Here is a 68,781-nt window from a genome sequence, read left to right on the forward strand (position 1 = left end):
ATACCTGAGCCATTCTGTCACTCTGTCTGAACTCCCTTTGAAATATTGTTTCAGCCGGGCGCGGTGGCTCACGCCTGTAATCCCAGCACTTTGGGAGGCCGAGGCGGGCGGATCACGAGGTCAGGAGATCGAGACCATCCTGGCTAACACGGTGAAACCCCGTCTCTACTAAAAATAAAAAAAATTAGTCGGGCGAGGTGGTGGGTGCCTGTAGTTCCAGCTACTTGGGAGGCTGAGGCAGGAGAATGGCGTGAACCCGGGAGGCAGAGCTCGCAGTGAGCTGAGATCGTGCCACTGCACTCCAGCCTGGGCGACTGAGTGAGACTCTGCCTCAAAAAAAAAAAAAAAAGAAATATTGTTTCAATAACTGCTAGGCTGGTTTTCCCTTCCTGACTATATTGCTCAAACCAACAAGAGCCTAGCGGAGGAAAGCATGGCCAAAAACACCCCAAGAAGACAGCCTTGGCTTCACCTCCAAGGGCCACCATCCGGGAGGATGTCCTCAGACCTCTGACCCCCTCTGTTCAGGCCCTGCCCTGCTCTGTGTGGCGACCCAGAGGAAGCCTCCTCTTCGTTTAAAATTTAACCCCAGACCTTACTGATGGCTGCCCAGCCTGTCCCTTCCACCTGCGTGGCTGCCCACGCGGGGTTGCTCATGGGGCTACTCCTGGGTGGGGGGAGGGGGTGCCTCTCAGCGGCTCCTCTGCCTCCCACCCCCACTGGCACTCGACGCCTGTCCTAGAAGATTCTTTCTGCCTGTTTGCTCCGTGAGTGGCTGGCCAGGCAGAGGCCGGCCTTGCTGGAGGGGGCATTTGTAATTATGAGCGAATCCAAAGCAAGGTTTTTTCCTTCCTCAGCCCCCGGCCCAGCCGCGGGGCCCACGCACTACACTTGCCGTCTGGTTGGTCCTCAGGACTGATACAGGACCCCAGGGCCAGCCCGTGCCAGGCTCCTATGCTTCCAGGAGCCCAGGAGCGCGGGTGGGTGGTCCTGCTTCCCGGCCGGCCATCCTCCTGGGGTCTGTCTCTGGCGGACCCTCCCTCCTCCTCCCAAGCCCTGCACAGCCCGGCCAGACAGGCGCGTCCCATTTGGTTGCTGAAGAGCCGGGGTTCAGGGAGATTAAGCAACGTGCCCAGGGCACGTGGGGACGCTGGGATTGAAGCCCAGGTTCCAGGTTCGCCGCGCGGCTCCCGACTTCCTCTCCTTTCTCCCAGGTGCGAGCTCCCTGCGACCCCAGGGGGCCCGCTAGGCCAGTGCGCGGGCAGGAGCGGGGACGTGCCCAGAAGAGCCTCGAGCGCCGCCGCGCCCGCCCCCCGGCTCCAGCGTCCCCCGCCCCCCGGCTCCCGGCTCCGCGCGTCCCCCGCCACCCCCCGGGCCCCGCTACCCCCGTCCCCACCCGCCGGCCGCCCCCATGGCCCGGCTGCGTGTGCTGCTCCTGGCCGCCGCCCTCGGTGAGCTGCTCAGCTTCGCGCTCCTGGCCGCCGCGGTCGCCAGCGACTACTGGTACATCCTGGAGGTGACGGACGCCGGCAATGGCAGCGCCGGGCCCGGGCGCGCAGAGCTGCTCTCCTCGCACTCGGGGCTCTGGCGCGTCTGCGAAGGTAACCGGCCACCCCGCCGGCCCTCCTCCCTCCGCGACCTCTTCCCTCCGACACCCCCGTAACCCCGCCCCGCCCGTGTCACCCCGCCCGTGTCGCCCCGCCAGACCCCCTCCCAGGACCCGTCCCTTGCATCCCGCTCTGCCCCAGGGTGTCTCTCAGCTCCCTCCCCATCACCCTCCGTCACCCTCCAAAATTGACAGTCCAGGGGCTACAGGAGGGAGGGAGCCCTGTTCAGGGCCCCTCACAGCCGGAGGAGGGGGCTGTGGGGCGAGGGTCGGGGAGGGAAGCCTCCAGGTGTGTAGCTGGGGGGCCTCATCCAAGTCACCAGGGGTTGTTTCTTGATCGCCCTCCCCGGGGTTTGGGCCTTGCAGCCCCTTGTCCCCTTCCCTGTCAGGCACCGTCAGAGCTGCTCACCCCACACATACTGATGCCGCGGGGACAGGGGTTCCAAATGTGTGCAGAGGCTTCAGAGCACAGGGAGAGAGGAGGCTGCAGGGTCCACAGGGCCCCCTCCATTCCCCCCAGCTCCCTCCTCAGGAGCTGCGGCGCCTGGGGAGCTTCCCCTGCACAGGGGGCTGGCATGGCAAGGAGGTCTGAGTGTGAGTGAGTGTGTGTGCGCATCTGAATATGTGTGCATGTGCTGAATATAACATGTGTGAGCACCTGGCTGTGTATGTAAATATGAATGTGAGTGTGTGTAGTTGTGTGTGCATGTTAGTGTGCATGTATGTGCATGTGAGAGTGTGTGGGCATGTATGAGTGAGTGCAAGTGTGGGTGGTACGCGTGTGCTGGTGGCTTCCTCAGTGCAACTGGGGAGGAGTTAGGAGCCGTGTGCTCATCCATCCGATAGACTGTGCCTAACTGTGCTACAAAGACCTTCTGACATGCACCTGTGTGCAGGTGTGCACACGCATGTGCCTATGCAGGTGGCTCTGCACGTGTGTGAGAACCAGAGTATGTATGCCCACATGACACGAGTCAGGAAGATTCTGGAGCAAGGCTTCCCAGGAACCCGTTTTGCACACACCTTTTTCCTGACCCAAAGGAAAGCCTGAGTTCCACACACAAACGCATTACAAGGACCCCTGCCTGACGGACTCTGAGGGAGCCTCCATGGAGCGTTTGAAATTTTAAAAATGCATCTGTGCAGGCATAACTTGCATGTGAAAATAAGGCGAAAGGTCTTGGGCCTTTCATCCCACTTGGAGTCCCAGCCCCGAGTTTCAGCATGAGAGAGAAGGTGGCAGGGCCCTGTGGTGCCGGGGGGTCCCCTGGGCTCGGGTAGGCTGCTGGGTGCCTCACAGCATCCAGGCCCCAGGCTTTGAGGCCTCTGTTTCCCAGGGCAGAACAGCTGCATCCCGCTGGTCGACCCTTTCGCCAGTGAGAGCCTGGACGTCTCCACCTCGGTGCAGCACCTCGTCTGTGAGTCGTGGGTGGGGCTGCCTCGTCCTTTCCAAATATTCAGGCAAGGCTGGATCCCAGCCATCCCCATCCCCATCCCGCAGCACTGCTTCCACTGCCCCTGCATCTCCAAGAGGACATTTCCCCGCAGACCTGTCCCAGTGCTGTGCTACTGTGCCTAACCACAGGTGCCCGGCTCCCAGCCTGTCCTCTTTTCCCCTGTCTCAGTTTCCCTCTCAGTGGCGAAGGCTCATTCTTTGTTGTTGGGGAAGTCAGGCAGCTCCGAGCGTGGCTGGATACTGTGGGCACTGCAGACTCCTGGCTCCCCATTTAGGACTCGGTTCTTCCAGATGGCCTGCTGTCTACCTGACTGGCACCTTCCCCCTGGTGGGTCGGGGGACATGCGAGGCCTGGGATGGGGGTTGGGAGGGTTCTGGGGACGCCTCCCTCTCCCGGCCTTAGGAAGCCCCTGCCAGGGCGAGAGGGGGCCACTGGGAAGGTCCAGTGGTTTTCACGGAGATGGGCGTCAGCCGCTTTTCCTGAGAAGATGAAGCACCATGTCACTGTCCTCTGGCAGACAAGCGCTGAAGGGCCTACCTGGACCAGAATTCTCACCTGAGCCCCCTCTCCTGCAGTGCTGCACCGCGCAGTCATGGTGGTCCTGCCCCTGAGCCTGGTCCTTCTCGTATGCGGCTGGATCTGCGGCCTGCTCAGCTCCCTGGCCCAGAGCGCGCCTCTGCTGCTCTTCACCGGCTGCTACTTCCTGCTGGGGGGTGAGTCTGGGGCCCTGGGAGAGTGGCTCCAAAGACGGGAGCTGGGCCACAGGTTCCGGGAGTGGCGTGCTGCCTCTACTGTTGCCCTCGTCCCCTGCTTCCCTCTGGGCAGGTGCTGAGCCTGGTGATGGAGCCATGGCAGGCAGCTCCCTGTGGTTCCAGAAGGTACCCATGTATATTTGTTCTCACATCGCTATAAAGAAATGCCTGAGACTGAGTAATTTATAAAGAAAAGAGGTTTAGGCTGGGCGCGGTGGCTCATGCCTGTAATCCCAGAACTTTGGGAGGCTGAGGTGGGTAGATCATCTGACGTCAGGAGTTCAAGACCAGCCTGACCAACATGGTGAAACCCCATCTTTACTAAAAATACAAAAATTAGCTAGGCTAATAAAGAAAAGAGGTTTAATCGGCTCATGGTTCTGCACACTGTAGAGGAAGCATGATGCTGGCATCTGCTTTGCTTCTGGGGAGGCTTCAGGAAAATGACAATCACGGGCGGAAGGCCAAGTCAGGGAGCCAGCATTTCACATGGCTGGGACAGGAGGAAGAGAGTAGGGAGGTGCTACACACTTTTTTTTTTCTTTTTTTTGAGATGGAGTTTTGCTCTTGTTGCCCAGGCTGGAGTGCAATCGCATGATCGCAGCTCACTGCAACCTCCGCATCCCGGGTTCAAGCGATTCTCCTGCCTCAGCCTCCTGAGTAGCTGGGATTACAGGCATGTGCCACCACACCCAGCTAATTTTGTATTTTGGGTAGAGACAGGGTCTCTCCATGTTGGTCAGGCTGATCTCAAACTCCTGACCTCAGATAATCCACCTGCCTCAGCCTCCCTAAGTGCCGGGATTACAGGTGTGAGCCACTGCGCCCAGCTGGGTGCTACATACTTTTAAACAACCAGATCTCAGCACTCACTCACTATCCAGAGAATAGCACCAAGGGAAATGTTGCTAACCCATTCATGAGAAGCCACCGCCATGATCCAGTCACCTCCCTCCAGGCCCCACCTCCAACACTGGGGATTACCATTTCACATGAGATTCGGGCTGGGACGCCAAACCATAGCACTGGGATAGGAGCAGGGCTTCTGGCTGTGGGTCAGAGCCTCGGACAGGGAGGAGCACCAGGGTCCAAGCTTCTTGGCGGGGGTGGGGGGATGAGGGCCTCCAGGGCAACCCCAGGACCTGCTTTGCTGGGTCAGATCATGCTGGGGGACCTGGGGCCAGCCCCTTACCACACCTTCTCCTTCCCACACTGCCCTGGTGGGAGAAGCAAGGGCTCAGGGGTTTGGCAGAGACGAGGCAGGGCCAGGCATGAAGGCAGGTGCAACGGGGCACCAGAGGCCTCAGCTCTGACCCCAGCACAAGCTGAGACTGTAACCGGTAACTACCCATCCACTGACATGGCTCCAGCTCTGACTACATGCCGAGTGCTGGCCAGGTGCTCCTCCGAAGCTCCTCAGTCCCAGCTGCAGATGAGAAATCTGAGGCCTGGAGAGGGACGAGGGCCTGGGCTCCAATCCCGCTGTGCTGTCTCCTCAGTTTCCACCGACTGCCCAGCGCTAGCTGTTGTGGAAGGTAGACTGGGGGCTCCAGACGGTCTGTCCTCAGCCGCCCCTGTCAACCAAGGCCAGGCCTGGTGTCTCAGGCCAGCTCCACTGTCAAGGCCGTGGCCACAAGGAGCGGACCGTCCAGGGCTGGGGGCACCCTCCCTGCTTCTCTGGGAGGCCTCTGCCACTGAGGAGGCCCGGCTGGGTGCAGAGATTGGGGAAGCCAGCAGCCCTGGCATTGATCACAGGCCACATGAGAGCAACATTGAAGTCAAGGTCTCCTCTAGACGATGAAATCAGGAAGAATCCGAATGACCGGACCCTGGAGCCCATCTGTGAGTGTTCAAAATCCAATCACGAGGACCTTCGGGGCCAGCGACAGGAGTAATCGGATTGGGATTGTAACCGGGAGACAGTGACGGGAATGATTGGGTCGGGATTGTAACCGGAAGAACTTACAGGGACACGGACCCTCTGCATTGTGCCTGGGAGCGAAGGCACCGGCTAGGAGGCGGAGGGGCTGGAGGTAGCTGGTGGATGGGTAGGGGTTCCACTGCGACTCCAGCCTCCCCAGGCAGAGGGGGCCTCCACTCCTAGAATGAGGGTCAGCTGTGGGCCGAAGCACAGAGGGGTCTCAGGATGTCACACCAAGGGCACCTGCCTAGGGTCAGCTCAGCCCTCACCCCTCACTAGCACTGCAAGGAGCGGGAGGGAGATGGAGCACCCCAGACGGATTGGGTGCCCTTCCCTGAGACAGGATCATGGGGGGCCTGGAGGACCGACAGGGCCTGTGGTGACACAGTCCTCTAGAGTTTCCCAGCTTGAGGCTGCAGGTGCCAGCTGCGGAGGCCTCCTTTAGGAGGCGGGAGGCTGACTGGGAGGTCTGCCAGGAGCTGAGCCCAGGCCCCCTCACCAGGGAGTCGGGAGGCACTTCAGGTCCCAGCGTGGAAACTTACTCTTCGCCTTCATTTTGGGAGAAAGGCCGTGTCCTCGGCCAGTCTACAGGAGGCAGCTGGTGTTTGGAGAGGGCTCAGCTGGTGGGGCGGCCTGCCAGGAAGTGGGGCCTTGGGCTGCAGCTGAGGCCAGTGCCGCAGGCAGAGACAGGCACCTCCTGCCGCGCAGTCAACCCCCGCTGCTGGGGGCTGGCCCCCGCCCCTGCTTCTCCCAGGGCCTGCTTCATTCTATTTGGCTTCACATTCCTCCCCAAAGTAAATCCATCATTTCTGTTGCTACACTGCCCAGCCGGGCAGGCACCTATATGTCCTCCCTCCCCCGGCCTCCCCATGCCGTCTTCTTCCCACTCTTCCCAGGGGAATCACAGAAGCCCAGGCTGGGCTGTGCCCCTTCACTGGGCACCAGTGAGATCCAGACCTGGCCCTGAACGTCAGCTTGGGTCAGTGGCCTTCTTTTGGCTGGACAGTGCCCAGAGGGGACCCTGTGTACCCAGGAAGTGCCTGTGGGGAAATCAGGGCCACCTGCCCCCCTGGCTAACATTCCCTACAGTCGGCACCCAGGACAGGCTTTCTCATCAGCCTGAAGCTGTGGGAAGGGGGTGGCACTCCGGGCTGGCTCCTCCAAGCCCAGCGGACAGGAAAACACCCTGGGGGCATGGGCTGAGTCCCCTGCCCAGCTCTTCGCTGGACCCTGAACTGCTGGATGAAACCTGGTGCCTGCCACCCTGTGCAAAGCTCGGCTTCATTCCTTTGACAACAGCTTTGACCACGTGGAGAGTGGGAGGGAGGAGCGAGGAGGGCCCAGGGCAGGCCTCCTCCCCTGAGGAAGGGCCCGAAACTCAGAGCTGGGAGGACAGGGGGGCTCTGGAAGGAGAGTCGGAGGGGGATGTTAGCCCCAGAGGTAGAGAGGGCGAAGGTGTGAGGAAGAGGAGGCGGGGGTGCAGGGCAGGGACTCACTCTGCTCAGAGCACTGGGCAACCCTGCTGCCAGCAGAGGCCATGGCTGTCTGTGTGTGAATGTGTGCGAATGTGTACGTGTACATGTGTGTGCATGTGCGTGTGTGTATGGGCGTGTGTGTGTGTATGGGCGTGTGTGTGCTGGGGGCCATGGAGGGTACAGGGTGTGTGGGGGCAGTTATGTGAGTGGGAACCATGTTGAGGGGCAGGTGGCACTGTTTGCGGAGGCTTTGTGGGATGAGGTCTCTGGGGTTTGAGGACTGAATTGCAGCCTCTTAAAGCTCCACTCCCCCAAATGCAGTTGACTACCTTGGGGTCCTGTCTGACCCCAAGCAGGAGTTGGTGTCTGGGGGCCAGGTTGATCGCCAGGCAAGGCTAACCAGGACAGGAAGGGTGGTGTGCTGCCTGCAGCTCTGCCTGAATGCCAGCGGGGCGGGGATGCTGAGGCGGTATCTGCAGGACCACCTGGGCCTGGGCCCGCTGGAGCAGATACAGAGCAGCTGCCCGCCCCATCTCTCCCCCAGGTGTCCTGACCCTGGTGGGGGTCAGCATCTACATCAGCTACTCGCACCTGGCCTTCGCGGAGACGGCGCGGCAGTACGGCCCACAGCACGTGCAGGGCGTCCGCGTCAGCTTCGGCTGGTCCATGGCCCTGGCCTGGGGCTCCTGTGCCTCAGAGGCATTCAGCGGAGCCCTCCTGCTCTCGGCAGCCCGGACCCTCAGCCTGAGCCCCCCACTCTGTAGTCATCTGAGCCCCCAGCAGGTGGGAGGGAGGTGAGAGGGGGCTGTGTTTCTCTTTGCACCTCCTGGGATTGGCTGTCAGGGCCAGGGCCCCTTGAGAGTCTGGGAATCCCTTCCCTGGGTCTGGCTGGGGTCCTGGCCAGAAAGCAGCCCTGGGGGGTGACAAGGGGTGGGGGACAGAGCCAAGAATCCAGCTCAGGTTTCTCCATAGATATTTGGGGCGGCTCCCCTGCCCCGGCAGGCTCGTTAGGGACTAACTGGTTCAACTGCCTCTTAAAGATGAGAAGAGCCAGTCCAGAAAGAGGAAGTGGCCCAGGTGACACAGGCTGAGTGGCAGAGTTGGGTGGGGGCCTCTCAAGGGTGTGGCCTGAACTCGCCCCTCCCCCAGCAGGCTCATGAGCCACTGCTGCCCCCCGTTCCTAAGGACCTGGGAGAAAAGTAGGAGTCTGTTAAATGCGGTGGGGCTGGGCTCCATGCTGCTCTCCAGTCCCACAGTGGCCCTACTCAATGGCTACCCTTTATCCATTTTACAGAGGGGGAGACTGAGGCCCAGAGTGGCAGAGGGACCCACCCAGATCACCCGGTACCAGAGAAATGCCATTTCAGGCCAAGGCTTCCCTGGCCTCGTTCTGTCCACTCTCCCCGGAGGGCCGGCTTAGTGGAGAAGAGGCTGAGGAGAGGGCCCGAGAGTCCCCTCCGACTTGCAGGTGTGGGGGGCGAGGAGCTGAGCCAGCCAGATGTGCCCCTCCGTCCGCTCCCTTGTTTTCAAGCCTGCTAGGTACTTTTCACTGAACACTTCTGGGGAGAGCAGGCGCCCATGTCTCTGTCCTTGTCCTGGCACAGGCTCTGCTGCTTCCGGCCCCCGACCCTTCCCCTCTTCAGCAACCCGGGGGAGGTATGCCATTGTGAGTGCCCTGGTGGGCACACTGAGCTGGCAGAGATGGAAGTCCCAGAAGGGTGGCATGGGGGTGTCATGCCATGGTGGAGGAGTTTGGGGCCACTCCTTGCTTGCCTCAAAGGGGGCCTGGCTGAGGGGGCTTCTTGACCACAGGGACCCGGGCTGCCTGGGGTGGTGCAGGGCTAGGCCTGGAGTTTGGGATGCAGACTTGTTAAACAGAGGGCAGAACCCCAGGTTGGGAGGGGCTCAGCTTGCAGGCCCAGGCCCACTGCAGGTCCCAGAAAGAGATAGGTGAGAACAGGAATGGCCAGCACACACCTGGGTCCCCTCGGACCACAAAAGCTGGGGCACGCCCACCGTTATGCAGATGGACAGTTGAGGCGGCCGCAGGAGAAGGGTTCCCAGGGCCTGTGCAACATGTGGAAGCAGTAAACAGCCCCGTTTGGGGTTTGGGGGCCCTTCCTGAGTCTTGAGAAGTGTGCTGGGGAAGGTGGCGGCCTCTTGTAGCTTGATCTTCCTCCTCTCTGCCCCACCCCGAGGTCTCCTTATTGATTCAAAGGTTAAGGAAGCTCCTGGGAGCTCCAGGCGGTGGCACAGTTTTGGTGAGGCCCAGTGAGGACCAATCTGGGCGGGGTGAGCCCGGCCTCCTCTTCCTCCTGGCGTTTGAACGTTTACCATTCCATGTGGGAACATCGTGCCTATTTGTTCTTACGTAAATCACTTGTGCTGTGTGCAATATAAGCCTTTTATTTTGCTAGAATTTTTCAAAATGGGTAACACATTCCTGTCTGTCATAAACAGTACAAAGGTGAGCAAACACTGTCACCAGCTGTGCACGTGTCCGTCCATCCAGAGGTGTTCTGAGAGCGTGTGTGCACGTGTGTGTCCACTGTGAAGTCATCTGCAGACACACAAGCCTACTTATTCCAAGGTCAGCACAGGGAGGCCGGGGCCTGGGGCTCCGTGTTGGAAACGAGGGCTGGCTTTGTGGGCATGTCCTCTCAGCTTGGGGGGAAAGGTGTGGGGGACTCCTTCTCTCCTCCTCCTGGCCCCCCGCCTCTGCTGAGGAGGCTTCTCCCGGGGGTTTGCTGGGAAGCCAGGGGTGTGAACCTAACTTCAGGCTTCTCACGGCAGATGGGCTTGGTCTCTGGGGATAGGACACTGGGGAAGACACACCGGGGAGGGGCTGCTGGGACCAGCAGAGTTCCCGGAGAGTGTGTGTGTCGGGGGGATGTGCTGCTTGCACCTTCCCTTCCAGAACAGACCTGCCCACCTTGCCTCCACCTGTTCTAGGGGGTGTGGAATTCAGCCAGGCCAGGTAACTTCTTCACTCTCTCATTGGCCAGCCACAGCCCTCACCCTCTGATTGGCCAACCCTCACCCTGTAGTTGGCCAGTGGACTCCCTCATGCTCTGATTGGCTAGTCAACTCCTTCACTCTGATTGGCCAGCCACATCCCTCACCCTCTGATTAGCTAGTTGACGCCACTCTGGCCAGTTAATGCGCCACACTGGCCAGTTAATGCGCCACACTCTCTGATTGGCCAGTGTTCCTCCCCCTCTGATTGGCCAGTTAACTCCTCACTCACTGGCTAGTCTCCACGGTGATTGGCCCAAGGGTTCTGTCTGTGTTCATGGTTCTCTGAGTGTCAGGCTTTGCAGATGTGATTAAGAGGCGGATGAGTGCCTCCCAGGGAAGAGACAGTGCATGGTTCAAGGTCACCCAGAATAGACAACATAACATCAGGCTCAAATGGTGCTGCATTGTTTACAGCAAGAGGAGAGCGCCTGTGCATCCAATCCCCTTGTAGTGGTGGTTCCCACGGTTGGATCCACTGGCCCAAGTGGGCCTCTTTCTTCGATTTTTCTTAGAACTTTTCAAAATAGGTAACACATGCCTGTGTGTCACAAACAGCACAAAGGCGAGTAAACACTGTCACCAGCTGTGCGCCCGTCTGTCCATCCAGAGGTGTCCTGTGCGTGTGTGTGAGCAAGCGTGTGCGCATGCCGGAAAGCAGCCCTGACTCAGAGGCCCTTCCCCCAGCATCGAAGGTTCTTGCTCCTCTCACCACAGCAAAGCCCTTTCTCCAGGGGTGGCCCAGCTCCGCCAGGTCCTGGGTGTACTTGCATCCCACTCTGGCACGTTTATCTGCACCACCTGGTGGGTGCCCCTGCCAGGGGCCTGACCTCTGTGAGGACAGGGGCCTCTCATGAGCTCAGGCCCTTTGCCCAGCTGGCATTTATAAATGCAGTAGGCAGCCCCCAAAAGAGCCCTCATCTGTCCTTATCTCCTGGTGCTCACCCCTCTGTCGGCCTTACCACACTGAGTCAGAGCTGACTTGGGTGTCAAGTAAGAAGTACCAGCGTGGGAAGAGGTCATAAAACGCAGCTTCTGCCTCGGTCTCAGACCGCTCACCCTAGGGGAAGCAAGTCATCAGACTGCGAAGACACCCAGGAAGCCCTGAGGAGATGTTCACGTGGGCAGCACTGAGGCTTCCGCCACCAGCAGCAGCAGCGCGTCAGCTGTGTGAGCACACCGCCTGCAAGAGGATTATTCAGCTAATGCAGTTCTCACTGATGTCCTGACTACAGCCTCGTGAGAAACTCCAAGCCAGAACTTTCCAGCTGTAAGCCACTCCCAAATTCCGCCTCTCCCCGCTTTCTTTTGAGATAGGGTCTCACTCTGTCACCTAGGCTGGATAGCAATGGCTCCGTCTCCGCTCACTGAGGCATGGCCCTCCTGGGCTCAAGCGAGCCTCCCACCTTAGCCTCTCAAGTAGCTGGGGCCACAGGTGTGAGCCACCAGGCTTGGTTACTTTCTTTTTTGAGATGGAGTTTTTGCTCTGTCGCCCAGGCTGGAGTGCAGTGGTGCGATCTTGGCTCACTGCAACCTCCGCCTCCCAAGTTCAAGTGATTCTCCTGCCTCAGCCTCCCGGTAGCTGGGATTACAGACGCACGCCACTGTGCCTGGCTGATTTTTGTATTTTTAGTAGAGATGGGGTTTTACCATGTTGGCCAGGCTGATCTCCAACTCCTGACCTCAGGCGATACCCGCCCCCCGCCACTTCGGCCTCCCAAAGTGCTGGGATTACAGACCAGCCACCACACCCGGCCACCTGGCTACTTTTTGTTTTTATTTACATAGAGATGGAGTTTCACCATGTTGGCCAGGCTGGTCTCAAACTTCTGAGCTCAAGCAGTCCACCTGCCTTGGCCTTCCGAAGTGCTGGGATTGACTATGGGTGTGCATGAGCTGCCACACCTGGCTCACTCTCCAATTCCTACCCTGCAGTGCGATGGGAAATGATTGTTGCTTTAAGGCACTATGTTTTGGGGTCACTTGTGCAGCAATGGATATATAATGCACTTTGGCTGGTGCTTGCCCCAGACAGGTCAGTAAGGGAGACATGGAATTACAGGGGCTTAGAGCTGCTGGCTTTCTTCTTCTTCTTTTTTTTTTTTTTTTTTTTTGCTTTGAGACAGAGTCTCCCTCTTGTCGCCCAGGCTGGAGTGCAGTGGTGCGATCTCGGCTCACCGCAACCTCCGCCTCCCAGATTTTAGTGATTCTCCTGCCTCAGCCTCCTGAGTAGCTGGGATTACAGGCACCTGCTACCACGCCCTGCTAATTTTTGTGCTCTTAGTGCAGGTGGGATTTCTCCATGTTGGCCAGGCTGGTCTTGAACTCCTGACCTCAGGTGATCCACCTGCCTCCCAAAGTGTTGGGTTACAGGTGTGAGACTTGCTGACTTTCTTTTGATTTTCTGAGTTACCACCTTCTCAAGCACAGGAGAGCAGTTCTGGGGCCCTGGGAACTCCTGTATACTTGATCTTCCACAGTATGGATCTGGATTCTTCTGTTTTTTTTGTTTTTTTTTTTTTTTTGAGACGGAGTCTCGCTCTGTCGCCCAGGCTGGAGTGCAGTGGCCAGATCTCAGCTCACTGCAAGCTCCGCCTCCCGGGTTCCTGCCATTTTCCTGCCTCAGCCTCCCGAGTAGCTGGGACTACAGGCGCCCGCCACCTCGCCCGGCTAGGTTTTTGTATTTTTTAGTACAGACGGGGTTTCACCGTGTTCGCCAGGATGGTCTCGATCTCCTGACCTCGTGATCCGCCCGTCTCGGCCTCCCAAAGTGCTGGGATTACAGGCTTGAGCCACCGCGCCCGGCCGGATCTGGATTCTTCTAAGAGATGGAAGGACAGAGGGAGACTGCCCTTTGCTTGCCACGTGGACTCTTCTCCCCTTACACTCACTGAAGTCCAAGATTTCCACCATCCTGTGGTTTCTTTCTTTTTTTTTTTTTTTTGAGACAGAGTTTCACTCTGTTCTCTGGTGCCCAGGCTGGAGTGCAATGGCGTGATCTCGGCTCACTGCAACCTCCGCCTCCCAGGTTCAAGTGATTCTCCTGCCTCAGCCTCTCAAGTAGCTGGGATTACAGGCATGTGCCACCACGCCCAGCTAATTTTGTATTTTTAGTAGAGATGGGGTTTCTCCATGTTGGTCAGGCTGGTCTCACACTCCCGATCTCAGGTGATCCTCCCACCTCAGCCTCTCTAAGTGCTGGGATTACAGGCGTGAGCCACCATGCCCGGCCCATGCTGTGGTTTCTCATAGCTCTTCCTCTAGTCCAGGCCCTCTCCTGAACTCTGTGCTTATATTCCTGGCAACTTCTTCATCACCTCTTCTTGGGGTCTCAAAGTTAACACTCTTAAGCTGAAGTCTCTACTTGACCATTCTAGAACTAATCCTCCTTCTGCGATTCCTATTAAGGGCTTTCTAAAGCACTGATGTGACTGTGTATCTCCCCTCTTTAATACACATACACACACACACAGATTTATATACATATATACATATCCAGAATGAAATAGACAAAAAATATTAATGGTTATTCTTGGATGATAAAAATATAGGTAATTTTTTGGCCAGGCACGGTGGCTCATGCCTGTAATCCCAGCACTTTGGGAGGCTGAGGTGGGCGGATCACATGGTCAGGAGATCAGGACCATCCTGGCTAACACGGTGAAACCTCATCTCTACTAAAAATACAAAAACTTAGCCGGGCGTGGTTGCGGGCGCCTGTAGTCCCAGCTACTCGGGAGATTGAGGCAGGAGAATGGTGTGAACCTGGGAGGTGGAGCTTGCAGTGAGCCGAGATAGCGCCAGCCTGGGTGACAGAGCAAGACTCCGTCTCAGATTTATATATATATATATATATATATATACACACACACACACACACACACACACATATATATATGTAATTTTTATTTTATTCTTTTTTTTTTTTTTTTTTTTTTTTGAGACGGAATCTCACTCTCTTGCCCAGGCTGAAGTGCAGTGGTGGGATCTCAGCTCACTGCAACCTCTGACTCCCAGGTTCAAGCACTTCTTCTGCTTCAGCTCCCCTGAGTAGCTGGGATTATAAGCACCCACTACCAGGCCTGGATAATTTTTTTTGTTTTTAGTAGAGACAGGGTTTCACTATATTGGCCAGGCTGGTCTCAAACTCCTGACCTCAGGTGATCCACCTGCCTCAGCCTGCCAAAGTGCTGGGATTACAGGCATGAGCCACCAGCCTGGCCTCTTTATTCCTTTTTAATATTATCACAAGTTATTTATACTTCCTTTCTCTTGTTCTTGATCAGTCTCATTAGAGGTTTATCAATTTTATTACTCTTTTCAAAGAACCATCTTTTGTTTATCTGGATATTTCTCTTGATTTATCTCCCTCTTCACTAATTCTCTCTCCAGCTGTGTCTCATCTACTGTTAAACCTATCTACTGAGTTCTTAAGTTATCGTATTTTTCAGTTTTAGAATTTCCATGTGGCCTTCTTAAAGTTTCAAGATTCCTGCCAAATTTTTTATCTTGCCTTATAATTCCTTGAATATTTTATTTTTTATTTTTTTGAGATGGGATCTCTCTGTGTCACCCAGGCTGGAATGCAGTAGCACAATCTTAGTTCACTGCAACCTCCACCTCCTGGGCTCAAGCAATCCTCTCACCTCAGTCTCCCACGTAGCTGGGTCTACAGGTGCACACTGTCACACCTGGCTAATTTTTGTACTTTTTTTTTTTTTTTTTTTTTGAGACGGAGTCTCGCTCTGTCACCCAGGCTGGAGTGCAGTGGCCGGATCTCAGCTCGCTGCAAGCTCCGCCTCCCGGGTTTACGCCATTCTCCTGCCTCAGCCTCCCAAGTAGCTGGGACTACAGGCGCCTGCCACCTCGCCCGGCTAAGTTTTTTGTATTTTTTTAGTAGAGACGGGGTTTCACTGTGTTAGCCAGGATGGTCTCGATCTCCTGACCTCGTGATCCGCCCGTCTCGGCCTCCCAAAGTGCTGGGATTACAGGCTTGAGCCACCGCGCCCGGCCTAATTTTTGTACTTTTAAGTAGAAACAGGGTTTTGCCATGTTGCCCAGGCTGGTTTCAAACTCTTGGGTTCAAGCAATCTGCCTGCCTCGGACTCCCAAAATGCTGGGATTACAAGCATGAGCCACCACACCCAGCCTAGAATATTTAATTTAATTAATTAATTTTATTTTGAGACGGAGTCTCACTGTCACCCAGGCTGGAGTGCAGTGGGGCAATCTTGGCTAATTGCAACCTCTGCCTCCTGGATTCAAGCAATTCTCCTGCCTCAGCCTCCAGAGTAGCTGAGATTACAGGTGTGTGTCACCATGCCCAGCTAATTTTTGTATTTTTAGTAGAGATGGAGTTTCACCATGTTGGCCAGGCTGGTCTCAAACTCCTGATCTCAAGTGTTCCACCCACCTTGGCTTCCCAAAGTGCTGGGATTACAGGCGTGAGCCACCACACTCAAGCTATTTATTTATTTTTTTAGAGGTGGGTCTTGCTCTATCACCCAGGCTGGAGTGCAGTGGCATGATCATGGTTCACTGCAGCCTTGAACTCCTGGTCTCAAGTGATCCTCCCATCTCAGCCTCCTGGGTAGCTGGGAGTACAGGCACAAGCCACTTCATTATCTGGGTCACCTAAGGGTCTGTTTCTTTTGTTTTGTTTTGTTTTGTTTTTTTTGGAGACAGTCTTGCTCTGTCACACAGGTTGGAGTGCAGTGGTGTGATCTCGGCTCACTGCAACCTCCACCTCCTGGGTTCAAATGATTTACTTTCCTCAGCCTCCCGAATAGCTGGGATTACAGGCCCACACCACCATGCCCAGCTATTTTTTTTTTTTTTTTAATTTTTAGTAGAGATGGAGTTTCACCATGTGGGCCAGGCTGGTCTTGAACTCCTGACCTCAAGTGATCTGCCCGCCTCTGCCTCCCAAAGTGCTGGAATTGGAGGCATGAGCCACCATGCCTGGCCTCTTTTGTCCATTTTTTTTTTCTTCTCATTTTCAATCACATCTTGTCCCATTGTATGACTGGTTATTTCTGATTGAGTGGGGGCATCCCATATGAATAACTGTAGAGGAAATTGGAGGCTCTGGGAGGCGTCATCTTCCTCCAGAGAAGACAGATCTTTACTTCTGGCAGGCGGCCAGACGGTCAACTTCCAATTGCCCTTACTCCTAGTGGGTGGCCCCTCAGGGACCCAACCCAACCCAAAGCTTGAGGGTTAGGGGACGCTTACGAGGGTCTTTCAGCAGGCCTTGAACTTCAGCTTCTGCCCCTCAGCCCTGTGTGCCTGTGAAAAGCTCTACTCCGTTCCTCAGCTCCTAAGCAGCTGTGTAGAGGAAAAGTGTCCCAAATGCCAGGCTCACCTCTCTAGGTTCCCTCTTCTCCCAATCTTGACCTCACAATTCATGACTGCCTTGCAGGCCCTTTAGTACTATCAGATTGATTGTTTGTTGAGATGGGGTCTCCCTCTGTCGCCCAGGCTGGAATGCAGTGGTGTGATCTTAGCTCACTACAGCCTCCACCTCCTGGACTTAAGTGATCCTCCTACCCCAGGCGCTCACGTAGCTGGGACCACAGATGCACACCCCACAATGCCTGGCTTTTTTTTTTTTTTTTTTTTTTGAGTGAGTCTGCCTGAATTACCCTAAGAATTGCTAAAAGTGAGAGTTACTCCCAAATCATCTACAATACAGACATATTATTTTATTAAGCAGAGTAATTTCTTTTTCTTTTTCTTTTTTTTCTTTTTTTTTTTTTGAGATGGAGTCTTGCTCTGTCACCCAGGCTGGAGTGCAGTGGTGCAATCTTGGCTCACTGCAACCTCCACCTCCCAAGTTCAAGCGATTCTCTCACCTCTGCCTCCCGAGTAGCTGGGATTACAGGCGTGCACCACCATGCCTGGCTAATTTTTGTATATTTAGTAGAGATGGGGTTTCACCATGTTGGCCAGGCTGGTCTCCAACTCCTGACCTCAAGTGATCTGCCTGCCTCGGCCTCCCAGAGTGCTGGTGGCTCACGCCACCATGCCCGGGCCTGAGTCATTTATTTCCTAAAAAGGAAAAGACATATTAGAGGACCACAAGATAAAGTGGAAATCCCTCACCACAGCAGGTAAAGCCCTCACCATCAAGTTACCATATCCCTTACTGCTTCCTTCTCACGGTTCCCTTCCTGAACTCAGGAAGCCGTCACTGGCCACGCGGCCCTGAACAAAGGGCTCCTCTGTGACCCAGAGTGAAGGCCGGCCCTGCTGCCTCCCGAGCTCTGGTGATGGGAGCTAGAAGGGTGTCCTTCCTGTCCCTGCACCCTGTCCCAGACACTGGAGGAACTCAGGGTGTGCTGACAAGCACGGGGGAGGTCCTGACCCTGAGTGTTGTGGGGGTGAAGGGGATCAAAGAGCCCCAGGAGCAGGTAACGCCTCCTCCGCTGCCTGCTTGCTGGGAGCACCTCCACTCCCTGCTTCCATCCCAGCCCAGGCACAGGGTCCGGTCACTCTGTCCTCAGGACTCCAACGGCCTCAGCACAAACTCCCACTTCCTCAGCACCAGTTCAGTGTCCCGTGCCCAGATGTCGTGGTGCCACACGGCGACTGCTCTGTCCATAGGAACAGCGGCATGCACACCACGTGGCCAGTGTGGGCCATCTCATCAGCGCTCCCAGCCCGCAACCCAGCCACACTCACCATCACTATGTCTGTCTCCGTGAAGGTGGGATCAAGGGAGCAGATGGACAACACCAGCTCCTGGAGTCCTAGGCCAGGCCCTGAGGTGAGTGGAGACCACCCCAGGCTCTGACCCTGACCCCATTGCCCAGAGAGGTCACCCGGGAGGCAGGGGGCAGTCCAGTTGCCGTGGGGGAAGGAAGAGCCTGGCCTTTGCAGTCACACAGACTGGGCTCTGCTGCGTTTAGCTGTGTGATCTCAGACAAACCTATGACCTCTCTGGGCCTCTGTTTCCTCATTGTGAAGTAGGGACGTCAGGGGGTTGTTGGAGGACTCAGTGAAGAGATGAAAGACCCGGGTTAGAGGCTCTGCCAGACTCTGTGGAGCATTACAATTCTGGCCATCCACCGAGGGCTTCCTCAGGCTGGACTCTGCACTGAGTAGGGCCTGCTGAAGTAGCTGGTGCCCTGGGTCCCGCCCTAGTGACTCAACGGCCACCCTGAGTCCCAGGGTCCAGAAGCCTGCAGACCTGCTGGGGGACCCTCCACGGCACAGCTCAAGCCAAGTCAGAGGAAGCACAGGGAAGCAAGGGTGGGGTGTCCTGTCCAGGCACCTTTGGTGAATCTCTGGGCGTTCCCGTGGTCCCGCTACAGTGCCTGCTCTGTGTCAGCCAGTCCCACCAGGGCCGCCGCGGCCAGCACCCCCACCTGGTGCACGCCTCCACCCAGGGCTTTTTGGAGGCACCAAGCTTCTTCAATGAAGTCCTTGAGCCTCCCAGCACCCTACTGGGGCGCCCAGGCCCTGGGAGGTGGCGAGGAGAGACTCCTGCCAGCCCACATCCCTGTCCTTGGCCCGGGGTAGGCACAGATGCATAGCCCTGTCTGCAGAGGTGTTAAAGGGGAACCTGGGGCTGGCTGCCAGGGATGGAGCTCAGGAATCCAACACTGCCTCCTGCTGGGGCGCCCCACCCCACCTGTCTGTGGGAGGCCAGCCCAGGGCTTTCCCACCTCGGAGAGGCAGAAAGACACAGAGTCACAGTGCTCCACGATGTGGGTGGTGGGACATGCAGGGCCAGTGCCATGTTCATCAGCTGGGCCCCATCCAGGTGGACCTGGGCCCTGTAGGTCTGGGCCAGGAGGTGCACCTGGAGATGAGGTGCACCTGGGGATGAGGTGCAGGCAGTCAGAGGGGCCGGGCCTGAGAGAGGCATAGAGGGAAGGAGGGGTCTGGGCTTAGCTGCCTGAGGAATCATGAGGGATCAGGAGACCTGGCTGGTGACTGGCTCTGGCGATCTGGGACCTGAGCAGTCAGGCTGTGCTGCCTGAGCCTCCGTGCTGGGCTCTGGGAGGGGCTGGGGGTGCACATTTAACCCAGCTTTGTCGCACACTGACCATGGGCCAAATGCTAGCCGTGGGCCAAGGGTAAATGTGTGTCACCGCATTTAGGCTTCACGACAACTCAAGGGAGACGCTACTGCTCCCATTTCACAGGCAAGGAACGAAAGGCTTGGAGGGTTAGGCTGCTGTCTAATTAGTGTCTGGTAAACAGCAGAGCTCAGACACTGCGGCCTCCTCACCTTGCATGTGGGTGGCAAGGACCAGGTGGAGGGCACTCACACACGCTCGTTCCTACAGCCTGACGGGGCGCGTGTTTCCAGGCCAAGGCAGCAGACCCTGGTGCTGCTCTGGGACTCGGCTCTCGGGGCTTGGAGGTGGGGGCATCTCTGCTCTTGGGCTGCTGCAGGCACTAGGGGCCCTGGCCTGGGGCAATAATTCCCTTTGTGTCTCAGCCTAGGACCATACATGTGTCCTTCCTGAGACAGGTCTGGCCACTGATGGGTGCCCATGGCACAAATCAGAGGGGACTGAACCCCAGGATGGGCCAGGGGCACAGGAAGCCAGGATCAGGCTGGTGGAGGGCGCACAGTGGTGGCGCCGGGCCTACCTGGTGTAGGTAGTCGATGGAGAGGACCTGGCCCCCGCAGGGTGCTGTGTGAGTTCTCCAGGCAAATGAGCTTGCAGACCTGGTAGTAGGTGCTCCGGAGGCCCCATGTGATCATCCTCTCCAGCTCAGCCAGGTCCAGTGTGCCATGGGGCAGGTCTGGAAGGGAGTGGGAGTACACTCTAGCAATCTGTGGGTCAGGGAGGAGATGAGGGCTGAGGGCTCCAGGGGCACCTCCTGGCGGAGTGGGGGGCTCCTCTGGAGTAAGGAGCCAGACCCTGAGTCCTGTGCCGGCTCCCCCGAGCCCTGGGCCTTGGAGCCTTTCCTCTGTTCTGTGCACCTGGACAGACGTCACAGCTGGGGGGCACTGGACCCCTCCCCTGTTAACTCTTCAGATGCTGCTGTCTGACTCCTGTCGGGAGCGCGGGAGTGCTCTGAGTGCCCACTAGAGGGCAGCAGGCACCAAGCACCGCCCAGGTGTCTGCCTGGCAAGCCTGGGGCCAGCCCCAGCCGCTGCCGCCCCCACGTGGCAAATCTGGGGCTCTGCTCTCCTTCCTTCCTCCCCTGGAGAGGCCACCATCCCAGCCAGCTTCTCCGTGGCTGTCCCTTCCTTCCCTCTGCAGGTCTCAGCCTGGGGCCTTACCCCTGAGCAGCCTGCGCTGGCTGAAGGATGCCCAGGGCCCCAGGTGAGCAGTGCCTGCTCCTTACCTGAGCCGCCCCCACTCTGCTCATAGATGTGGAGGTGGCACTCCTGCCCAAGGAGGAGCTGGGAGCCCCAGCACCGGCAGTGACACATCACTGAGACAGAAGGAGGGCACGTCTTGGCACTGAGTCTGGAGGCATGTGGCCCTGCTCAGTGTGGCCAGGCTGAGCCCTAAGGCTACAGCCAACTCAAGTGCCTGAGGCCGGCAAGGAAACAGCACCTTCAAGACACCTCAGTGCTACGGGCCGGAAAACCATCCCGTTAAACACACAAGTCTAGGATGGCCACGCTGTGCTGGGAATCGCTGGGCCACGCCCAGCCTGCACACCTGCACCCCGAGGCCCTTCTGCAGAGCATCACCTGCTGGAGAAGCTGCTGTAATGCTGCTTCTGGGTGGACAAGTCGCCAAGGCACCTGCAGGCGTCAGACCCTGGCAGGAAACAGATGGCACGCATACACTGGGAAACTGGCAGTGTTTAATCATGGGATGGTTTACTGAGGGGGAGGCAGGAGCAGGGAAGCCCGGAGGACAGGCCTGAGGGGTGAGAGGAAGGCGTGGCTGCAGGAACCCAGAGCCAGGGCTGTGTGGGGAGGTCCCTGGTGTTGGCTCAAAGGCCCTGGGGACCCTCGGAAGAGGAGCTGGGGAGGAGCAGACCTGTAGCCCCCACTCTCTTCCTCCCCCATCTCTTTCCAGGGCTCCCCACCGGCTGAACCAAACAGAAATGCAGGAATGTGGTCCATGAGTGTCACAGCTCCCCGTATGCACTGAGGACCCGCTGGGTAGACAGAAGTCACCCTGTGCTCACCAGAGATGAGGTTGGCCATAGTGTTGGAGGGCACAAAGAGGGTGCGCTCCAGCCCTAGCAGCTCCACAGGCATTTCTTGCAGCTCTGTGGAGGGACAGGGAAGCCATTGTGCTCGCACACTCGGGTGTCAGCGCCGTCCACACTGCTTTCCCTGTGTCACTTGGGCCAGAGCATGCCCTGAGCCCAGGTGAGGCCCCTAGCCCGAGGCTCCGGTGAGCGGCCAAGTGGGTTTGGAGCCCTGTCCACCAGCTGCACACTCTGTGGGCTTAGGAACCACACATCCAGCTCCACAGGGCCCTCAGTGAACTCTGCACCCCACCTCCCCAGGGCCATGGCCTCTCCCTGCTCCCCCCAAGAACCTCTCTTGTGGTTTGAACCCATCTCTGGCAGGCCTCACACCTGTCTCACTTCCTCTCCCCTCAGCCCTTTGCAGGTGGGGCCTGTGGTTTCTCTGCTGACTTCCTTTCCTCATCAGGAGGGGTGACTGGGGGGCTGGACAGGGCATGAGGGTGCAGCTGGAGGGTGAGGAAGGCTCCCACTCTTGCTGTAAAGCCCACTGTGGTCCCCCGCAACTGTGGCATCAAGTCCTTAGCATGACACTCAGGGCTGGCGTGACCTGGCCTCTGCCCCCAGTTCCTCAGAGCCTCCTGCACTCTCCACTCCTGCCACATACCCACCTGAGCCCTGAAGACCTTTCTCACTAGTCTGCTTCTGCTCCTGAAGCCCCTGCCCTGTGAGCCGGCACTTCCTTCCCTGCCTGGGTTGCTTCCACTCAGCCTGCAGGAGGGTTCCTCTGGGAAGGACCCTTCCCCATGAGCCACAGCCTCTCCCCATCCTCTGCTTTCCAGGGCACCCTCTATAGACTCCCGTCAACTCAAGCACCTCCCCAGCCTCCCCTTGCGTGGCAGTGACTTGTTGACATGTGAGGCTGCCTGGGAGCATGGAGGTCAGCATCTCCGGCCACACTAGGCGGCAGCTGGATACATGCTCAGCCCCAGCCACCCCTTAACAGACGGGACCTTGGGATCCAACTGGCGACCCCATGGTTTGTCCTGTCCTAGCTGAGGGGTGTGCACACCCCAGCAGTCAAAGTGGTTCACTATGGCAACTCACAACCCAGGGCTGGGGCTGGGGGTCACTGTACCCTGGAGACACTCCCTAGGTCATTATAACCCACTCCTTGGGAGGTGCAGCCTGTAGAACCTGCCCCTTTCTACATCTATTTTCCGTTTGCCTTCTGTGGGGGAAGGCAGTGCAGGAGAACAGTTGTGGGTTTCAGAGTCAGAAGACCCTTGGTTCAAACCTTGGTTCTGCCATTTACTAAGTATGCGGCCTGGAGCGCCTCCCTCTACATCTCAGAGCCCTCCTGTGCAAGACTGGACATCACCCATTTCAGGGGGCAGCTGGGTGACAATGCAGGGCACACACAACCACCTGGTGAGCCTGTAGAAATACAGGTTCTCCTCAGCGGGCCCTGAGAATCTGCATTTCTTTTCTTTCCTTTTTTTTTTTTTTTTTTTTTTTTTTGAGACATAGCCTTGCTCTGTCCCCCAGACTTGAGTGCAGTAGCGTCCGGCTCACCGCAAGCTCCGCCTCCCGGGTTCATGCCATTCTCCTGCCTCAGCCTCCCGAGTGGCTGGGACTACAGGTGCCTGCCACCACTCCTGGCTGATTTCTTTTTGTATTTTTAGTAGAGACAGGGTTTCACCGTGTTAGCCAGGATGGTCTCAATCTCCTGACCTCATGATCTGCCTGCCTCGGCCTCCCAAAGTGCTGGGATTACAGGCTTGAGCCACTGCGCCTGGTCTTTCTTTCTTTCTTTCTTTTTGAGATGGAGTCTCGCTCTTGTTGTGCAGGCTGGACTGCAGTGGGACGATCTCAGCTCATTGCAACCTCTGCCTCCCAGGTTCAAGTGATTCTCCTGCCTCAGCCTCCTGAGAAGCTGGGATTACAGGCGCCCACCACCACACCCGGCTAATTTTTGTATTTTTAGTAGAGATGGGGTTTCACCATGTTGGCCAGGCTGGTCTCGAACTGCTGACCTCGTGATCCTCCCACCTTGGCCTCTCAAAATGCTAGGATTACAGGCATGAGCCACTGTGCCCGGCCGGAATCTGCATTTCTAACTTTCAGATAACAGCCGCACGCACGCAGAGGGCAAGCCTATCCTGTGGCAGGTGTTCATTAAACCCATTTATGTCGGAGGTTGCAATTTTTTGAATTGTTGCCATCAGACCTTGGCGATGACCTTGAGCAGTAGGCTATAAATACCTCCCAGATGCTTAGTGTTCCAATAATGGAACACTAGGCATAAATGGGTTTTAAGCTCCAGCAGAGCCACCTCCCCTGCGTCCCAGTCCACCACGGACAGCGCTCTGTTGCCGCCTCCACGACCCCAGGCCTGCACGCCGGTCTTCGCCGTAGTCGTCCCCCACGACCGCCTCGGCCATGGCGCGCCTCATGGGCGGCCCGGGCGTGGTCACCGTGTCGCTGCGCAGGCCCACCACGGGGGCTGCGACCCCCGCGCGGCTCCCAGACCCCCGCGCCCGGAGAGCCCCATGTACCGGGGCCGCCGCTCGGGCCAGTCTGCGGAGCATGGCGCGGACAGCGCCCGGATCCCCATCCCGACGGGAGCTGCTGACTTTTGTACTCCCCAGCTAGGGCGGCGGGAGCGGCGGGGTCGGTGCGGCCAGAATTCCTAGAGCGGGGAAGCAGCCGCCCTGGGCCGGGGGGCCAGAGAGCGGGACCCGTGGCACGCTGGGAGTTGTAGTTCGCGCTCCCTCGCGGCGTGCCTGCGCGAGCGTCTGAGAACGGGCCCCGTGGCACGCTGGGAGCTGTAGTTCGTGCTGCGTCGCGGAGGAGAACCAGCGAGCCCGTGATGCTGGAGCAGAAGGTTCTGCTCATTGAAGGAGAAACCGAGGCCGAGCGAGTTTTGTTTGTTTGTTGTTTGTTTTTTGTTTTGTGTGTGTGTGTGTGTGTGTGAGAGAGAGAAACAGAGTCTCGCTTTGTCGCCCAGGCCGCAGTGCAGTGACGCGATCTTGACTCACTGCAACCTCCGCCTCACGGGTACAAGCAATTGTCCTGTCTCAGCCTCCCGAATATCTGGGATTACAGGCGCGTGCCACCACACCCAGCTAATTTTCTTTTTCTTTGTTTCTTTCTTTCTTTTTTTTTTTTTTTTTTTTTTTTTGTATTTTTAGTAGAGATGAGGTTTCACCATGTTGGCCAGGCTGGTCTCGAACTCTTGACCTCAGGTGATCCGCCCGCCTTGGCCTCCCAAAGTGCTGGGATTACAGGCGTGAGCCACTGCGCCTGACCCCGGGTGAGTTTTTATAGCGCAGACGCTCGTGTGGCACTTGCTGTGTGCCAGACTCTGCCCCAGGCCCTTTGCAAATATTAGCTTAGTTAAGCTCCTAACAACTCTAGGAGACTATTGCTATCCCTGTCTTGCAGATGGGGAACGGGATCTTGCAGATGGGGAACGCTATTGCTATCCCTGTCTTGCAGATGGGGAACGGGAGACGCGGAGCTAACAGACAGCTGGAGGCCACTTGGGTAGGAATTGGTCGGGGCGGGGTGCGGCTGTCTCCAGAGAGCAACCCTAAATCACCGTGTCATGCTGCCCCTAAAACGCAGCTTCCCTCGTTTACCGTTTTCAGTATTGATTTGTTGAGCAAGTTCGGTGCGCCAGGCAGTGTCCAGGTGCCAGGCAGGGGGACAGGGCAATGGCTCCACCCAGGTCCCAGTCTAACAGGAGACTGCTAAAAGGGTGCGTGGGGAGCCCCTCCTCCATAGGCCCCTGGCCCTGGGCAGACTGCCTCCATGGGGGCAGGGTGGTGCTGAAGTTCAAGCCAGCTGTGTGGCCTTGGACAAGCCACGTAGCCGCGTTGTGCCTCAGTTTCCTCAACTGCAGATTGGACTGTTGTGAGCATTCAGTGACTGGATATGTGTTTGGTGCTGACCCCAGTGCCTGGCTTGCTGTAAGCTCAGGGTGGTCACCCCACTGTGGCTATTTTTACATTTTTTAAGACAGACAGAGTCTCTCTATCCCCCAAGCTGGAATGCAGTGGTGTGATTACCCCTCACCACAGTCTTGACCTCCTGGGCTTAGGTGAGCCTCCCGCCTCAGCCTCCCAAATAGTTGGGACTACAGGCAAGTGCTACTATGCCCGGCTAATTTTTCTGTCTTTTTTGTAGAGACAAGGTCTTGCTGCGTTGCTCAGGCTGGTCTCAAGCTCCTGAGCCCAAGCCATTCTCCCTCAGTCCCACAAAGTGCTGAGATTAGAGGCGTGAGCCACCGCGACCTGCCCAGCTGTGGCTGTTATTATCATTGTCGTTACTGATCCCAGCTTGGAACCCTGAGGGCCCGGGGGCTTTGGGGTGCACTCTGACTCAGTCCAGACTGTGGGGTGCCCTTCCCCCCAGGGGTTCCCCACAGGGAACACAGGCACCCATTGCCACTCAGCGGTTCCTCTTCTTGGAGCCACAGGGGCTGTCTGTCCCCCATAGGAGAAAATAGATCCACGAGGGGCCACAGCTCCTGGGCCGAGCATCTGGTGAGGGCAAGGGTGAGGAGGACACCCATCCTAGATCAGTCATGGCCAGGCCTCTACCACAAGCCAGCTCCAGGCTGGGCCTGGGGACTTAGGGTGAGCAGAGGTGGCCTGCCCTCTAGAGCTCAGGTCCCAGGGGTGGGGGACGAGATGCTGGCCATGAGAGGATGGCAGCGAGGGAACAGCTCTAACAGGCCCAGTCCAGGCAGCAGGTCAGGCTTCCTGGAGGAAGCAGTGATTAGGCTGAGCTTCGACTTTTGACAAAGGGAATAGCGGGGTGAAGGCTGGGGGGAGAGAGGAGCTGCTGCATTTGTGGCCCTGAGGGCCAGCGTGGCTGGGGAAGTGAACAGGGGTGGGGATGGAGCCCAAAAGCTACATCCGGGGCCGGGTGACCTCTCAGGGGCTCTCCATCTCTCTTCCTTCAGCTTGGTGGGAATCCTGAGTACCCGCGGGGTCTATGGTCCCAAGGACACCCATCTGATGGACAGGCTTGCTGCCGTCTCCTCCCCAGAGCCCTTCTGGGCCTGACCCGCAAACTGCATCAAATTCCTGCCCTGAGAAAACAAGCCCCTTATCTCATTGTCCGGCTCCAGACCTTCTGCTGGGAAGTAGGGGGTGGGGAGCGGAGGCCTCTGTGGGAAGGAAGGGAGGTGGATGGTCTGGCGGGGCAGGGGTTGGGGGCAGGGATAGCAGCTGTCAGGGGAGGAAGGGGACAACCAGATGGACCCCAGGCCCTTCCCAGCTATGGCAGAATCACAGAATGGCCTCCTGTTTGCCGAGCTTTGCAGTCTGCAAAGCCTGCCCTCTGCAGCTTCCCTGTCAATGCTTGCAGCAGCCTTGCAGTGGGAGGACGGGCAGGGAGGTTGGGGTCACAGAGGCCCAAGGACCCTGCCCGAGAGGCACAACTGGTCACTCAGCAGGACCTTTCTCCCTTTCTCCCAAATTAGAGCGGTCTCCCCAGATAGGTGGCCTCTCCCTGGGGGAACCTGGGGCAGAACAGTTTCCTTCTTCCAGGTCCTCCTCTCTAGTCCCCAGGTCACCCGGGCCACCCCTGCCTTGTCCCAGTGGTGTCCAACAGTGTGGAGGAGCAAGAAGGGTGGGCTCTCATAGGGAAAGGTGCAGTGAGGCCAGTGGCGGGTGGACCCTTTGACCACAGCTTGGCCTCTGGGGGGTTGCCTGGGCTCCTGCGTGTGTGTGTGTGTGCATGCGTGTGTACATGTGTGTCTCTGTGTGTGCACGTGTGTGCATGCGTGTGTGTATGCATGCGTGTGTACATGTGTGTCTCTGTGCACGTGTGTGCATGCGTTTGTGTGTGCATGCGTGTGTACATGTGTGTCTCTGTGTGTGCACGTGTGTGCATGCGTGTGTGTGTGTGTGACCCTGGCTGCAGCTGAGATCTGAGTTGTCTTACTGGTAAGCTGGGGACAGGCCACAGTTCTCAGGCTGGGATGAGAAACCCAAAGCCCTGTGTGGAACCAACTCCCCTTCCCCCACTGCTGTCACAGCACCGGCCCTCTTTCCTCGCCCTCTCTGCAGTTCTTCTTGACATTCTCACCAGAAGGGTCACCGTCACTGGAGGTCCTAGGGTCATCTCCTGCCCCAATGCAGGCTGGCCCTGGCCCCACACGCCAGCTGCTCCCTTCTCTCCTGAGCCCCTGCCTTCCAGGACTGGCCCCCTGCAGCCTAGCTGTTCCCAAACTTCTGAGCTCCTCTGTGGGTGGGGACAGTGGGGCCTCTCGGCGGGGCTTCCTCCCTGTCCTCTGTGGGATCCAGCCCTTCTGCCTCCCAGACGTCTCCCCGCCCCACACTCGGGCTTGCAACACTTCTGTTCCCGAATGTGCTGGCCTGTCTTTCACCCCGAGACCTCTGCACCTGCATTCTGTCTGGAAAACCCCCAGCCGTCGGCACGCGTCCTTGGTCACCACCTCCTCCATCTTCAGATCTTAGCTGAGACACCTCATTCTCCATGAAGCCCTCCTGGCCCAGCCCAGGGGAGGATGGAGGTGGCCCTCCTCCTGCGGTGCCTGTGGCACCTTTTCTTCCCTCTGCCCACGGGTCACAGCGGCCTGTTTCCTCCTCTGACTTCGTGTGGCTGATGCTCTGCGCATGCAGGGCCCAGACGCCCTCGTCCTTTGGTGTGTCCTGCGTGCCTAGCCCAGCGCCAAGGCCACAGGACTCAGCAAACACCTGCCAGGTGACTGACACTGGAGGGACATGTGGTTTGCCATCCCCCGCCCCTGAGACCCCCAGGCAGCTTGGGTGCATCGTGTGAGACCCCTGTGCAGAAGGACATGGCGAGGATTCCAGGAGAACAGGGCCTGGCCTGGCCTCAGCCTCTCAGAGTCAGGTCTGGGGGTCCCAAAGTCAACCCCCTCCCTGGCCTTCTTGAGAGATTTTCGGCTCCCCTGAGCAGTGGGAGGCCACTGGGCCAGCTGGAGGGGGGCTTGTGACCTAAGCCCCAGGTGGGCTGCCTTTCACGGCACCCCCCGCTCCCTGGCACCCGCCCAGGCGCAGGCGCTGGGGTGTGGACACACACTCACACGCTGAGTTCAGTGTGCGGATTCCTGTAACGCTGGGTTGCTGGCAGGAAGTGCGCGCCGGGGAGGCTGCTGCTGGGAACCCGGGGCTGGCCCCGCTGAGATAAAGGGAGGCAGCAGATCGCAGCTGGAGATAGCAGCCCTGGGTCCTGGTAAACAGGTGGCGGGGGGGTGGGGGGGAATGTCCTTTCCATCCCATCCTCTTGGCCCTGAGCCTGCAGGATCTATAGGGCCCTAGCCTAGGCCCAGCCCCGATAGCTTGATATTCAGAGGGGAGCAGTTGGCACTGCCATCATCATTCCCAGTCTGGGGGACTGGGTGGCAAAGGACTGGGCACTGGGCCTGGGGGCCTGGCCGGGCCCACGGTGGGCATGCACTTGGCCCACGTGGGGGCCACTGGGTGTCAAGGTCATGTGTGCTGTTGGGAGGGTGAGAAGGGAGGGAGCTCCTCCAAGCCCCTGCACTTCCCCAACTGGGATCCCCCAGTGGGAAAGATGTGCCTCTCCAGGTTCTTCAGCACCATCTCCGGAAATCCAAAGTGAAGTGCCATGAGGGTGCGAGACCGGAAGAGAATGGAGGGTGGAGTGAGGGCTGTTCCCCAGCCAGGTGCAGAGCAAGGGGGGCTACAGAGCTGGGGAGACCCTGTGCGTGACCCCAATGGGCAGCCACAGGATGTTCACCCGCACTCCATCAGCTCATCGTAGGCTGGGCGGGAGCTGGGCATGGCCCATCCCCAGTGCCCAACACAGTGGGTGTTCAAATACACTTGCTTGTTTAAAAACTTAAGAAATTTGGCCGGGCGCGGTGGCTCACACTTGTAATCCCAGCACTTTGGGAGGCTGAGGCGGGTGGATCACGAGGTCAGGAGATCGGGACCATCCTGGCCAGCACGGTGAAACCCCATCTGTACTAAAAATACAAAAAATTAGCCGGGCGCGGTGGCAGGCGCCTGTAGTCCCAGCTACTCCGGAGGCTGAGGCAGGAGAATGGCATGAACCTGGGAGGCGGAGCTTGCAGTGAGCCGAGATAGTGCCACTGCACTCCAGCTTGGGCGAAAGAGTGAGACTCCGTCTCAAAAAAAAAAAAAAAAAAAATTAAGAAATTTACCACTCATACAGAAATGTGCATGAAGCATATTTGTAGTGTTACAAATAAATACATATAAAATAAACTCCCATGCCGTAGCGACTCAGATCAAGAAATAGTCCATGGCTGAGTGTGGTGGCTCATGCCTGTAATCCCAGCACTTTGGGAGGCCAAAGCGGGCGGATCACCTGAGGTCAGGAGTTCGAGACCAGCCTGGCCAACATGGTGAAACCCCCGTCCCTACCAAAAATACAAAAAATTACCCAGGCATGGTGGTGGGCGCTTGGAATCTCAGCTATTCAGGAGGCTAAGGCAGGAGAATCACTTGAACTCAGGAGGCAGAGGTTGCAGTGAGTCAAGATCGTGCCATTGCACTCCACCTGGGTGACAGAGCAAGACTCCGTCACACACACACACACACAAACGCACACACACACACGCACACAAACGCACACACACACACAAAAGAAATAGACCATGGCCAGGATTCCAGAAGTTTCCTTCCTATGTACATCCCCTCCCTCTGCAGAAGTTACTGCTGCCCTGACATTTTTCTTTCTTTTCTTTCTCTCTCTCTCTCTCTGTCTCCTCTCCCTCTCTCTCTCCATATATGTATATATTTTTTGTTGTTTGTTTGTTTGTTTCTTTAGAGACAGAGTCTAGCTATGTTGCCCAGGCTGCTTTTGAACTCCTGGACTTAAGTGATCCTCCCAAACCTCTGGGATTACAGGCGTGAGCCACCAGGCCTGGCCTGGCTTGACTTTCATGGCCAGGACTTGCTTTTCTTTATGATTTTGCCACCATGGATGTATCCCTTAATAGCAGTTGAGTGTTGAGTGTGGCCTGTGCGTGAACTTTACAGAAGTCGAATCAGGGTGTCTCCTTTTATGTCTGGCTTCGTCAGGCCGGTATTGTGTTTGCCAGAGTCACCTGTGCTGTGGCTATCGTTTATTCTCTGCTGCCAGGTGCTTTTCCACTGGGTCCCTAGAGCATAGTTTATTTCTCCATTCTACCCGTTTAGGAACATTTGGGGTTGTGTTTCCAGACTGGCCATGTACGGTGGCGCTGGTGGGCGTTCTGATTTCTGTCTGCTGGGGTCCAGGAGCCTGCTTCGGGAGGGCAGGCGCCTCGTGGAGGGGCTGCTGATTCTGGGGTCCCTCATCTGCAGCTTTACGAGGTGGGCCAAATCCTTTCCCAAAGTGCTGGGAATGCTCTCCTCCCCCACTTTCCCACACTTGTCCATCTCAGTGACGCTAGTGTTATCAGACTGCTTCATCTTAGCCGTTCTTGTGGTATGTGGTGATATCTTCTGGCAATTTTAATCTGATCTTTTTTTTTTTTTTTTTTTTTTTTTTGAGACGGAGTCTCACGCTGTTGCCCAGGCTGGAGTAAGTCTCACGCTGTTGCCCAGGCTGGAGTGCAGTGGCGCGATCTCGGCTCACTGCAAGCTCCGCCTCCTGGGTTCACGCCATTCTCCTGCCTCAGCCTCCTGAGTAGCTAGGACTACAGGCGCCCGCCACCGCGCCCGGCTAATTTTTTGTATTTTTAGTAGAGACGGGGTTTCACCGTGGTCTCGATCTCCTGACCTTGTGATCCGCCCGCCTCGGCCTCCCAAAGTGCTGGGATTACAGGCTTGAGCCACCGCGCCCGGCCTTTTTTTTTTTTTTTTTTTTGATGGAATCTCACTCTGTCACCCAGGCTGGAGTGCAGTGACGCGATCTCAGCTCACTGCAACCTCCGTCTCCTGGGTTCAAGCGATTCTCCTGCCTCAGCCTCCCGAGTAGTGGGGATTACAGGTGCCCACCACCACACCCAGCTAATTTTTGTATTTTTAGTAGAGATGGGGGATTCACCATGTTGGCCAGGCTGGTCTTGAACTCTTGACCTCAGGTGATCTGCCTGCCTCAGCCTCCCGCAGTGGTATTACAGGCATGAGCCACTGTTCCCTGCCTCTTTTCTTTTCTTTTTTTTCTTTTTTTAAAGAAACTGAGTCTTGCTCTGTCACCCAGGCTGCAGTGCAGTGGAGCAATCATAGCTCATTGCAGGCTGAACTCCTGGGCTCAAGCAATCCACCCGCCTCAGCCTCCCAAGGTGCTGGGATTATAGGCATGAGCCACCGAACCGGGCCCTGCTCTTTCTGATAACTGCTAAAGGAGAGCACCTTGTCTTATGTTTTAGCCGTTTGAATTCCTCTTTGTGAAAGCCTGTTCTGGTCTTTTCTCATTGACTGGTCAGGCTGGTTTGTATGTGCAAGCATACTGATCCCTGTGGGTTCTGTGTGTTGCAAAGATTTCACCCCAGGCCTAGGTGCGGTGGCTCATGCCTTCAATCCCAGCACTTTGAGAGGCCAAGGCAGGCAGATCACGAGATCAGGAGTTCAACACCAGTCTGGCCAACATAGTGAAACCCCATACCTACCAAAAATACAAAAGACTATCTGGGTGTGGTGGTGGGTGCCTGTAATCCCAGCTACACGGGAGACTGAGGCAGGAGAATTGCATGAACCCAGGGGGCAGAGGTTGCAGTGAGCCGAGATCACGCCATTGCACTCCAGCCCGGAAAACAATGCGAGACTCCGTCTCAAAAAAAAAAAAAAAAAAATTCCCCCCAGTCCAGCCGCGGTGGCTCTCGCCAATAATCCCAGCACTTTGGGAGGCCAAGGCAGGGGGATCACTGGATGTCAGGAGTTCGAAACCAGCCTGGCCAACATGGCAAATGGCGAAACCCCCTCTGTACTCACAATACAGAGATTAGCCAGGTGTGGTGGCACATGCCTGTAATCCCAGCTACTGGGGAGGCTGAGGCAGGAGAATCGCTTGAACCCAGGAGGTGGAGGCTGCAGTGAGCTGAGATCGAGCTACTGCACTCCAGCCTGGGTGACAGAGCAAGACTCTGTCTGAAGAAAAAAAAAAAAAATTTCCCCCGTGCTGCGGTTTGTCTTTTTTTGTTGTTGTTGTTTGAGACAGGGTCTGACTCTCTTGCTCAGGTTGGAGTGCAGTGGTATGATCATAGCTCACTATAGCCTCAACCTCCTGGGCTCAAGCAGTCCTCTGGTCTCAGCTTCCAGAGTAGCAGGGACATACCACCATGCCTGGCTAATTTATTTTATTTGCAGACATGAGGTCTTGCTATGTTGCCCAGGCTGGTCTCAAACTCTTGTCCTAAAGCAGTTCTCCCAACTCGGCCTCCCAAAGTGCTGAGATTACAGGCATGAGCCACTGCAGCTGGCTAGCTTTTCTTTCTTTCTTTCCCTCCCTCCCTCCCTCCCTCCCTTCCTTCCTTCCTTCCTTCCTTCCTTCCTTCCTTCCTTCCTTCCTTCCTCTCTCTTCTCTCTCTCTTTCTTTCTTTTTTTCTTTCTTTCTTTCTTTCTTTCTTTCTTTCTTTCTTTCTTTCTTTCTTTCTTTCTTTCTTTCTTTCTTTCTTTTCTTTCTCTCTCTCTCCCCCTCCCTCCCTTCTTCCTTCCTTCCTTCCTTCTCTTTCTCTCTCTCTCCCTTCCTTCCTTCCTTCCTTCCTTCCTTTCTTTCTTTCTTTCTTTTTTTTTTGAGATGGAGTCATGCTCTGTCTCCTAGGCTGGAGTGCAGTGGTGCGATCTCAGCTCTCCGAAACCTCCACCTCCTAGGTTCAAGCGACTCTCTGCCTCAGCCTCCCCAGTAGCTGAGATTACAGCCACTGGCCACCATACACAGCTAATTTTTTTATTTAATAGAGAGGGGATTTCACCATGTTGGCCAGGCTGGTCTTGAACTCCTGATCTCAGGTGATCCACCCGCCTTGGCCTCCCAAGGTGCTGGGATTACAGGCATGAACCACTGCACCCGGCCCTGCTTCTGTCTTTAGATACAGTTGCAAGCTGTGGTGTGTGTGGACAGGGGAATGGGGACTTGGGGATTAGGCTGGGGGAACCCTCGGGAACCGCTCTACTGCCTTCCAGGTGTCCCCAGCTCGGGCTGAGACCAGGGCACCCCCTTGGCCTTCTGCCCCCACCTGCTCCCTCCCGGGCCCACCAGCCTGCGGCCACAAGGGCTGCTGACAGCTGGGGCGCGTGCTGGGGTCTGGCGTTATTTACTGCGGCAGCTTCCTCCTCCTTCCGGGAACTTGTCCTCTAACTTGGGGCGGCAGCGAGGCCTCTAATCTTTCGGATCTCGTTTACCGGCATTGGCCTCTTACTTCCTGTTACTAGGCCTGGACCGAGGCACGGGGTCAGCTCCGTGCACTGCGCCTTGCCTGTTCCCGGGGCCTCTGTTCTGGCCCCTCGGCAGGGAGGACACAGGGTCAGATGCCGGGCATCAGGCACGGTGGCCATCTGGGGTAGGGCCAGCTCCACAGGGGCAGGGGACCCAAGGCTGAGCCGGTTGCAGGCGCTGCTCCCTAGACTCCAGGGTCCAGCATGGGGACCGCGTGACTCCTTCGCCCCTCCTGGCTTGGTAGAGCGTCATGGAGGGCAGCCTTCCCCAGGCTCCCCCACATCCCCTCCTCCCACTCCTGCAGCCACCAGGGCCAGGGCTCTTGTGGGGAAGGACAGGGAAGGCGAGTTTGGGCATGGACAAGATCCCTGGAGACTGTGGGGTCTGCTGCCCTGGAGATGTGGAATCCCTGGGCTTGCCCACGTCCTCCACCCTGGGTGGGTTCCCCAACTACCCAGAGAAGTACTGGCATCTCGGAGCCCCCAGGGCATGGGCAAGAGCGGCTGCCCAATCCCCGCCGAGGGCCTGAAGCCAGGGCCAGGCAGATCCTGCCTTGTTGAGCAGTATCTGCAGTAAGGGCTCTGTGTGCCGACACCTGCTGTGCGCCCTGCAGTCAGTCACATATCCCAGAGGTGGGATTCAAACCCAGGTGGCCCAGCGCAGCGAAACAGCATTCTCCTTCTGCATCCGTGAAGGAAGCTTTGTCTTCTAAAAACCCTAGCCCTTCTGTTACCTTGTCCTCAGCCAGTCTGCTTCTGTCCCTGTGCCATAAGCAAGATGAATTTCTGTCCCAGGGTGGCCCTTCAGTGGATGAGAGATGGCCCTTGTGAGAGGAGCCCTGGGCACCTCAGGCATGGCTCCCCAGCTGATGATAGAACAGCTGAGACAGACCAGGCACGGTGGCTCACACCTGTAATTCCAGCACTTTGGGAGGCCGAGGCGGGCGGATCACTTGAGGTCAGGAGTTTGAGACCAGCCTGGCCAACATGGTGAAACCCTGTCTCTCCTAAAAATACAAAAATTAGCCAGGCATGGTGGCAGATACCTGTAATCTCAGCTACTCAGATGGCTGAGGCAGGAGAATCACTTGAACCTGGAAGGTGGAGGTTGCAGTGAGCTGAGATCACGCCACTGCACTCTAGCCTGGACGAGAGAGCGAGACTCTGTCTCAAAAAAAGAAAAAGAAAATAACAGCTGGGATCAGGAAAAGAGGAAAAGTATGGTCTTCACAGTGGCAGAGTTTTCGAGGGGGTCTTTGGGAGGAAGGAAGGTTGGAACTTGTGGCCGGGGGATGGATCAGAGGGGAGGGGCTCCATCCTAGCTGGGGAGGGGAGGGCTGTCCTGCTGACATCGGCCTCTAGAATGGGTATAAAGGATGACCGCCTGGGGCGGGGAGGAGAATGTTATACTTAGCATCCAAATCTCATTCTTTTTTTTTTTTTTTTTTTTTTTGAGACAGAGTCTCGCTCTGTCGCCCGGGCTGGAGTGCGGTGGCCGGATCTCAGCTCACTGCAAGCTCCGCCTCCCGGGTTTACGCCATTCTCCTGCCTCAGCCTCCCAAGTAGCTGAGACTACAGGCGCCCGCCACCTCGCCCGGCTAGTTTTTTGTATTTTTTAGTAGAGACGGGGTTTCATCGTGTTAGCCAGGATGGGCTCGATCTCCTGACCTCGTGATCCGCCCGTCTCGGCCTCCCAAAGTGCTGGGATTACAGGCTTGAGCCACCGCGCCCGGCCAATCTCATTCTTTTTAAATGCCTATCTTTCGTGAATGTTTTATAATGCAAGTAATGTATTCATACAGTCATGGAAACTTGTAATCTAAAAATAACTATGCATATATCATTTGTACGGGTAAGGGTGCATGATCACAATAGTGTGAAGATTTGAAGGTCACTTTCTCCTAGGTCTTATTATTTCTTTATTTACTTTTTATTTATTTATTTATTTTAGAGATGGAGTCTTGCTTTGTAACCCAGGCTAAAGCTCACTGCATCCTCGAACTCCTAGGCTCAAGAGATCCTCCCACTTCAGCCTCTAGGGCAGCTGGGACTGTAGGCGTGTGCCACCACATGCCACCGCATCTGGCTCTAGGTCTTATAATTTCTGTCCTTGGCCACCCACTTGCTGATCCCAAGGTCAAGGATGGCAGGATGAAGGAAGGTCCCACATTCGGGGACCTGCAGGACCGGCTGCAGCAGAAAGGCCTAGTTTAATGAGTAGCAAGGGCGGGCCTGAAGACCGAGAGGTGACGTGGGCACACATGGGGCTCGGGCCTCTCTCTGGTGAGCACTTGCCCTCACTGGAAGCAGAGACAAGACCCTGCTGGGCCCTCTGTTTTGTTTTGTTTTGTTTTGTTTTCTGAGACAGAGTTTCGCTCTTGTTGCCCAGGCTGGAGTGCAATGATGCAATCTGGGCTCACTGCAGCCCCCACCTCCCAGGTGCAAGTGATTCTCCTGCCTCAGCCTCCCAAGCAGCTGGAATTACAGCCACACACCACCACGCCTGGCTAATTTTGTATTTTCAGTAGAGACGGGGTTTCTTTATGTTGGCCAGGCTGGTCTCGAACTCCTGACCTCAGGTGATCTGCCCTCCTCGGCCTCCCAAAGTGCTGGGATTACAGGCATGAGCCACTGCTCCCGGCCATGGGCCCTCTGATTAGGAACCCAAGAGCCCCTTCCTGGGAACAGAAAGACAACTGGGCACCTGCTGAGGCACACCCACTTGCCGAGCTGCCCTGGGATCCCTGGGCAGAGCGTCATCGCTGGAGAACATAATTCCACAAGAGGTATTTGTCACACTCCTGCCAGGGCCCTGGGCAGGAGCAGAGGTGCTGTGTGCTGCCATGCATTCCTGGTCAGGTAGGTGACTGACACGAACAAGACGCCAGCAGTCCTGAGAGTCAGGTGCCTTCCTGGACCCCTTGGTGAGCGGAGGTGAGTTGCCACCAAGGAGGGAAGATTCAGGAAGATAACTCCAAGGTCCATTCACCAGTCAGTGGATGGCACACCTAATGCATGGGCACTGATTAGGTTTGCCAGCCCATGCTGGGTGCTGGCGTCAGTGTCCTGCATCTCCTGCCAAGGGGAGAGGATCTCGAATGAACTGCTGGGACCATGATCCCATTTTGCTGGGGAGGAAACAGATTAGGGAGGAAGAGAACCTTGCTGGTGAGCAGTAAAACCAGGATTGGAACCTGCACTGCTAAGGTCTCTGCCTCCCTCTAGGACCCACCCTGGCTGTGTGTACCCCAGGTGTGTGTGGAGTCAGCCGGGGGCAGTGCTGTTGGGCCGCCAGGCATTGCCCAGCCTCCTCCTCTTCTGCACTTGGAAGAATTCCAGTTGTTTTTCAGCCTCTCTCTTCCTCCAGGAAGCCTTGCGTGATAGCCCTACCCCTCTGCCAAGACACACACCCTCTTCTCCCTTTTTCCTTGGAACCTGTCTTATCTCACAGTTGCCTTTGTCATCGGTCACTGGCCAGCGTCCCTCACTGGGTTTCAGGCTCCCGGAGGGAAAGACCTGAGTCTTTCATTCTCGGGATCCCTAGCAGGGGGCTTAGGGCATCATGGGCATTCAGGAAATAACTGGAGAAACATGGCTGAGGAAACAGCAGGGGGTGGAGAGGGAATTGCTTCTGAAGGTGAGAAGTGAACCTAGAGGGATGAGCCCCAGGAGGGCCTTGAAAGCCAGGCAGAGGGATGGGATCAGATACTAACATCCATAGGGAGCCCTGGCAGGTCCTTGAGCAGGGGCATGGCAGGACAAGCCTTCCTTTAGTCCAGGGCGAGCCTGCGCCAACCTGTCCCGCAGAGGAGAAGGGCATGGGGGACAGCTACTCCCTCTGGCAGTTCCTCCAGCTCGGCTGCCCTCAGCCAGAGCTCAGGAGTCACACTCCCCGGGAACCTGGAGTTTTGGGTTCAATCTTTATTCAGTAAATGGCTTATTGGGCACCGACAGGGTGGCTAGAGCCTGCCTGGTGTTGGGGTTAGGGGACCCTGCCTAGGGGTTTGGGCTCTGTGGGTACGTGAGGGCCACCCCGCAGTGGTGCTGGCGTTCCCCATCCTACCCTGGGCTCAGTGCCTCTGCCACACTCCCCCTGCCCACTCTGGAAGCCAGGCCCCCTGGTGCTGGGGGAGGCACTGGCTTGGGGAGGAGCCCCTGGCTGGTCCTTCCAGAAGACAGAGTCTGTGGGGTGGGCCTCCAGTGGGGTGGGGTGGGCCTCCACAGCCCTGCTGGGCCCCACACGGGCAGCTGTTCCCGGAATAGGGGTTTGAAACTTTTCTTTTGTTGGCGAATCTGCATGTGGTCTTAATTATTTATATGCAGTACTTATCTCCTCCAAATGTTTTATCGGGATTCGGCAGATCGAGTGTGCAGGCAGCGGGTGTGGGGCCGGGGCAGGGATATTATGGGAGCATAGGGAGGCCCCGGAAGTTGGGGTGTCCCCCAAATCAGCTGGACGACCCAGAGGAAGGAAAGACCCTGGTTAAGGACAGTCAGGTTAACTCTTTCAGGCCCTGCCCAACGCTGCAAAATCGCACCCGGGTGTTTGGCCTGGGCAGGCCTTCCGCAACTTTGTGGGGTCTGGCCTGTGCTGATGTCCCCCGTGCCCCACAGGACTCTGGTGGACTGGAGGGAGGGTAGGGAGCCACATCTCTCAGCAGCAACCCAGGACTTAAGAAGGGCCACTGCCCTTTTCTGGTGGGGGTGAAGGAGGAACCAGCGTGACCTTGGAATCCGTCACCTATTAACTTCCCGTGTATCACCTGATCTCCTTCAGCGCCCACCACCCCCTGGAAGTGGGCTTATCTGGCCCTTATTGAGAAGAGGAAACCAGAGTGAGAGGAGTCACTGATCTGAGGACCTCCAGCACAGCAGGGAGGAGCCCAGGTGGGGGGTGGGCGGGTGGGCTTTTGGGACAGCATCCCAAGAGAAAGGAACAAAAGCAGGGGGCGTGGCTCTCCTCACCCCACCCCCCGCCGCCGTCCCCCCTCACTCCCCCGCAGCCATCCCTGCTTGGCCAGGGCCTTTTGGGCAGTGCCACTGGAGATTCCTGGAAGTGCCTTCGGGCCACACACACACACACATCCTCCGGGGCCCTCCCAGCCCCCCACTCTGTGCCTCCCTGGTTTGCAGGAGGGCTCCAAGGCCAGCCCGGAGCCCTGCAGGACCAGGGAGGAACCTGAGCCTGGAGGGCCTAGGAGCCAGCCGTGTCTGCTTTCATGTGCCCCGTGTTCCCTTGGCCTGATCGCCGATCCCGTGCACCCTGCACCCAGTAGGCGCTCGGGGCCAGGGCTGAGTCAGCTGCGAGGGCTTCAGCAAGGCGTCGCAGAGGGTCGCCATGGGAGGTTTAGTGCAGCGCACTTGCACTGGCATGGGACGCTGGGCAGGGCTGATCCCAGCTACCAAGGAGCCTTCCTGGGCAGAGAGCAGGCAGGGGGGCATTGGGATTTGGAGGGGCACCTGGGAGCCCCCTGTCCCTTCCGGGCCGCCTCCCCTTACCCTGATTTCCCTTGCAGGGAGGGCTGTGCAGGTTTGTGGTGGGGTGGGGAGGATTTCCTAGAATTTGTTGCTTTGTTTGGAATCTTCCCTATTGGGGTGGGGTTGGGGTGAGCTCTTGCCCACCCCGCCCGCCGCCGGAATCCCGGGCTCCCTCTGGTGGGTTGTGTTGGGGTCGGGAGCTTCAATTATCGCATCCCCTGAATTCACCCCAGGCTTTGAAGCCAGGCTTGCTCCACATGAAAAGCTCTTCCAAGAGGGAGATTCCCTGGAGCTCCTGGGCCTCCGCCGGGTAATTGGTGCTTCGATTAACAGCTCGGGTGCAAGGGGCACTTCAGTGGGGGGGCGGGGCGGCTGAGTGAGGGGCCCAGCCCTGGGGAGATGTTACAGGAGGGAGGACAGGAAGGGAGGCGGGGAGGTTGGTAATTCCAGATTGAGGAGGGTCTCGGTAGCTCTCGGAGTGGGTGAAGACCCCGGGAGGCAAATGTGGGGTCCCTCAGGGCCTGCTGGGCCCCCTTGGGCCCCTGGAACAATGGGTTCCCACTAGCCAACCTGTTCCCACAGCCAGAAGTTGCCATGGTGACCCCCTCCCACCTTCAGCTACAGCTTTTCCAGTAAAACCACTGCAGAAATCCATACTTCCCGACAGGCACGCCCGGCCCCCCACCCCCCACTCTGCGCGGTCTTGGAGCCTCGGGGAGTTAACTCTGCGCATGCTGGTGTCTGTTGTTTGGGGGAGACAGGAATGAGAGCTGGCAATGCGGGCCCCAGGCTGGAGAGGAGAGGGTGGACCGGGGGCACAACCAGCTGCCCTGTCCTTGAAGGCCCCAGTGAGTGACTTGAGCAACTCCAGGAAGTTGGAGCGGAGCAGTGAAGCTAGCTCTGACCTAGGGGCCCCCTTGGCATAGAGGAGTCCTAGCTGGGGCCCCCAGTGCAGCTCCTCTTGGAACCTGAGGGCTGCTCTGGGACTTCACCCCTTCTAGAGTGACCCCTGCTGCAGTCGCTGGGACACGAGACCCTTCCCGGCTTGGTTGCAGCTGCTACCCTGTTAGCTGCTCCCCTCTTCCTCCCCTCCCCTCCCAGCACAAACCTTTTTCCTGGAGGCAGAGAGGGCTCAGCCCCAGGTCCCTGTGGCCCTGCTGCCGGCACCTGGAGCCCGGCTCTGCATCCACAGGTCTGCCCTAGGGGGCTGTTGAACTCCAGAAGTCGCTGCCTGCTCAGGGTCTCCGTGTCCTCCCCCTGAGCAGTGGGGATAATGATCTGAGCTGCTTCCAAGCTTGGGGAAGAGGATCCCCCCCTAGAAGGTTCTGTCCTGCTGCCTCTGCCGGGGGGAGGGGCCCCTGGGGACACCCGAGGCTGCAGGGGCCCAGGGGGCTCCGTGGCCCAGGCCCAGCCTCACTCTGTAGCAAGAGCGAGTGAGGAGATGCTCTAATTGTTCTCTCTGTAGCCCAGGATGAATAATTGAGAGGTCTTTGAAGAGAATTAATTAGCCAGCTTATTGACTGTAAACGCTTTGCTGCAGATGATAAAGGGAGGATGGAAGCCTGCGTGGGGCCCGCTTGCCGGCTGGGGCCGTACCAGACATTTAATTCACACCCATGGCTGCTCAGCAAGACCAGGGGCTCGGCCTTTGCCTAGGACCCGCTCTCTCCTGCTCAGGAGGAAGTGTGGGGGCTGAGCCCTAACTTGGCACCCTGCCGTGGTTCTGTCCTGATTTCTGGTATGAGGGGGCAGCACCCCTTAGCCTCAACTCTGCTCCCTCTATCTTCTAAGAGGCAAGATGGGGACCCCTCCGGGAGTGGGGGTGGGTGTGGCTCAGTCTTGGGAGCAGTTCCCTTGCAGGATAGACTCTGGTCCTGGGCTCCTTCAGTCCAGCCCACCCACCGCCTGAACCCCAGTCCCTTTTCCGGAACTAAGAAGTAACAGGAAAAGACAAAAGCATTCTTGCCTGTAGGCTGCAGGGGATCAGACCTGTCAATGTCCCTGGTGAGGCCGAGGAGGGCTGGGGCTCTTGGCAGGAAATGCTGGATCACTAGCCCCGGCTATCAGTCATTAATAATAGTAGTAAACATTCCTCCAGCAGGCCCTGTGCTAAGCACACTGCATGCACTGACTCCTGTAGACCCTGTGAAGGTAGAGGGTGGGCTTGTTCTGCAGCTGGGTCTGCAGAGCCTCAGGGCAGAACCTGGCACAGATAAAGCTTTGTTGATTGAATGAATGAGTGAATGAAGGAAATGAACGTGAAGAAGCTGAGTGGCAAAGCTGAACTCACGCATCAGGTTTGTTTGTTTTTTGAGACAGATTCTCTCTCAGTGGCCCAGGCTGGAGTGCAATGGTACGATCTTGGTTCACTGCAGCCTCCACCTCCCAGGCTCAAGCGATTCTCCTGCCTTAGCCTCCCGAGTAGCTGGGATTATAGGCATGTGACACCACACCTGGTTAATTTTTGTATTTTTAGTAGAGATGGGGTTTCACCATGTTGGCCAAGCTGGTCTTAAGCTCCCGACCTTAGGTGATCCACCCACCTCAGCCTCCCAAAGTGCTGGGATTATAGGCATGAGCCGCCACACCCGGCCTCACACACCGTTTTTAACCTGGCCCGAGGACCCATATGCTGATACATCCTCCAGTCCCAGGCAACGTCAACATGGAAGATGTGGGCAAGAGGCAAACAGCCATAGAGGGCTTGGGCCACATGGAGGATGAGCAGGAGGTGGGGCCCTGAGAGCAGGCCTAGGGTTCAGCCCTGCCTCTGCAGCTGCTGGAGCACCAGTGAAGAGAGAGGGCAGGTGCAAGCAGGCATGGTGCAACCGTGGGGGACATGGGCGGGGCAGGGGGTACCTGGGTGGAGCTGGTTGGAGACCATTGCTCTTGGTCCAGATAAGGCATGACAAGACCTGGGCCGAGACCCCTGAAATGGGGCATGGAGAGTCTGTGACAGCTCTGAGATATGTGGAGGGGAAGGGGAATGGAACCTGGTGACTTGTGACCTGGGGAATGGAGGACAGGAGTTGAGATGACTCCAGGTATCTCCTGACAGGAGCATGTGTATCTGCAAATGAGGCAGAGGTCAGGAAGTACAGGGAACTCGCCCTTGCCCCGGGGGCCTAGGATGCCTGGGCTGTCATCCTTCCACACTCACCCGTGACCTGCTCCTGCTCGCTCAGGGAGGCTGCCTGACAGGGGCGTGTCAGTGGGCTCCCTCATCCTCTGCCTCTGTGGAGCCCACAGTAGGAGGCACCTGTAGAACATGGGGGTGAGGGACAGTGCAGTTGGAGGCGTGGGTGTTCCTCTGTCTGCCTCCCTCACAGCCCTCTCCATGCCTGTCTGTCCAGGGCTGGGATTGGTCGGCATGCCTTTCCCCAGCCCTCCAGCTGTCCTAGAATTGGGCTGGGTAACCCTCCAGCCGCCCTGTGAGTTGTGCTGGGATCAGTCAGGTGTACTCGCCATGCCTCGCCCCAGCCCCCCAGCCGCCCTGTGAGTTGGGGTTGTCTGTCTCACTGGCTTTCTGTTCTCAGCTGACTTAGCTGGGATGTCGACAACTCCCCATGTCACCGCCTGCATCTGCCAGACTCCATATGGCTGCAGACACCGGTGGCCTCATCTGAGTCCTCCTCTCAGCCTCTGGGAACCGCTCCTTCCTACCCTTTGCCTGGAGACAGTGGAAGCCAAGGGATATTTCTCCGAATGGCTTTTGCTTGGCTCCAGAAATCAGAACTGGAATGAGGAAGAGGAACCAGTCTCCCTCCAGGTGGCTGAAGCTAGGCACGTGGAACCTGGGAGCAGTGGGCAGCCACACTGGTGCCCTTCAGACAGCAGGAGGAGGCTCTTGTCCGAAACTCTGAGTTCAAAACAGATGGGACATGGGGGAACAGCAGGAGGTAGGAGCAGGCCCCCGACTCCTGCTGAGAGCTCAGCCCTGTCTTCAGCCCCTCCTGCATTCCTGCCAGTGGTAGACTTTTGCCCTTTTGGTTGCCTGGTGTCAAATACCCTTTCTACGTTGGAGGTAGGGTCCTGGGAGTCCCTGCTCTCTTTCCCAGGCTCTGAAAACTGACTCCTGGGAATGGGACCAAAGTGATCACATTAAATGCTTCCACCTGAATGTTTAATGTTGAAGATGAGATGCCAAGTTCAAGAGTAATTTAGGGGCAGGTGTGGTGGCTCACGCCTGTAACTCCAGCATTTTGGGAGGCCAAGGCGGGTGGATCACTTGAGGCCAGGAGTTTGAGAGACCAGCCTGGCCAACATGGTGAAACCCTGTCTCTACTGAAAATGCAAAAATTAGTCAGGTGTGGTGGTGTGCACCTATAATCCCAGCTACTCGGGAGGCCGAGACAGGAAAATCACTTGAACCCAGGAGGCGGAGGTTGCAATGAGCCAAGATCACGTCACTGCACTCCAGCCTGGGTGATACAGCAAGACTCTCAAAAAAAAAAAAAAAAAAAAAAAGATTAATTCAGGATTGTTCCTAAGAATTGTGGCAGAGCCAGACAGCAGTGTGTCACAGCACACAGTGAGTATCCAGCCTCGATACCCTATGCAGGCCATTCTGTGCTAACAATTACACCCACTCAATTCCTTTTCTACCTAGGTTAACCAGAGTGCCACTGTCAGTCACAATACTGACTAGTGGCTTCTCTTGGGTTTCATGAGAAACTCCCTGTATCAGTTAGTGATTGCCATAATCAGGCTGTGTAACAAGCAGCCCCACAATCCTGGTGGCATTCTACAATAAGCATTTGTTTTTTTGCTCACATCTCTGTGGGTCTGTTGGGGTTCACCAGATCCAGGCTCGAATTAGCTGGCTGGCATCTGGGCTGTGAGTTGGGTCCAGGTTTGCTTCACATGTTTCTTATCAACCTCGGCCCAGCAGGCTACCTGAGGCGTGTTCCTTCCAGGATGACTTCAGCAGCGCAAGAGAGCAAGTTCATTGTGCAAGCACAGTTCAAGTCTACTCACTCCATATCCCCTGACATTGCGCTGATCAAGTCCCATAGCCATGCCCACATCAAGGATATGAATGCATAATTCTACTACAAGGTAGTGAAGAAGCAGGACTGATCATTCCATTCTCCCCTTGTTTTTAGTTTTTATTATGAAAAAAAAAATTTTTTTTTGAGACCAAGTCTTGTTCTGTCACCCAGGCTGGCTGAAGTGCAGTGGTGTGATCTCAGCTTGCTGCAACCTCCACCTCTCCAGTTCAAGCAGTTCTCTTGCTTCAGCCCCCCTGAGTAGCTGGGACTACAGGCTTCTGCCATCACACCCAGCTAATTTTTGTATTTTTAGTAGATATGGGGTTTTGCCATGTTGGCCAAGCTGGTCTCAAACTCCTGACCTCAGGTGATCTGCCCACCTCGGCCTCCTAAAGTGCTGGGATTACAGGCCTGAGCCACTGTGCCCAGCCTATGAAAATATTTTTTAAAAATAGGCAGAAGGGGCCAGGCGTGGTGGCTCACACCTGTAATCCCAGCACATTGGGAGGCAGAGGCCGGCGGATCACGAGATCAGGAGATTGAGACCATCCTGGCTAATGCAGTGAAACCCCATCTCTACTAAAAAATTTTTTAAAAAATTAGCCGGGCGTGGTGGCAGGCGCCTGTAGTCCCAGCTACTCGGGAGGCTGAAGCAGGAGAATGGCGTGAACCGGGGAGGCGGAGATTGCAGTGACCTGAGATTGCGCCACTGCACTCCAGCCTGGGCGACAGAGCGAGACTCCATCTCAAAAAATAAATAAATAAATAAATAAAAATAGGCAGAAGGGCATAATGAATCCCCACAGAACATCACCCAGATTCCACATGGGAAAATTATTATTTTCCCATGTTTGTCTAACCTGTTTTTTTTTCCTTGGTAAAGTGTATTTTTTAAACTAATTTTGCCCATCTGTAAAATAAATAATTTATGTATATAAAGATATATATATATATATAAATATATACACACATAACAAAATTTACCATTTTAACCATTTTCAAGTGTATAATTCAGTGGCATTAATTACCACTGTTACACAATCACTCTCCAGCTCCCGAACATTCTAATCTTCCCAAACTGAAACTGTCCCATTAACACTAGCTCCCCATTTCCCTGAACCCCAGCCCCTGGCAACCTCCATTCTATTTTCTGTCTCTACAAATCTAACGATCTCATGTGAGTGGAATCACACGATATGTGTCTTTGTGTGACTGGCTGATTTCACTCAGTGTGATGTCTTCAAGCTTCATCCATGTGATAGGATTTCCTTCCTTTTTAATGGCTGAATAATATTCCACCGTATGGATGGACCACAGTTTATCCATTCATGCGTCCGTGGACACTAGGGTTGCTTCTATCTTTTGGCTATTGCAAATGAATAATGCTGCTATGAACATGGGTGAACATATATCTCTCTGAGTCCCTGCTTTTAATTCTTTTGGGGATAGACACAGGAGTGGAAGTGCTGGGTTATACGCTAATTCTATGTTTCACTTTTTGGGGATCTCACCACACTTTTCCACAGCAACTCTACCATTTTACATTCCCACCAAAATTGAGTGCACAGGGCCAAGTGCCGTGACTCACGCCTGTAATCCCGGCACTTTGGGAGGCCGAGGCTGGTGGATCACTTGAGGTCAGGAGTTTGAGACCAGCCTGGCCAACATGGTGAAACCCTGTCTCTACTAAAAATATAAAAATTAGTCGGGCCGTGGTGGTGCATGCCTGTAATCCCAGCACTTTGGGAGGCCGAGGCAGGTGGCTCACTTGAGGTCAGGAGTTTGAGACCAGCCTGGCCAACATGGTGAAACCCCGACTCTACTAAAAATACAAAAATCAGTCGGGCTTGGTGGTGCGTGCCTGTAATTCCAGCTACTTGGGAGGCTGAGGCACGAGAATCGTTTGAATCCGGGAGGTGGAGGTTGTGGTGAGCCGAGATAGCGCCACTGCACTCCAGCCTAGGCGATAGTGAGACTCCGCCTCAAAAAAAAAAAAAAAAGTGGAATGCACAGGATTCCAATTTCTCCACATCTTCACCAACACTTGTTATTTTCTGTTGTTTTTTTAAAAAATAGTAGCCATCCTAATGGGTATTAAGTGGTGTCTTCTTGTGGTTTTAATTTGCATTTCAGTCTCCATTTGACTTAGGCTGGTTTGAGATGAGTTTCTGTTTCTTGTAACTGGCACTAGTTAAGGTAGGCTTAGCAGCTGCGGCACAGTAGCCAACAATAGCAGCTGTGGCTCGTGGAGAAGAAGTTTATTTCTCCTTCCGTAACAGCCCAGGGCGGGTGCACCCAGTCTACGCAGCCCTACTCCCTTAGGGTACCCAGACAGAGGCTGCTTTGCCATCTTGACGTAGAGTTTCTGAGCTCTCTCTGCCGGCTGCCACCTGGGTCCCCAAGTGGGAGGATGGAGCACCTGCCAGGATTGATGGGCAAGGGCAGAGCTTTCCCCTTGCATTCCATCAGGGTTAGTTATCTTTTTTTTTTTTTTTTTGAGACAGAGTCTCCCTCTGTCACCCAGGCTGGAGTGCAGTGGCACAATATTGGCTCACTGCAACCTCCACCTCCCAGATTCAAGCAATTCTCTTGCCTCAGCCTCCTGAGTAGCTGGGATTACAGGTGCCACCATGCCCGGCTAATTTTTGTATTTCTGGTTTAGAGGGGGGTTTGCCATGTTGGCCAGGCTGGTCTTGAACTCCTGACCTCAGGTAATCCTCCCGCCTCGGCCTCCCAAAGTGCTGGGATTACAGGCGTGAGCCACCGCACCTGGTCTCAGTTGATATTGCTAAGAACCTGCATAGAGGAGACCAGCCGACACGGGAGCCTATCAGAGGGTGGAAGCTGGGAAGATGAAGAGGATCAGAAAGAATAACTAATGGGTACTAGACTTAGTACCCAGGTGGTGAAATAATCTGTACAACAAACCCCAATGTCACGGGTTTACCTATATAACAAACCTGCACTTGTACCCGTGAACTTAAAAGTTTTTTTTTTTTTAAAGAGGGCTGGGCATGGTGGCTCACACCTGTAATCCCAGCATTTTGGGAGGCCAAGGCGGGCAGATCATCTGAGGTCAGGAGTTCCAGACCAGCCTGGCCAACATGGTAAAACCCCATCTCTACTAAAAATACAAAACATTAGCTGGGCGTGGTGGCAGCTGCCTGTAGTCCCAGCTACTTGGGAGGCTGAGGCAGGAGAATCACTTGAACCTGGGAGGTGGAGGCTGCAGTGAGCCGAGATCATGCCACTGCACTCCAGCCTGGGTGACAGAGCAAGACACTGTCTCAAAAAAAAAAGGGAAGCCTGTTGCCCAAAAGGGTTGCTGTGTAGGTTTTTTCCTTCTGGGAGGGGGTAGAAAGAAGTTGCTCTCACTCTCCAGGCTCACGGCCACCCCGCGCCTGCTCACCAGCCAGCTGGCTGTGGCTAAGCTAAAGCCTGCCCCGTGCCCTGAGCCCGGCATGTTGTTTAACCTCTCTGAAATGGTCTCCTTGGATCGTGGGCAGAGATGGTACGAGGGGATCCCGCCCGAGGGGTCCAGGCCGGTGCTTACGCGCCTGGGACCAGCTGCTCTTATGCTGTTTTCTCTACCTTTCTCAGCCGCTTGGAGGAGGAGGGATTTGTTGCCTTTTACAGGTAAGGACACTGAGGTTCACAGGATAAGTCACTTCCAGCCAGGTGTGTGTGACCTCAGATCCATGCTCACAGGGAGGTGAGCTGGGGCAGGGCCTCCCACCTGCTCCCCTGGAGACCCATGAGTCTGGGCATTGGGGCCCCAGTTCCTATAAACCAGGGTTGATTGCAGAGGACTCCCCTCACCTGCACCCCCTACTCCCACCACAAAGCCCAGGCAGCAGGGAGGCCTGGAGACAGGTGCAGAGCCTCTGGGCATGGGTACCTACCCCTGCCCACCCCCAGGGCCTCAGGCCACAGGAGACCACCTAAAGCAGAAGCCGGGAGTGGGGCCCAGGCTGGGGCTGGCACAGCTGGGCCTGTGAGGGGTGGAGGGGCCGCTGGGGAAGGGACTTACCAGCAGCAGCTCTGCTGGGACCTGGGAGGCTCTCCTCGTTTCCAGTAACAAGCCGGGGGCGGGGTGGGGGTGGGTGGGAGGAGGCGGCTTCCCCCAGGTGCCAGCTGTGCCTGAAGACAGCCTGTCCTCTCCGGTGTCTCCTGTTCTCAGCTCCTTAGTCCCCTCCCCGACCTCACCTCACAGTTGACTCCTGGGCTGACTCCTCCCCTGGCAGGGAAAGAAGAGCCGGGCTCGCCCACACCCGACAGGTGTAGCAGCTGCTTGAGGTCACAGTTGCTGAGAAGGGAAGCCGAGGCCAGTGGCGGCTCCAGCCAGGGATGGTGCAGCCCGCTGAGGGGTTGGGGTTGCCCAATCGCCTGCCCCGCTCCACCTGTCCCCACTCCTCCCACCCAGCCTGGCCACCAGCCCAGACACCTTCCTCACATGGCCTGAAGACCCCTGCTGACCTGTGGCACCATGTGGCCCAGCAGGGTGGCCGGGCCGGCCGGGCTCGTGGGGTAGGGGACGCTGCTCCACACCTGCCCTGGGGTGGTGGGTGCCACTGGGGAGGCCTCTCCCTAGGGGCATCTCCCAGGTGGGCAGACCAGAAACTTACCCCGAGTTCTGTGACCCACTCTGGGGAGTGGGGCATCTCATCTCCTCTCAGCCACTTCTGAAAGCTGCGACATGGCAGAGTGGGCAGGGCTGCCCTCTGAGCTGACACCCTTCCCCTTCTCCCCATCTTGTCTCTCCTCAGATCTAGGGCTCACTCTGAGGCGTGGGTGATACTTGCTCCCCAACCCCAGCCTCTTCAGTGCAGGGAGGCAGGGCCTGAACTTCGGAGGGTCTTGGGGCAGGTTCCTGGGGCTTGCAGGGCGGCCTCCCCTTTCCCAGGGAAAGGAAGGGAGAAGCCGTGTCTGGGGAGGGAAGCCTCTACCTCCACCCTCACTGTGCCCAGAGCTGCATCCCCAACCTGGCCTGGGGAGACTGGCACCAAGTGGAGCTGGTCCCCAAGGAGCCCCAACCCCCAGAACATCTGCAGAGGTCAGCTCTCAGGGGGCCCCAGGGCCAGTCCTCTCTGCACCCCACCTTCCCTGCTCAATGTGGCTTGTAGGTGGTTATGCAAAGCATATGCAAAGCACATGCAAATGAGGCCCAGCCACAACCGGTCACTCTCTCCAGGTGAGACTACTGAAGCCCTCTGGTCATCAGCAGGAATGCAGGGGTGCCTATGGCAGGCCAGACTCCAGGTCAGGCCTTGGGGCAGTGAGGAAGAAGGTGCAAGTCAGGTAAGCTATAGTCAAAGGGAGGGGCACACCAACACCAGGCGAATGAGTGAAGCAAGTTAGTGGCACTCCTCCCCGCCCTAGAACCCAACACGACAGACCCGTGCAGATAGACGCATGTGTGCTCTGAGAGATGGCTGTGTAAAAGCAAGCTTGCTCCTTCAGTCTTCCGTTCATTCACTTATTCAGCAAAGCTCGGTGTCTATTATGAGCCAGGGGTGTTCCAGGGGCTGCAGATATCCCAGCAGATGAAAATGCCTACCTTGCAGGGCTCCAGCCCATCAGGGAGAGAAAAATACAGGTGACAAGTCAGGGAGAGCGAGGACGCACCGGTGTGTGTTTCAGAAACCGTAAGGAGGCTGGAGCCAGGCACAGGGAGCTCTGGACCTTGGGAAGAGTATGGTCTGTTCAGGGGCCATGTAGTGGGAGGGGGCCCTGCAGCGTCACCCAGGTGGGGAGGTTGTGGTGGGAGCAGACAGCACAGAGTGGAACTAAGTCCCCTGGGCAGGAGATGCCGGGGACTGCGGCCGGGGGTGGCAGTGGAAGGGCTGAGAAGTGGTCGGATTCTGGGTTAGGAAGAGAAAGCTTCCCTTTGCCCTCTGAAGCTTAGCTGAAAAATCAGCGGACAAAAGGCAGATTCATAAGAGAAAAGGCTCACAAAATGTACTCTAACTGCACAGCGCAGGAGTCCCCGGGCAGTGATTACCCAGTAACCCAGAGGGGTCCAGAACCTGCCACATCCTTCTTCGTGGGGGAAGAGGTGGTGGAGAAACCACCTCTTTGAGGCGTAGTCAGTGATTCTTTGGAGAAAATGAAATGAAGAGGCCCCTTGTTCGGACAATGGTTAGTGAATAATTCTCTTTGGGAGTTGAATGGGACTGAAGAACAGACAATGGTTTGGGAGGAAGTTCCTCTGGGCTCTAGGCGTGGGGTTTCATTTCAGCCTCTTCCTTTGTGATGTGAGTTTTCATCTTCTCCGGTTAATAACGTTTCAGGGAAGGCCATTGTGTTCCCCTTGGCAGGTCTGGTTTCTAGGTAGTTAAGGAAAGTCTGAGAACAGCCTCATCCTGTGCTTTGGAGAGAGGCGGGGCTGGGGGAACGTCAGAGAGACCTTGGGGCCCCTTCTCGTCAAGGTGCCATATTTTCTGAGCCCCAACAGTATATTTTGGGAATGCTGTTATATTTCCATCTAATTTGCATTAAGGAGAAACTGTCTGTGTTTTGGTGCATGGGTACCTGTGGTGGGGAGGCTGGGAGTGGGGATGGAGCAGGGCAGGGCATCTCCAGGTACTCTACAGACTGCGGGGGCGGGCGGCTGTGTTGTTCTCCTTCAGGGCAATCCCCCAAAACCCACCATCCAAACTCAGCGAAACCACAAGGTGGGGCTGTGATGGGGCCTAGAGGTTTATGGAACAATCATGGGTACAGAGGTGTTCACTCGTGGAGGCCCCGCTGGGGGTTGAGCCTATTCCAGGGGTTCCCTGGAGTTCGCCTCTCCTCACTGCCTCCTGTTCTTATTGGTTTTCTGGTGGGGGAGGAAGGGGCAAAGCTACTCTTCTTTGAAGGTGGATTTACTTTTTTTTTTGGCAGCAGCTGAAAGCCATTTGCTACTAGGCCTCCTGAGTAAGTGGGCGATCAAAACTGGATCATGCAGTTTTTACTCCAATTAACAAGCCCTGGCTCCTTAAGACTTGAGGCTGATTTTCACTCTTGGGTACCTGGGGCGCTGGTTGGGAAGCCAGGCCTTCTGCAAGATGAGCCCCCCACCGGAACCTCACCTAAAGCCTTAGGGACAAATTCAGCCACCTGAGACCAACAGTGCCCTGCCTGGCCAGCTCTAAGCCTCCAAATAAATCCCAGCCATTCTTCACTGTAAGAGTTTACTTGTGGCTGGGCGTGGTGGTGCACAACTGTAGTCCCAGCTACTTGGGAGGCTGAGGTGAGCGGGTCACGTGAACCCAGAAGATTTGTTTTTTTGTTTTGTTTTGTTTTGTTTTTTTGAGACGGAGTCTCGCTCTGTCGCCCAGGCTGGAGTGCAGTGGCTGGATCTCAGCTCACTGCAAGCTCCGCCTCCCGGGTTCACGCCATTCTCCTGCCTCAGCCTCCCAAGTAGCTGGGACTACAGGCACCTGCCACCTCGCCCGGCTAGTTTTTTGTATTTTTTAGTAGAGACGGGGTTTCACCGTGTTAGCCAGGATGGTCTCGATCTCCTGACCTCGTGATCCGCCCATCTCGGCCTCCCAAAGTGCTGGGATTACAGGCTTGAGCCACCGCGCCCGGCCGAACCCAGGAGGTTGACATGGCAGTGAACCATGACTGCACCACTGTACTGTAGCCTGCGTGACAGAGCGAGTGAGACCCTGTCTCAAAGAGAAAAAAAGGACTGCTCACTGCGCCGCTGTGCTCCAGCCTGGCGACAGAGTGAGACTCCGTCTCAAAAAAAAAAAAAAAAGTGTTCACTGATGGGCTTGGAGGTCCATCCTTGTTCTTCAGGTCAGCCTAAGGTGGCCAAATTTAGTGAAACAAACAAGCAAACACAAAACCAAGACACCTAGTTAAATTTGAATTTCAGAGAAACAACAAATATATATATATATATATAAATTTTTTTTTTTTTGAGACAGAGTCTTGCTCTGTTGCCAGGCTGTAGTGCGATGGCGCGGTCTTGGCTCACTGCAGCCTCCGTCTCCTGGGTTCAAGGAATTCTCCTACCTCAGCCTCCCAAGTAGTTGGGATTACAGGCACGTGCCACCATACTCAGCAAATTTTTGTATTTTTAGTAGAGATGGGATTTCACTATGCTGGCCAGGCTGGTCTTGAACTCCTGACCTTGTGATCCACCCGCCTCAGTCTCCCAAAGTGTTAGGATTACAGGTGTGAGCCCCTGCACCCAGCCCAACAAATACATTTTTAGCATTAGTATATCCCATGCAATATAAGCGAGATACTCTAAAAAATGTATTTGGCTGGGCGTGGGAGCTCACGCCTGTAATCCCAGCACTTTCGGAGGCCGGGGTGGGTGGATCACTTGAGGTCAGGAGTTCGAGACCAGCCTGGGCAACATGGCAAAAACCCATCTCTACTAATATAAAAATTAGCTGCACATGGTGGCGAGCACCTGTAATCCCAGCTACCGAAGGGCTGAGGCACAAGAATCGTTTGAACCCAGGAGGTGGAGGTTGCAGTGAGCCAAGGTCGTGTCGCTGTACTCCAGCCTGAGTGACGGAGTGAGACTGTGCCTCAAAAAAAAAAAAAAAAAAAAAAAAAGAAATGGTATTTGTTGTTTCTCTGAAATTCAAATTTAACTGAGCATCCTGTATTTTATCTGGCAATCCTAGTCCCAGCCTCTTCCAAATTCAGATCTTTTTTTTTTTTTTTTTTTTTTTTTGAGCTGGAGTTTCACTCTTATCACCCAGACTGGATTGCGGTGGTGCAATCCCAGCTCACAGCAACCTCTGTCTCTTGGGTTCAAACAATTCTCCTGCCTCAGCCTCCTGAGTAGCTCCTGTGCACCACCATACCCGGCTAATTTTTGTACTTTTAGTAGAGACGAGGTTTCACCATGTTGGCTGGGCTGGTCTCAAACTCCTGACCTCTCAGGTGATCCACCTGCCTCGGCCTTCAAAAATGCTAGGATTACAGGCATGAGCCACCGCGCCCGGCCCTCCAAATGTACATCTATAAGAACGATTTTCCTGCCCCAACCATACATATCTCACAGAGAAAGCTGCGTTTTTATCATTTCGTCTTTCCTGGGGCTGAAATGGCTTCTTTTTGCATTTTATAGTTTTACAATTGCAGCAGTAAAAAGTTCTTGCCGGCAAGATGATTGAAAATTTAACTACAAAGGCCATCATTCATTTTATTTGTGTCTTCATTGGAAAAATTTAACTACAAAGGGCATCATTCATTTTATTTGTGTCTTCATTGGAGACATAAAATGGATTCGCAATCATCCCAACGCGGTTGTCGAGTATTGTGGGTTTTAGAGTAGCTCGCACAGCGCCTTTACACTCACCAGCGTGAGGTCTCTTTGCAGCCGCCAATGGAGTGATCGTTTGTGTTTTGGAAGCAGCAGTAACATTTATTCCTAATAATCCTGCTGCAGTGGGTTCTTGGTATTTTATAGTTGTTATTGCAGTAAAATTTATATCTTACAGAATTATGACAATATTCAGCTACTAATATGATTATTATTTCTGTGTGTGTGTTAAAACCACGGAAATAAAATTTACTCCCAACAATACAGTGGCAATTTTATGTCCCTAAAACTGACCGTAAATAATAAACATAATTACAGAATGCCTGTAAACACATAAAACATCCTTCTCGGAAAGAGTGAACTCTCCATTGCTATCCTGATGAGACCAGCAACTGGGGAGCCCAGTCTAGCAGTTAGGGCTGCTGGGCAGACTTCAAAAGGATGAAGCAACTTCTTCACATGCCTCCTGGAGAGCAAGTGACTTCACATTTCAGAGCCCAAGTCAGCCCAGCTCAGAGAACACGGGCTGGTCCCTTGCCTGATGAGTGCACGGACACAATGCGTGGTAACCACACTGTAGAACATTGCTTAGCTGTAAAGAGAATGCAGTCCTCATACACACTGCAACTCGGATGAGCCTTGGAGACTTACGCTCCGTGAAAGAAACCAGATACACCTGGGCACGGTGGCTCACTCCTGTAATTCCAGCACTTTGGGAGGCCAACGCGGGCGGATCACAAGGTCAGGAGTTCAAGACCAGCCTGGCCAACATGGTGAAACCCTGTCTCTACTAAAAATACAAAATTAGTTGGGCATGGTGGCACATGCCTGTAATCCCAGTTACTGGGGAGGTCGAGGCAGGAGAATCGCTTGAAGCCAAGAGACGGAGGTTTCGGTGAGTCAATATCGTGCCACTGCACTCCAGCCTGGGCAACAGAGCGAGACTCCATCTCAAAAATAAAAATAAGAAAAGCCAGACACAAAAGATGTATACTTTTGATCCACATACTATATGATCCCATTGAAATTAAATAGCCAGAAAAAGGCTGGGTGCAGTGGTTCATGCCTATTATCCCAGTACTTTGGGAGGCTGAGGTGGGAGGGTCGCTTGAGCTCAGGAGTTTGAGACCAGCCTGGGCAACATAGCAAGACCCCCATCTCTACAAATAATTTAAAAATTAGGCAGGCATGGTGGTGTGCACCTATAGTCCTGGCTACTTGGGAGGCTGACGCAGGAGGATCCCTTGAGCCCAAGAGGTTGAGGCTGCAGTGAGCCATGATCATGCCGTTGCACTCCAGCCTAGACAACAGAGTGAGACTCTGTCTCAAAAAACAAAAACACAAAAATTAAAAATATCCAGAAGAAGTAAATTGCTCATGGATCCTTTTTTTTTTTAAATTTTTTGAGACGGAGTCTCGCTCTGTCACCCAGGCTGGAGTGCAGTGGCCGGATCTCAGCTCACTGCAAGCTCCGCCTCCCAGGTTTACGCCATTCTCCTGCCTCAGCCTCCTCCGAAGTAGCTGGGAATACAGGCGCCCGCCACCTCGCCCGGCTAGCTTTTTGTATTTTTCTTTAGTAGAGACAGGGTTTCACCGTGTTAGCCAGGATGGTCTCGATCTCCTGACTTCGTGATCCGCCTGTCTCGGCCTCCCAAAGTGCTGGGATTACAGGCTTGAGCCACCGCGCCCGGCCTTTTTTTTTTGAAAAAGAGTCTCGTTCTGTCACCCAGGCTGGAGTGCAGTGGTGCAGTCTCAGCTCACTGCAACCTCCGCCTCCTGAGTTCAAGCAATTCTCCTGCCTCAGCCTCCTGAGTAGCTGGGATTACAGGGATGCACCACCATGCCCAGCTAATTTTGTATTTTTTTAGTAGAGACAGGGTTTCACCATGTTGGTCAGGCTGGTCTCAAACTCCTGACCTCAGGTGATCTGCCCGCCTTGGCCTCCCAAAGTGCTGGGATTACAGGTGTGAGCCACTGCGCCTGGCCTCATGGACACTTTCGAGATGATGAAAATGTTCTGTGATTGACTACAGTGAAGGCTGCACAATTCCGTGAATTTACCAAAAGCTGTTGAGTGTACACTTTTAGTGGGTGAATTGTGTGTTGTGTAAACGCTCTCAAAGCTACTAAGGCCGGGCATGGTGGTTCACGCCTGTAATCCCAGCACTTTGGGAGGCCGAGGCAGGCGGATCACCAGGTCAGGAGTTCAAGACCAGCCTGGCCAACATGGTAAAACCCCATCTCTACTAAAGATACAAAAAATAATAATAATTAGGCGAGTGTGGTGGCACACGCCTGTAATCCCTGCTACTTGGGAGCCTGAGGCAGGAGAATCGCTTGAACCTGGGAGGTGGAAATTGCAGTGAGCCAAGATCGCACCATTGTATTCCAGCCTGGGCAACAGGGCGAGACTCCTGGGTGACAGGGCGAGACTCCGTCTCAATAAATAAATAAATAAATAAATAAATAAATAAAATAAAACAAATGAATAAATAAAGCTGCTAAAATGAAGAAAAGGAAGAAAAAATCTGTTCCTCCTGCCCCCCACCCCACCTCCCCTGGGCTTTGAGCTGCTGTCTCTAGAGAACATTTGGAACAGGTGTCTGGGAATATCTAACAAAATCCCAGTGGCTTCTCCTTGCCTTGTGGGTTATTGATACTGCCCCTTTCCTCCATGAAATGAAAAGTGACATAACCCTAAAAACCAAAAGGACCATAGGGCCCATTAGGCAATCTCAAGAGAGCCGCCTGCAAGGGATAGACGTGTGGCAGCAGACTTGGAAAGAAGGAGGCCAAGCAGAGAGGGTGCAGGCTGCCAGGATAGAGCCTCTGCCCCGCCGCTCACTGGGCAGCAGTGGAGCTGCCTCTGCCTGTATCATCCCCATTGTATGAATGCGGAAGCTGAAGCAGAAGCAGTGATACAGCCAGAATGAACAGTCTTACGCACCGTACATGGACCAGCGAGTTATTCCACTTGGTGTCTGTATCACCCAAAGGGCCCAAAGGGCCTGGGCTTCTTGTGAGCTTTTTTCTCTTAAAAAAAATTGCGGGGCTGGGCACGGTGGCTCACACCTGTAATCCCAGTACTTTGGGAGGCCAAGGCGGGTGGATCACTTGAGTTCAGGAGTTCAAGACCAGCCTGGGCAACATGGCAAAACCCCGTCTCTACTAAACATACAGACAGGCTGGCTGTAGTGGCGCACGCCTGTAGTCCCAGTTACTTGGGGGGCTGAGGTGGGAGAATCACTTGAGCCCAGTAGGCGGAGGTTGTAGGTGAGCCGAGATGGTGCCTCTGCACTCCAGCCTGGGTGACAGAGTGAGACCCTGTCTCAAAAAAAACTGTGGTAAAATAGGCCAGGCTCAGTGGCTCACGCCTGCAATCTCAACACTTTGGGAGGCCAAGGTGGGTGGCACCTGAGGTCAAGAGTTTGAGGCCAGCCTGGCCGACATGGTGAAACCCCTTCTCTACTAAAAATACCAAAGTTAGCTGGGTGCGGTAGTGCGCACCTATAGTCCCAGCTACTTGGGAGGCTGAGGCAGGAGAATCGCTAGAACCCAGGAGGCGGAGGTTGCAGTGAGCTGAGATCGTGCCACTGTGCTCCAGCATGGGTGGCAGAGTGAGACTCTGTCTCAAAAAAAACTGTGGTAAAATAGGCCAGGCTCAGTGGCTCACGCCTGCAATCTCAACACTTTGGGAGGCCAAGGTGGGTGGCACCTGAGGTCAAGAGTTTGAGGCCAGCCTGGCCGACATGGTGAAACCCCTTCTCTACTAAAAATACCAAAGTTAGCTGGGTGTGGTAGTGCGCACCTATAGTCCCAGCTACTCGGGAGGCTGAGGCAGGAGAATCGCTAGAACCCAGGAGGCGGAGGTTGCAGTGAGCTGAGATCGTGCCACTGTGCTCCAGCATGGGTGGCAGAGTGAGACTCTGTCTCAAAAAAAAAAAAAAAAATTGCGGTAAAATACACATAGCATAAAATTTGCCACTTTTGCCATTTTTAAGTGTTTCAATTCAGTGGCAGTAAGTACCTTTACATCGTTCTGCGACCAAGTGTCAGAGGTGACACGGGCTGTCCAGCACACATGACAGCCTGGGGAGCTGCAGAGTCCCCACCCTGGTCCTCACACTGCTATTGGCCCTGGACAAGGTGTGTCTTCTGAGTGGGACCAGAGGCCCAGAGAGCACGGGATTGGCTGAGGTTGCCAGTGCCTGGGGCAGTTCCCTCTAATGCCATCATCCTGGGGACCCCCTTGAGTCTCCTGCTCCTGCCCCTTAGTTTGCTGTACCCCGGAGGGTGACTGGGACCCCCATGCCTTGGAATCTGGGACACTGGTTGCACAGGCAGCTGCCAGGGCCACCCCAGACCTCCCAACTCAGAGTCTTACGGCCTAGGGCCTGTGAGTTAATCAGTGTCCAGGCAACCGGGGATGCCACAAGGAGCCAGGAAGTTTCCAGACTTGCCCGATCTCAGAATTATCTAAGCTCATTTTTTTTTTTTTTTTTTTAGACAGGGTCTTGCTCTGTTGCCCAAGCTGGAATGCAGTGGTGCGATTTTGGCTCACTGCAGTCTCAACCTCCAGGGCTCAAGCCATCCTTTCACCTCAGCCTCCCAAGTAGCTAGGACCACAGGTGTGTACCACCATGCCCCAGCTAAGTTTTAAAATATTTTGCAGAGACAGGTCTTGCCATGTTGCCCAGGCTGGTCTTGAACTTCTGGGCTCAAGCCATCTCGGCCTCCCAAAGAGCTGGGATTACTGAGCTACTTTTAAAAGTATAGGTTCTGGCCGGGCGCGGTGGCTCAAGCCTGTAATCCCAGCACTTTGGGAGGCCGAGACGGGCGGATCATGAGGTCAGGAGATCGAGACCATCCTGGCTAAAACGGTGAAACCCCGTCTCTACTAAAAAATACAAAAAACTAGCCGGGCGCCGTGGCGGGCGCCTGTAGTCCCAGCTACTCGGGAGGCTGAGGCAGGAGAATGGCGTGAACCCGGGAGGCGGAGCTTGCAGTGAGCTGAGATCCGGCCACTGCACTCCAGCCTGGGGGACAGAGCGAGACTCCGTCTCAAAAAAAAAAAAAAAAAAAAGTATAGATTCTCTGGCTTCTCTCCAGCTGAGACCAAACCACCTCTGAATCTATCGTTAAGAGGTACAAGGGACACTCTGATGATACAGAAGTGGCAAAGCTGGCCAGGCGCAGTGGCTCACGCCTGTAATCCTGGCACTTTGGGAGGTGGAGGTGGGCAGATCACTTGAGGTTGGAAGTTCAAGGCCAGTCTGGCCAATATGATGAAACCCCGTCTCTACTAAAAATACAAAAATTAGCCGGGCATGGTGGTGCATGCCTGTAGTCCCAGCTACTGGGGAGGCTGGGACAGGAGAATCACTTGAACCCGGGAGGCGGAGGTGGCAGTGAGCTGAGATCGTGCTGCTGCACTCCAGCCTGGATGACAGAACAAGACTCTGTCACAGAAAAAAAAAAAATGGCAAGTCTGTTTGTTCACGTGCTGATTCCTTCACTCATTGCAGTGCTACTCTGTGTGTGCCTCACCTCTGTGGCTGAATCCTGCCCCCGCCCCAGGCATGAAGGCATGGAGCCCCTGCCGGTGCACGTGCTTCTTCCTAGGCTACCCTGCCTCTCCCCTTGTGCTTGACAAAGAGGGCTGCGAGACTTCTCATACTCGTCACCCCTCAGCCAGCTCTGTTCGGCCCCCTAAAAGCCTTGGGACCTCCTTGGGGTCCTGAACATGGGACCTGCTCTGATTCTAGCCTCTGGACTGGGCTGCTGCTGACAAGTGAGCAGCTCCTGCTGCTCCGATGAATGAAGGGACAGAAGGCCGGTGTCTAGGCACAGCCGGGACCCAGGACTTCTATTTTTTTTTTTTTTTGAGATGGAGTTTCTCTCTTGTTGAAACTGGAGTGCAGTGGTGCAATCTTGGCTCACTGCAATCTCCACCTCCGGGGTTCAAGCGATTCTCCTGCCTCAGTCTCCCGAGTAGCTGGGATTACAGGCATGTACCACCAAGCCCGGCTAATTTTGTATTTTTCATAGAGATGGGGTTTCTCCATGTTGGTCAGGCTGGTCTCAAACTCCCAACCTCAGGTGATCCACCTGCCTCGGACTCCCAAAGTGCTGGGATTACAGGGGGGTATGAGCCACCAAACCGCCGCCCCCCAACCCAGCCAGGACGGGGACTTCTAAGGATCTGGCTGCAGCCCAGGGCAGAGGAGTTCCCACGGCTTCCTCCAGTGAGTTAAGTCAGGCCTGAGTGAACAGCTGCTGTTTCTGGGCCGCTAGAGGGAGACCTTCGCAGCCTCGCACGTGGCTCAAGACACCAGGCTAAGGGGTGTCAGTGTGTGTAAGTGTGTGTGTGAGTGTGTGTTTTGTGTGTGTGTTGAATGTAAGTGTGAATGTGTGAATGAGTGAGTGTGTGTTTTGTGTGTGTGTTGTGTGTGAGTACGACTGTAAGTGTGTGTGAGTACGACTGTAAGTGTGTGTGTGTCCTACCTGGGCATGCACAGGTCGGCGTGGGCAGTGGCCTGAGCCCTTCACGTACTGCCAGGTGGCCTGGCTTGCCAAAGGTGGGGAAGGGTTATTTACTCAAGGTGGGAGAGACCTGCAGCCTGGGAGGTGAAGTGTGGGGCAGCAGGGGCAGGAAGAATAGCAGCCGAGGCCACAGTGGCATCCATGGAAGACGTTATTTGGGGCCTTTTCCATGCCTGCTGCTGTTCTTCGCATCATGCGTGTATAAGAAGCAATCCTGGCCGGGCGCAGTGGCTCAAGCCTGTAATCCCAGCACTTTGGGAGGCCAAGACGGGCGGATCACGAGGTCAGGAGATCGAGACCATCCTGGTTAACACGGTGAAACCCCGTCTCTACTAAAAAATACAAAAAACTAGCCGGGCGAGGTGGCGGGCGCCTGTAGTCCCAGCTACTCGGGAGGCTGAGGCAGGAGAATGACGTAAACCCAGGAGGTGGGGCTTGCGGTGAGCTGAGATCCGTCCACTGTACTCCAGCCTGGGCGACACAGCGAGACTCCGTCTCAAAAAAAAAAAAAAAAAAAAAAAAAAGAAGCAATCCTATCGAAGGAGGGCCTACGAATACAGTACCCACTTTACAGAGGAAGAAACTGAGGCTCAGAGAGGCTGAGTCACTCCCAGAGCTGAGATTTGAACCCAGGGAGTGGGAGCTGGGGCCTGGACTCCACCGCACAAAGGAGTCCTGCCTGCTGGGACGAGGAGCTGCCTTATGGTGTGGCCAGTGTGGCCAAGCCAGCCTTTGCAGCCTGGGGGGCTGGCTCTGGATTCCAGCTCTGCCACCTGCCTGGTGAGGGTCCTTGCAAAAGTCCCTCCACCTCCCTGAGCCCCACTTTCTCCTCTGTAAGATGGGACTAATGACACCTGTTTCTCTGGTTATTTAGAGGTTTAATGAGATAGCATATGCAGAGGGAGGCAGACTTCAGGGCCTCCTCAGGAGCCTTGGCCTGCGGCCACAGGGCCTTTGTATGTACTGTGTGTGCACCTAAGATGCTCATTAGAAAGATAAGATAAGCACCTAAGATGCTCATTAGAAAGATAGAAAGTCCGCTACCTCACTGCGGACTTGCCTTACTCTCCCTGCTGCAGGGCCAGCTCCAGGGGTGTGTGACCTATGGAAGTGCAGTCGTCCCCATGCTCAGAGCACCCTGTGCTGGGTTTACTGGTCTCCGTCACCATTTCGAAATTCTTAGTAATTTTTTAACAAGGAGCCCTGCATCTTCATTTTGCATTGGGCCCTGCCAGTGTCACAGCTAGGCCTGCCCTGCAGTTTTCTTTTTCTTTCTTTTTTTGAGATGGAGTCTTGCTCTTGTTGCCCAGGCTGGAGTGTAATGGCGCGATCTCGGCTCACTGCAGCCTCTGTCTCCTGGGCTCAAGTGATTCTCCTGCCTTGGCCTCCTGAGTAGCTGGGATTATAGGCGCCCGCCACCTGGCCCAGCTAATTTTTGTATTTTTAGTAGAAATGGGGTTTCACCATGTTGGCCAGGCTAGTCTTGAACTTCTGACCTCGGGTGATCCGCCCACCTCTGCCTCCCAAAGTGCAGGGATTACAGGCATGAGCCACTGCGCCTGGCTGCCCTGCAGTTTCTCCTCCTGCACTGTCCCCTGCGTGATCTGCCCCCTGCATGATCTGCCCCCGGCAAGGAAGGAGACTGAAGAGCAGCAGAGAGGGTCCCTGGAGACAGAGCAGGCTCAACGCACCCCTGATGCCCATCACCAGGCAGCTTCCTCAAAGCGGGCAGGCAGACCCTCCTCTGTTGGGCACACTCAGTCAGCCTCTGGGTCAGCTGCTCCTCCTAAAACGGGGCTGACAGTTGGAGACCTCCAAGCTTCCCAGTCATAGCAGTGGCCCCTCTCAGCCCACACCCAGTCCACTCTGGATCGCCAGTGGGGATCCCTGAGACAGGGTTCTCCCCCAGGCTGGTCAGCCCCACATGTGTGATGCTTTCTGGGCCTCTCCACACCCCTAGTTCTCTGAGGCAGGTGGGGGCTCCAAGGCAAACTCATGTGAGCCTCACCTGGGTGTTGCACTGTGCTGTCTGCAAACCGACACCCTCATGCTGCCGAGACAATGTCTCTGTCCCCAGCACCTCCTTGGGAACGGTGGACTCCGTGGTCAAAGGGCCATCTGAGGGGAGCCACAGTATCTGTGCTTCAGGCAGCCCAAGTTGAGGATGTGTCACAATTTCATGGCATCGTTCATCCCTCACTCTCGGCTCTGGGGCTGGGCACCTGCTCTCTGGCCCAGCCTGCCGCCAGGGTGAATGGCCTCTGGGGCAGATGGCATTCTGGGAACAGGTAATGTCCTGGCCAGTGGGCAGGCCAGAGCTGGAGCCTAGGTGGAGGGCTCCCCAAGGTCCACCCTGGGTCCCACTCGGCTTTCCCCGGGTGTGGCGACACTGTTGCCAGTTACAGACTGCCCAAGAGTGCCCCGAGATCTAAGCATAGGATGCAACAGGGGCTGGTCTCATCCACCTCGGATCCACCCGCCTGCAGCCCTGTCCGGCTATGTCCCTCAGGCCATGCTCGCTGTGTTTTGAGAACTCTCCTCCAGGCCTGCAAAGTTTGCCACGGTGAATGTCAAAGGGACATGGGGGCAACAGCTCCCAAGATCAGCCCTAGTCCGCCCTCCTCATCTGCCCTCTCCAGGGGGCCTCACTCCGCGTCTCCAACTTCTCAGGTTGGTGTCCAAGCCACGGCCTCACTTGGATTCACCTCCTGCTTCAGTCTCTGTTTCTGACCAGGCTTCTTGTGCCCAGGGAGGAGACTGCTGCTCTCAGAAGGGACCCTCCTAGCTGGACCTGCCCCTGATTTGGCCGGGTGCCCTGGGCTCTGTGCCCACCTCCACCAAGCTCCCAGAAGCGAGGGCTGGATACCTGCCTCTTTGTGTCCAGCTTCCTTCCTTCCTTCCTCAACAATCAGTTATTAAACATCCATGATACAGATGCACGGCGCTGCTGCAGCTGTCCTCCAGGCTGCCTTTCTGTTTTTGTTTTTGAGACAAGGTCTGACTCTGTTGCTCAGGCTGGAGTGCAGTGGCCTGATCATAGCTCAGTGCATTCTCAACCTCCTGGGCTCAGGCGATCCTCCTGCCTCAACCTCCCAACTAACTGGGACCACAGGTGTGCGCCACCATGCCTGGCTTGTATTTTGTGTAGAGATGAAGTTTTGCCATATTGCTGAGGCTGATCTCGAACTCCTGGGCTTAAGTGATCCACCTACTTCGGCCTCACAAAGTACTGGGATTTCAGGCATGAGCCACCGTGCCTGGCCCCGTCCCCCTGGCTTCTTATTATAGACTTTGAGGCTCATTCAGGTCACCTCTTACAGTGAACTTTTGTCACTTTCTTCTCCACCATCTACTTTACCCCAGGGATGAGCCGTCATTGGTCTAAGCCAATCTGACTCCCTCACCCCCTTGGTTATAATGATATAGGATACATGTCCCAACCCAGGTCAGATGGCCCCATAAATAGGTTTCAATTGCTTTATCTGCAAGTAGTTCTGTTTTTATTTATTTATTTATTTATTTATTTATTTATTTATTATTTTTTTGATGGAGTCTTGCTCTGTCGCTCAGGCTGGAGTGCAGTGGCATGACCTTGGCTCACTGCAACCTCCGCCTCCCGGATTCAAGTGATTCTCCGGCCTCAGCCTCCCGAGTAACTGCAATTACAGGCGCATGCCTGCACGCCCAGCTAAGTTTTGTATTTTTAGTAGAGACGGGGTTTCACCATGTTGGCCAGGCTGGTCTTGAACTCCTGACCCCAGGTGATCCACCCACCTAGGCCTGCCAAGGCACTTGATTACAGGTGTGAGCCACTACACCCGGCCAAGTAGTTCCCTTTCTGTTGCATTGGGACCTAGAGGCACACAGCCTGGGCCTGCCCAAGGGTGTCTTGTGACCATGAGGGAGAGTCTACAGAGGACAGAGCCCTTCTCCGTGCAGGAGGGCCTGGCTGGTTGAGTGCGTCTCTGATGGAGCAGTGCCCCCAAGGGCCAGTCATTCTCAAACTCAGTGTGCCCCAAGTCCTGACCCCTGGTATTCTGGGCTATCACTTCCCAGGAAAATGGCACTCCAAATCCTGGCCTTCAGGCCTGCTCCTTTGTGCTTATTCCTGGAATCCCTCGTCCAGAGTGTCTTCAAATTCACACAAGCTCCTCCTGCTTGGCCCTAACCCGATGGGTTAAGTGTTTCAAGGGAGGGCTTGAGAGGTCCCTAGGACATGCCTGGAGGGCCAATAAATGACCCCAATAAATGACCCTGGATTGTGGTGAGGCAGGTGGAGAGCGTGACCATGAAGAGCAGGGCAGACTCCCCGGAATACTGTAGGGGGGCAGCTGCAGTCTGGACGAAGACTACACGCCAAGGCCAATTGTGGTTGCTGGCGGGATGCAGCTGGGAAAGCGAGAGTAAGGACCCCAGACCCTGGCGGCTGCAATGCCTGGGGGCATGTGACACGGCGGTGAAGGGGGGAAATGTGTGTTGATCCTACCCTGGCCACAAGCCTGGGCTTCTGCTCACGGGCCACGCCCACTGATCACAGGAAGGGGCCTCCCTTCTTAAAGCAGGGAGAATATCTGAGGCTAGTCCTGCATCCTGGCCAGGAATCCCAGGCCAACACCCTCCCCGCAATCTTAGGCGCGTAGCAGCCCTGGCTGGTGACCCCTGGGTGGAGAGAGTACGGTAGTTTGCAAGAAATCCAAGAAAGGCCTGGTGAGTGGTTGCTTTTCCATAATGTTGCAACCATCCGCCAAGCGAATGCTGCTGTGTCTCCATTGTTGTTTTGATGGTGTTTGAGACGATGAGGGGAACCTGAGTCTGATTTCTTCAATTTACAGGAGCTGCCTTCGTGTTCCGGAAGAATTCACGTGCTAATTTGTAGGCGGCCTGGCCAGATGCTTCAGAGACTCCGGCAGCATCGAAGGCGTGATTTTAGATCAGTGCTCCCGAGACCCTTGTGTTATTTAAGAAGGTCAGTGTGCTTAAATGCATAAGAAGTAATCTGTGTGTTAAATGTATGAGTTAACTGAGCATAGCCGAAGTGAAAGTGAATGTGTTTTCATATTAAAATTAGATTTATAAAGAGAATGCTAAAACTTGGTGGATTTTGGAATGCAAGGTCTAAGAAAAGCTAGGTTTAAATATTGACAACTTTTACAACTTGATATATTAACTCTTTTTTTTTTTTTGAGACTAGACCCTGTCCCCCAGGCTGGAGTGCAGTGGTGCAATCATGGCTCACTGCAGCCTCAACCTCCCAGGCTCAGGCAATCCTCCTCCCTCAGCCTCTCAAAGTGCTTAGACTCCAGTTGCATGCCACTAGGCCTGACTAATTTTTTTAAAAAAAGTTTTAGTGACATGACTTGGTGAGAGGTCACACTAAATTGCCCAGGCTAATCTCAAACTCCTGGGCTCAAGCAGGCCTCCCACCTCCGTCTCCCAAGTAGCTGAGACTACAGGCACGCACCACCACACCCAGCTAATTTTCTTTTTTTTTTTTTTCTTTTTTTTGAGACGGAGTCTCGCTCTGTCGCCCAGCCCAGGCTGGAGTGCAGTGGCGCGATCTCGGCTCACTGCAAGCTCCGCCTCCCGGGTTCACGCCATTCTCCTGCCTCAGCCTCCCGAGTAGCCGGGACTACAGGCGCCCACAACCGCGCCCGGCTAGTTTTTTTTTTTTGTATTTTTTAGTAGAGACGGGGTTTCACCGTGGTCTCGATCTCCTGACCTCGTGATCCGCCCTCCCAAAGTGCTGGGATTACAGGCTTGAGCCACCGCGCCCGGCCAGTTGGAGTCTTTTCTAACTTAATGTAATCATGGGAGTGACATCATCATCTTTGCCATGTTCTATTGGCTGGAAGAAACTCCCAGGCTTTGCCTTCACGCCCGGAGGAGCTTACCCAAGGGTGACCGCTTGCAGTCATTTTAAGGTACGTCCACAGTTACTGATGGGCGTTTTCTTTGGTCAGAGCCTTGCTGGCTCAAAAGAGGGAGAGGGTCTCTGCCTCATGACTGGGTGCCCCATGACATGAGTTTCCTGATCTCCATCCAGTTTTCTTTTTTTTTTTGAGACAGAGTCTTGCTCTGTCACCCAGGCTGGAGTGCAGTGGTGCGATCTCGGCTCACTGCAAACTCCGCCTCCCAGGTTCATGCCATTCTCCTGCCTCAGCCTCCCGAGTAGCTGGGACTGCAGGCGCCCGCCACCACGCCCGGCTAATTTTTTGTATTTTTTTTTAGTAGAGACAGGGTTTTACCATGGTATCGATCTCCAGAGCTCGTAATCCGCCCACCTCGGCTTCCCAAAGTGCTGGGATTACAGGCGTGAGCCACCGCGCCCGGCCTCCATCCAGTTTTCTACAGCAGTCAGAGCTAAGACTGGTTTCCCAACAATTAGGCTTTTTTTTTTTTCCAGTTGAGATGGAGTAGTCCCATTTGAATCATGCATGTGTGTTGATTAACATGATTCTAACCCAATTCCTACAAAATAATAACTCTGGTACCACAATTGAGTTTACTGTGTGCCAAACACCAAATTAGGTACTTGAAAAAATTGAGATGCAATTCCATTGTGTTGCCCTGGCTGGTCTTGAACTCCTGGGTTCAAGTGATTCTCCAGCCTCAGCCTCCCTAGTAGCTGGGATTACAGGTGAGTGCCACCAGGCCCAGCCTATTTAGGGACTTTCATTCATTATCTTATTTCAGAATCACAACAGCCCTATGAATAGATATTATTATTTCCATTGAATATTCCTTCTGAGGCACAGAACACACAAGTGAAGTGTCCAAGTTCAGCTAATAGCTGTCAGCCAGGATTTTTTGAAGCCAGTGTAAACGGCCCGAAGCAATTAGCAGGAGGTTGTATTACTGGCTCCCATGCAGAAACACAAAGGCTTAGAGCTGGGCCTCAGGCACAGTTGGATCTAGGTTCACCAGTGATGTCACCTGGAAACTGTCCCTCTCCATCTCCCAGGTCAGCTTTCCTCTGCCCTCAGGCAGACTGTTTCTAGCGGTAGCAGAAATGGCTGCAGCCAGCTCCAGGAAAAGGCCGGGGCTGGATGGCCTGGGCATGGTTGGGTCTTGTCCCTGTCTGGACTAACTAGGGTGTGCATGTTCTGTTTGACCAGTCCTGAGCAGGTCAGGCCCATCACTGAGCCACATGCAGCAAGAGTGATGAAGGGGTAGAATCCAAGATGCTTTTACAAAGAGAAGAGAAAGGGGGTGCTTAGCAGGCAACAGCACTGGATGGCAGCCTGGGGACAGAACGGGATTCCAGTCCAGTTCCATCTGACTCCAGGATGCTGTTGTCAGTCACTGTGCTGAGAAGAGTCCCAGGTGTGGCCAGCACCTGTACTGGGTGCCTAACTCACTCCCAGGCCAGTCCTTCCTGGAAGGGGGCAATGTGAAGGCGCAGGGCTCTGTAGAAAATAGGACATGGGCAGAGGAACAGCTTGCTGCTGCTTTTTTTTTTTTTCCCCCCCAGAGATAAGGTCTTACTCTGTCATCCAGGCCAGAGTGCAGTGGCACAATCACACCTCACTGCTCATTGGAACTCCAGGGCTCAAGTGATCCTCCCATCTCAGCTTTCCAAGTAGCTGGGACTAAAGGTGCACGTCACCATGCCTGGCTCATCTTTTTTCCTCTCCTCTCCTCTCCTCTCCTCTCCTCTCCTCTCCTCTCCTCTCCTCTCCTCTCCTTTCCTTTTCCTTCCCTCCCCTCCCCTTCCCTCCCCTCCCCTCCCCTCCCCTCCCCTCCCCTCCCCTTCCCTTCCCTTCCCTTTTTCCTTTCCTTTTCTTTCTTTCTTTTTAAGACTGAGTTTCGCTCTTGTCGTCCAGGCTGGAGTGCAATGGCACCATCTTGGCTCACTGCAACCTCTGCCTCCCGGGTTCAAACAATTTTCCTGCCTCAGCCTCCTGAGTAGCTGGGATTACAGGCACCCATCACCATGCCCAGCTAATTATTGTATTTTTAGTAGAGATGGGGTTTCACCATGTGAGCCAGGCTGGTCTTGAACTCCTGACTTCAAGTGATCCACCTGCCTTGGCCTCCGAAAGTGCTGGGATTACAAGCATGAGCCACCACGCCCAACGTATTTTTTAGAGACAGGGTCTCACTGCGTCGCCTAGGCTGGCCTCGAACTCCTGGACTCAAGTGATCCTCCCACCTTGACCTCCCACAGTGCTGGAATTACAACATGAGTGTGAGCCACTGTGTCCAGCCTGAGGGACTGCTTTCTCTCCATGCTGGGGAGAGTAGAGCAGCTGACTTAAGAGTGGCTTCTGTTACCAGCTTTTCCATGACCAGTGGTTATTGCTTGGGAGGATTTGGGATGCTTCTTGTTGCACGATTTAATCCCTGCAGCAGCCCTGGCAGGCAGGAAACATCACCACCCCTCTCAGCGCGGAAGCTTGAGGCTCAAAGTCCTCCGGACCCAGGAGTCATGGGTCTTATTCCCTCCCTTAGAGAGGAGAGAACTGAGGCCCAGGGAGGAGAATGACCCCTGAGCTTCCTCTCCCTGTCCTGGGTACCTCTGGTCTCACCTCCAGTCTCCTTTGTTTGATTGACATTGTATTTTTGGATGAGTAATACATTCATATAGTTCAAAATTCAATTGTGAAAGGGGTTTACTGAGAAATGTCTGTCTTCGTGGTCGGCTGAATGATGGGCCCCCAAAGGTGCCCATGTCCCGATTCCTGGAACCTGTGACTGTGTCACCTTATATGGCAAAAGGGACATCGCAAATGTGATGAAGGGAAGGCTCTTGAGATGGGAGATTATCCTGGATCATCTGGGTGGGCCCTAAATGT

The 68,781-nt window shown here is 55.3% G+C and overlaps 1 protein-coding gene and 2 pseudogenes across 5 annotated transcripts; 1 reads left to right on the plus strand and 2 right to left on the minus strand.

Annotated features, from left to right (window-relative positions):
- Positions 1 to 799: 799 nt before the first annotated feature.
- TMEM235 (transmembrane protein 235) lies at positions 800 to 22,819 on the plus strand. Of its 4 annotated transcripts, XM_077973069.1 has the most exons (12): positions 800 to 1,601; positions 2,944 to 3,024; positions 3,108 to 3,191; positions 3,639 to 3,776; positions 5,135 to 5,234; positions 5,536 to 5,657; positions 7,756 to 8,005; positions 8,506 to 8,750; positions 9,672 to 9,801; positions 11,277 to 11,496; positions 17,832 to 17,994; positions 21,227 to 22,819. In XM_077973069.1, exons 1-8 carry the CDS (start codon positions 1,412 to 1,414, stop codon positions 8,516 to 8,518), a joined length of 978 nt encoding a protein of 325 aa, XP_077829195.1. In that variant the 5' UTR covers positions 800 to 1,411; the 3' UTR covers positions 8,519 to 8,750; positions 9,672 to 9,801; positions 11,277 to 11,496; positions 17,832 to 17,994; positions 21,227 to 22,819. The 4 variants fall into 4 exon arrangements, with proteins under 4 accessions (XP_077829195.1, XP_077829197.1, XP_077829196.1 ...); XM_077973071.1 differs by lacking the exons at positions 3,108 to 3,191; positions 5,135 to 5,234; positions 5,536 to 5,657; positions 8,506 to 8,750; positions 21,227 to 22,819 and adding an exon at positions 3,280 to 3,390 and having other exon boundaries at positions 7,756 to 7,994; positions 17,832 to 19,873; XM_077973070.1 differs by lacking the exons at positions 3,108 to 3,191; positions 5,135 to 5,234; positions 5,536 to 5,657; ... (2 more) ...; positions 17,832 to 17,994; positions 21,227 to 22,819 and adding an exon at positions 3,280 to 3,390 and having other exon boundaries at positions 7,756 to 7,994; positions 8,506 to 8,766.
- Positions 16,911 to 24,041, minus strand: LOC144336002 (uncharacterized; annotated as a pseudogene). The gene is made up of 7 exons (XR_013407391.1): positions 23,746 to 24,041; positions 21,339 to 21,422; positions 20,544 to 20,627; positions 19,833 to 20,024; positions 18,896 to 19,032; positions 18,502 to 18,689; positions 16,911 to 17,977 (listed from the first exon to the last, which is right to left on the minus strand). The product of XR_013407391.1 is annotated as an uncharacterized LOC144336002 (transcript).
- Positions 24,042 to 41,628: 17,587 nt separating this feature from the next.
- On the minus strand, positions 41,629 to 44,169 carry LOC144335568 (uncharacterized; annotated as a pseudogene).
- Between the last annotated feature and the right edge of the window lie 24,612 nt (positions 44,170 to 68,781).

The sequence above is a fragment of the Macaca mulatta genome, chromosome 16, assembly GCF_049350105.2.
Source record: "Macaca mulatta isolate MMU2019108-1 chromosome 16, T2T-MMU8v2.0, whole genome shotgun sequence".
NCBI classification, from domain to species: Eukaryota; Metazoa; Chordata; class Mammalia; order Primates; family Cercopithecidae; genus Macaca; species Macaca mulatta.

Coding starts and splice junctions, on each gene's coding strand:
- TMEM235 (XM_077973069.1), top strand. CDS start 1,412: ATGGCCCGGCTGCGTGTGCTGCTCCTGGCCGCCGCCCTCGGTGAGCTG. Junction 3,025..3,107: donor CTCGGTGCAGCACCTCGTCT/GTGAGTCGTGGG, acceptor CCCATCCCGCAG/CACTGCTTCCACTGCCCCTG. Junction 5,235..5,535: donor TGCTCCTCCGAAGCTCCTCA/GTCCCAGCTGCA, acceptor CTGGGTGCAGAG/ATTGGGGAAGCCAGCAGCCC.